Source organism: Mangifera indica, chromosome 2, assembly GCF_011075055.1.
Source record: "Mangifera indica cultivar Alphonso chromosome 2, CATAS_Mindica_2.1, whole genome shotgun sequence".
Taxonomy (NCBI): Eukaryota; Viridiplantae; Streptophyta; class Magnoliopsida; order Sapindales; family Anacardiaceae; genus Mangifera; species Mangifera indica.
This window is the reverse complement of record NC_058138.1, coordinates 344299-409080: the sequence shown is the minus strand read 5'-3', so window position 1 is coordinate 409080 and position 64782 is coordinate 344299. Positions and strand designations below refer to the sequence as shown.

Genomic DNA, 64782 nt, shown 5'->3' with positions numbered 1-64782 from the left:
AGTTTGCTCAAGTTTAATTTAAATTCATAATAATTAATTTGAGATTGAATTTGTTTGAACTAATTAAAAATATTATTAGAGATTATCGATATAATAAATAATATCATCAATTAATGAATAATATCGTTGACAATATAAAAAATATTTCAAATAGAGTTCTAAACTAAACCCTAATTAAATTATCGAATTAAAATTTTGATTTAAATTTAACTCAAAACAAACAAAATAATGTGTCAAATTGAATTAATTTGCATTAAATCCAACCACAAAAGTAATATAGTGACTTGGGATGGTACCTTTTTGGTTTAAGATATTTTTGTGTTATATCATTTCATGTTGCCCATTTTATTAACGATCAATGGAATTGGCTTAAAAAATGATTGAAAAAAGAATGAGACTAAAATAATAATGACGTGAAAATTTTGGTACGAAATATAATATTTGAAACAATTGGAGTACATGTAAGTCTCTCTCCTGCTCCTAGTCTCTGAACAATATATTGTGAAAATCTATTTCCATGACAGCTCACTTTTTAGCTGGAAAGCACACGTAGAAACTGGAATCAGGCATTCAGATTAAAATTTTTTTCTAATCAATTTTCTCATAAATTAGGAGTTGAATGAAAAATATCTGGACACCAAAAACAAAGAATTGTAATTTAAAAAATGAATGTTCTGAAAATAATTTAACAAATAGTTTGTGGAATTGTAATTTACTGTTTATCAGGCATGAAACTAAGAAAAAACAAGAAAAAATACGGACATTTAAAATGGTTGTTGAAATGTAAACTTGGGTTTGTATGCTTTTAATTTTAAGAGTACAGTTAGGTGGAAGATGCACGTGAGTTTTTGAGGTATGAAATAAGATAAAACAGAGAAAAGAGATTACAGTTGAGATCCATCATGTGAAGATGAAGATGGATGAGAACCAACTTTGAACTCTTTCATGTGACTACTTCTTGAAAGATGTGTTTATCTTTATCAGATTAATTATCTACCTACTCTTCATTTTCCACCGCAAATTAATAAGGTCAGTGGTAATTTTCAGTTTCAAATCAATTGAATTTTGTTAAACTTTCATTTCTCTTTATCATCATCACATTTCTTCTCTTTCAATTATTAAGAAATACTTTCACTTACAAACCTCTCTGAAACCACATCCCTTGATTCAGTATTCTCAATTCTTAAAAAAAAAAAATCGGCTATTTCTCATCTAGGAAAAAAAAAATCTTTTCTGTTGTTTATTGTTAATTTCGGTGTGTTTTAATCATTTTCACTTTCTTCTCTTCTGTTTTTGAAACTTTAAAAAAACAAAAAATGTGTGATGTTGCCGGGAGTATCGGAAGTGTGGTGAGCCCTGTCCTTGAAGTTGGCAAGTGGTTGGTTGTTCCCATTTCGCATCAATTTAAGTACTTGTTCAACTATAATACCAATTTCAAAAATCTCGAAAAGGAAGTTAAGAAGCTGAAGAACACCAAAGAAGAAGTGCATGATCAAGTTGATGCCGCTGAAAGAAATTTGGGGAAGATCAAACAAAATGTGAAGGATTGGCAGAATGATGTGGAGAAGGCGATTACTAAAGTAGAGCAGTTGATTCAAGAAAAAGCTGACAACCAGCGTTATTCTAAGGGATTGTGTTGCAACTTCATCATTCACTACAAACACAGCAAGAAAGCATTCAAATTAAAGCGGGATAATGTTGATCCACTCCTCCAGCAAGGAAAGGAATTGGGTCCAGTTTCCTCTCGTACTAATCCACTATTGGAGATTTGGCTAAGGTCTAGTGAAGATTATTTGGCTTTTGAATCAAGAAACTCTACTATGAAGAATGTATGGGATGCTCTAATTGATGAGAATGTCTTCATGACCGGCGTATATGGGATGGGTGGTATTGGGAAGACCACTCTTGTGCAGGAACTTGGTAGAAAAGCTAAGATGGACCAACTCTTCGAGGATATTGTTTTTGTTGAGGTAAAGAAACATTCAATACAATATTGTTCATCTTTTAAAGTTTGCTTTATTTTCTTCTTCTGATTGGGCTTTTTTTTTTTTTTTTGTCTTGTAGGTATCTGAATCTCCTGATATAAAAAAAATTCAAACAGCAATTGCAGACAACTTAGGTCTAAAATTCGAAAACGAAAGTGAAAGGGCAAAGGCGCTATATTCAAGAATGGAGGGCAAGAATATTCTTTTAATTCTAGATAATATTTGGGAACCTCTAGAATTTGATAAGACTATAGGAATTCCTTGCGAAACTGATCGTGGAAGAAATAAACTTTTGTTTACAGCAAGAAACTTAGATGTGTTGGAGAGTATGGGTTCCACAAATAATTTCGGGATGGACATTTTAAATGAAGAAGAAGCTTGGACCTTGTTCGCCAAAATGGCAGGTAACTGTGTTATAGAATTTTCATTTGCATGTTTTCTTAGTCAACACATTTTAATTCTATTTTTTAATTATTTGATGTGTTTTGATGTGAATATTAAAATATCAAATTAATTATAACATGAACAAATTCCAACTTCAAATTTTAATTTCACTTGTGTTCCTAATAGAAAAACATTACAATTTAGTTTTATTATATTCACACTCAAGATTAAGAGTGGATCCAATTCGAGCTGTTTCAAATTGAATTAAACGAGTTGATTTTAAACAAGAGTTTTAGCTCAATAACTCAACTTAAGATCGACTTATTTATTTATTCAATGACATTGTTTATTCTGTCAATGATATTGTTAACCATTTTGAATTAGACAATGTTAAGTGTTAACCATGTCAGTGGCTCTCCGATGACATTGTTCATCAGATCAAATGAGCTCGAACCAAATATTATGCCTTTGCTCCAAGTTTGAGTAAACCTTAGGTTTGGCCAGATCAAATCCACCCCTACTCTAGACATCAATTTTTTATCTTCGATTTTATTGTGTTAATCAATCTCCTAAAATTTATTACTTCTATATTTTCATTAATAGAGTTTTATTTTGTGTAAAAAGTGTTGTTTGTGCTAACTAGGTGTGGAAAGTATTTTAAGGTCTAACCTTGGGTGAAAAATGTAATTTACTCAATGCAGTATTTTGATTTGCATTTAAGACTTTAATCAAAATTTATATAATGTGAAGACTTTAAACTATTATGAAGCTTTAATATGAGAACGTTTACAATTTAATAGATTTTGCAAATGAATAAACATAAAATTTTCCGCTAAATTTGTGTACGAATAAAAAATCTTAAGAACCTATTTTTATATTGTTTGTTAAATAAAACTATTTTGCATTCAAGATATTGATTCATATCTTTTTCAAACACTTTGAGAGAGACATTATTTGCCACTTATTATGTTGGTAGCGTCCTATTATAGATTTTTAAAAATAAAAATTTAAGAGGAATCATATTTGATATTATAAAGTGAATCCATTTAGATAAAAGAAAAAATTGATGGATTTATATGGGAAATGACTAAAATTCAATATTTTGTACTTTTCTTGTTTCTAAATCCAAAGTATGTATGTAAATAGAAAATGTAATTTGTTTAATTCTATATCTCTTTGCAAGAAATGTTATTCAAACACGTGAATTGTATTCTCTACCAAGTGATGTATGCAAAGAGTGCGGCGGATTACCTATTGTCATTAGTACAATAGCTAAAGCATTAAAAAACAAGAGTCGTCTATCTGATTGGAAGTATGCATTACAAGAATTGAGAGCACCTTCACCAGCAAAGTTTACAGGATTCCTAGAAAATGATTACACGAAGATTGCCTTAAGTTACAAGTATTTAAGAGATGATGAACTTAAGAAAACGTTTTTAATTTCTAGTCTAATGAAAAATAATACTTCCATTTCAGACTTGTTCAAACATGTTGTGTGTCTGGATATTCTTGGCGAAGTTAATTTGACAATGGAAGACGCACGAGATAGATTAGATAAATTGGTTGATGACCTTAAAGATGCATGTTTGTTACTTAATGGGGTCGAAAGCGAACAATTTGCTATGCATGATCTTGTTCGTGCTATTGCCACAACAATTGCATATATGGATCACCATGTGTTTACAATGAGAAATGATGTTGAACGTGATTGGAAGGATAGAGACAAACTCAAGAAATACACAAACATCTCCTTACTTGGCAACAATACTATCATTAGTTAGCTTTTGCCAAGTAATTTGGATTGTCTAGATCTTGAATATTTTTCTGTGTCCAATATGTCTAACTCTTCTTTTGAAATCCTGAAGGACTCCTTCACAATGTTGTCGAAGCTCAAAGTACTGAATTTAGTTGAACTACAACAATTGTCATTACCATCATCAATTGTTGTTCTGGCAAATCTTCAAACATTGTGTTTAGATAATAGCGAAATTAAAGATTTTGCTATTATCGGAAAGCTAAAGACACTAAAAGTTCTTAGCTTGCAAGAGTTAGATATTGAAGTGTTTCCTCTAGAATTAGGTCAGTTGACTCAACTAAGGTTGTTAGATTTAAGTGATTGTCGGCAACTGAAAGTTATTACTCCAAATGTGATATCACAATTATCCAAATTGGAAGAATTTTATATAAAGGGATGTCCCATTAAATGGAAGCATGAAGTACTCAAGGAATTGAAGCTCTTGTCCAACCTCACTAGTTTAGAATTGGATATTGAAGATAACAATGTGTTGCCTAAAGATTTCATTTCCAAAGAGCTTAGAAGGTACAAAATAACAATAGGATATGAGTATTACGAAGATCCAAGAAGTAAATACCTAAGGATTTTGGAATTTGCATGTAATTCTCCCATCTCTCAAGAAGAATTATATGGAATCAATAATGTTGAAGTCTTACGCATAGTCAAATCTTCAAATGACGAGGAGGATCTTGATGATAAGCAAATGCTGCCATTATTTAATGAGAAGGTATCAATTTCATGTTTATTTCTTTATTTAAAAAAAGTAAAAATAAGAACTTATTTAGGCATGTGCGTGCATACACACACACATATATAGATTCCAACATTATTTGAGTTTTGAATTCAAAATTAAATTGAATGTTAAGAATTTATTGTAAAGATATAGTCAGATAATTAATAGAGGGATATCTTTTTTAGGCCAATTGGTCCATCTTTTGTGGGCTAATATTGTCTCTAAGGATTGGCTTGTACTAGTTTTATCTCTCAAATTGGATGTTCGTAGGGTTATGAATTTTGGTCCAACACACATATTTGATAAGTAAACTCAGCATGTAGGCCTATTAAGCCCAAATTGATAAGTAAAGTCCCCATGCCTTTGTTTTAATCTAATTTTGATTATGAATAATTCCTTACTCAATAGTTACTAATATCATATTTAAACTACTAACTTATATTCCTATTTGGATAATTTGAATTAAGAATGTCTTAATGTTAGTATGATTTCCGTTATTATATTTATATTACAATTTTGAATTTTTTCTTATTTATTTAAAGTTACCAAATTTGACTGCAGGTTATTTTCACCAATTTGATGGTCTTGAAATTGGTCAATATTAGTTTTGGAAGGATTTGGGAGAGTCAACTTTCAATTTTTTCTTATCAAAATTTGACACAGATGATGTTGGTGAAATGTGATAAAATAAAACATGTATTTCCATTTTCCATAGCTAAAAGCCTCGAGCAACTCCAATATCTTATGATAAAAGATTGTAAGGTTTTAGAGAAGATTGTTGAAAAAGAAGGAGCAGAAGTTGTTAATTTTATCTCTCCACGAATAACTAAATTGGAGCTTACAGATTTACCAAAACTTACCATTTTCTACAAAGGAATAGATGCTTTAGAATTGCCAATATTGAAAACACTGAAGATAGTAAGGTGTCCAAACTTCACTTTAAGATGTCAAAGTTTCCAAGATAATAATGAGGACGGTGAAATTCAAGATTCAGAGTCAAAATCCATCTTCTTTGGGCAAAAGGTATCAATCTCATGTTTATTTTTTTTATTAATAGAGTATAAAAAAGAATATATATATATATATATATATAGAGTAAACCTAAATTTAGAAAAATAATTAAAATTAAAAGAATGGTGGATTGAATTTGGACAATTTGTTATGGGAATCTTGTAAATTAAACATATTAAAGTATAGGGTTTAAATAAGCCAATGCTATTTGATTTTTAAATTAGAAAAAAAATGGAAAGTAATCATAAAATTTATATTTTGTATTGCTTGTAAGTTGAGATAACACAAATATATGTGAATAAATGTTAATAATTTATTATAAAGATAAATTAAAATCATTAAGAGAGGGCTTTTTTCAGACCAGGTAAGCTCAACATGTTGGCCTATTAAGCTCAACATAATAAGCAAAGCCTACGTGCTTTATATTTTTATTTTCTTTTATTCTAATTCACGTTTGTTAAAGTATGGTTGTGGTGTTGTCTTATTTCTTCTTTTCTTTTTAAGTGATTTAAACTTTCAATTAAGTATGTCTCTTTTGTCTCTATGATATATAACATCTATCAAATTGATTTCATCAATTCCTGCTTCATTCCATTAGTTGATATTATTAGAGGAAATGAAACAAAACACATTGTTAATATTAATGGCACTTCATCTATAAATCTGTAAGATCTAATCATTATTTTATTTTTTAAATTTTCTCGTATGACTTGGTAGATATTGAAACATTAACTAACATTGACTGTAGGTTATTTTTACCAATTTGATGGTCTTGGAGTTGGTCAATATTAGTTTTGAGAAGATTTGAGAGAGTCAACTTTCGACTTTTTCTTATCAAAATTTGACACAATTGATTTTGGAGGGATGTGATAAAATAAAATATGCATTTCCACTTTTTATAGCCAAAAGCCTCCAGCAACTCCAATGCCTTAAGATAGTGGATTGTGAGATTTTAGAGAAGATTGTTGAAGAAGAAGAAGGAAAAGAAGTGGTTGATTCTATCTTTCCACGGTTAACGAAATTGGAGCTTACATATTTACCAAAACTTAATGTTTTCTATCTTGGAGTAGATGCCTTGGAATTGCCAATGTTGAAAACGTTAAATATATTATATTGTTCAAACTTTACTTCAACATATCAAGGCTTCCAAGATAATAACAAGGAAGGTGAAGTTCAAGTTTCTGAATCGAAATCCATTTGCTTGGAGCATAAGGTATCAATTTTATGTTTATTTCTTTATTGAAAATAGTAAAAATAAAAACTTACAAATATATATGTCAAATTTGAATTAGGAATTAAATTGAATGTTAATAATTTATTGTAACAATAAATTAAAATAATTGAAAGGGATTTTTTAAAAACAAGTGATCCATCTTACTTTTGTGGGCTGATATAATCTCTTAGGGTTGGCTTGTACTATAAGTAAGCTCAGCATGTAGGCTTATTAAGCCCAAACTGATAAGTAAAACCCCCCATGCTTTTGTTTTAATTTAATTTCGATTATGAATAATTCCTTAACTCAGTAGTTCCTAATGTCATATATAAACTACTAAAATATATTTCTTTTTGGGTAATTTGAATTAAGAATGCCTTAATGTTAGCATGATTTTCACTATTTCATTTATATTACAATTTTGAATTTTTTCTTATTTATTTAAAGTTACCTAATTTAAAATAAAGTATGTTTAATTATATTACATTTATAAAGTATGTTTAATTACTAGTTTTCATAAATAGTTAATGATTTAAAATAAAAGGTAATATCGAATATGCCATTAATTAATTCGATTACCATATTTTATTAATTTAATCATGTGCTCAAATGTTTTCAATTTTTTTGTTTATTCAGTAATTAGTTTCCAAACTTTTCTAATTGCTTCCCTAATTTGTATTTGGATAAAATTAAAGTTTTGTTTTAAGATTATCATAAACTAATTGGATTTTGTTTTGATGGACTTGTAGATCAATTCTGATTTGGAGGCATTTCATTTTGAGGATGATGTGATATCTATTACTTGGGAGAGTCAATCTAAAACTCTTGAAACCTCCGTTGGAAATCTTTCAGTGAAACTCCTTCAAAAATTTTACAATTTGAAAGTGCTCAAAGTATGTCGCAGCCTATCTAAAGAAATTAAAAGCCCATTCGATCTTCCATATCTTGAAGTTCTAGATATAGATAGTTGTTATAGACTGATAAGTCTACCGACATTCTCGACTTATTTTCTACATCTTAAAGTTCTGCAGTTAAGTTATTGTCACATATTGATAAGGAGGTTAATAACACCTTCAATGGCTAAAAGCTTGATGCATTTGAGAGAAATGAGCATATACATGTGTAATTTGCTAACATGAGGCTGATGCAACAACAACTGACATTGGTTTTCACAATTTGGAGAAGTTGTCACTTAAAAAATTAGACAGTCTTACATGCTTTTGTTCCGAGAATTACTCTTTCAATTTTCCATCTTTGAAAGTGTTAGTTATAGAAGGATGCCTCAATATGAAGACTTTCTGTCTAGGATTCTTAAGCACTCCAAGGTTACACAATGTCAATTATGAGAATGAGCTAGTAGAGATCGGGGAAAATGACTTGAATACAAGTATACAATAATCACACAAAAAAAGGGTATGTGTTCAATTAATTAGTTTAAATATATTTCTATAATTTTTTAAGAATATCATATTTTTAGCTTTAATTATAATAAATTGTGTTTTAAAAACTGTTGAACTTGATACCACATAAAAAGGAATTAGCTTGTGTATATGCTTAACATTTTTGTTGAACTAGTGACCGCAACACTCAAACAATAAACTATGGTATATTTTTCTAAGAAATTTCTAAAAGCGCTATTTTATATTTTTAATATCAATACATCATTTTTTATCTCCCTGTTCCTTTTTAAAAATATATATAATTATTATATGTTTTCAAAGATGATATTATTGTTAATTTGATTGTCATGTTTTTTCTTTAGGTTAACTCCGATTTGATTAAATTATCATTAAGCGGAAGAGATATCATGTCAATTTGGCAAGAAGAGTTCAAAGAGAACTTGGACAAAGTAAAAACTCTTGAATTGATTAAGGATGAACATACACACATTCCAATTCATATCCTTGTAAAGTTTATCAATCTTGAAGATCTCATTTTGAAAATGAGTTCATATGAAAAGATATTCTCATATGGAGAAGATGAGGAACATGTTGGTGCATTTGCAAAATTGAAAAAGCTAAAATTGCAAGGGCTTTTTAATTTAAAGTGCATTTGTAAACAAGACTTTCAGTTCAAAACAATTCTTCAGAATCTTCATTCTTTAGAAGTAAGATATTGTAACAATTTGATGACTCTATTGCCACCTTTATCATCTTTTGAAAATCTATGGTCTTTGGAGGTAGCTGATTGTATTGGAATGTAGAACTTAATGACATCCTCAACAGCCAAAAGTCTGGTGAGTCTAGAAAGGTTGTCAATACTAAGATGTAAAATGATGATAAAAGTATTAGCAAATGATGGAGATATAGAGAAAGATGAAATTGTTTTTGAGAAATTGAAGGAGTTGTTATTGTTTGATTTAGAAAGTCTCACAAGCTTTGGTTTAGGGAAATACAACTTAAAATTTCCATCATTAGAGTCATTATCAGTGAGTCAATGCTCCAAGATGAAGATTTTCTTTAAGGGAGGCTTAAACATGCCAAAGTTACGGTTGGTGAACGAGAAAGATTATTCAAGTGACCTTAATTGGGTCACACAACAATTACAAAATGGTATGTATTCATTTATTTAATAATATATTTTTTGGTAGACATTTTTTGTTTTCCTTCATTGAATTAATTTATTTTTGGTAGACATTTGTAGAATTAATGCTACAATATTACAGTTTATGTATAAGTTAAAATAAATTGAGTAAATGTGTATTTCAAATATTGAGGTGTTTAATTGTTGAGGAAATTCATCATCTTCTTGTTTAATTGAAATATAAATTAGATTTTGAAAGTTGCATTAATTCTCTGCGGTTTTTGTTTTACAATTAAATTTATGTATTGTTGTATATGACTACAGATTGTTCGAAGTTATGGGAGGAAAGTGCAAAATCATATGGTAAGTGTGTGGTTTTAGATGATACTTTGCGTGGGAATAAGTCCTTTGGCCTTTATTTAAATTCAAATCCTTCACAGAGGTGCAAAAAATCTCAGAAATTAATGATTTTGAATTGTGCCAATTAATTGTTACCCAAAAGTGGAAGAATCCTTTTGCCTGTTTTTGAAGATAATTAAAGTTTCATAATTGTTGATAAATTTTTAGGGGTTTTATTTGCTTGCAAACACTTGCGAGTTTTGCCTTTTCTTTTCCTTCTAAATTCTCATTTGAAACCAGGTCAACGAGCTGGTGAACGGAGAAGGATTTCTTCCTACTGCGATTATTGCCGCAAAAACATCACCGGGAGGATCCGCATGAGATGTGCAATTTGTCCTAATTTTGACCTCTGTGTAGAGTGCTTCAGTGTTGGGGCTGAAGTGAAAACTCATAAGAGCAATCACCCCTACGAAGTTCGTGGTTAGTAATACTGGTCCCTCGCTTAGTTTATTAGAGTTCTCCATGACAATATTGAAGTAAACATTTGCTTTTAACATCAGTGTTCTCAAACAAACGGAAAGTTAAAATTAGTTCGGTAAAACATTTAACTTCTTTGCTATGCTTAACTTAAGCCTTGACTCTATAAACTTTGGATGGAGTACACAATTCAGTGCTTTGCAATTGAAGACATTTAGTGAAATAAATTCCAGGTTGGCAGTAGTTAAAACCTATTTTTGGACGTCAAATCAAACTCTTTAAATTAGTAATCAATCAATCAATGAAATAAAGTACCGTACTTCTGAAGAGAGTACAACTAGTACTTTTTTCACAAAATTTTTTCTTTCTTTCCTTCCTTCCTTTCACCGTCAACTCTACAACTGCAACTCACCGACTTACACGTGCCCCCTCTCTTCTCTCGCCTTCTCATTAACACAATGCCAGCTATATCCAGTTGTCGCTCAGTTGAAACTTTATTTACGTGGTGGTAAGGTGGGACCCACGTTGCCGTCAGCCGTCAGGGTTAATTAAAATACGGCACTTCAGTTTCATACACGAATCTGTCGTGATCTGGTTGAGCGGCCGCTCAACTCTAACTCAATGGGATATTTTTATGCTATTAAAATTCTTCTTCTGCTCCTCAACTCAGACATGCAACATTCAGACAGATAAGCACTACTTCAGCTAACAACTCAAGAAGAAACCTTGAATATGAAAACTGATTCAATCACGTTGTAAATTGATTATCCATTTGATCTCATGTGTCTTTTCACATTCATGTATTGAATTTTACAAAGGTTTAATATTTTTTTAATATTAAATTAAAATTAAAATAATACTTAACTAAACAAATTTATAACACGAGATATAAGTAGAAGTAATGCTCAACTTGCATGTTAAGGTTACATGATTGAAACTTCAGAGATGGTGAGACTATTCATTTGATGATTGGATCATTTGGACCTGTCTTTCTCTTCTTGTCTGGTTCCTTTTTGAAGCCTTCTGTTTTTCAGTTGTTCTCCATTTTTTTCGCTGCTGCTTAGTTGTGCAGAAATCTAGGAATATTTCTTTTATATTCATCTGTAATGAACAAATATTTCTTTTGTAGAGTTGAAAAGCAGATCACCATGTTTCAAATCCAAGCATGTAAAAATCTAATATAGAGCTACTTAAATGACAATTCTCCTTCCTCAAGTGTCAAGATTGCATCAATTTCAGCATTCTGGCCATTCTCTGAACAAATTTTTTGGGCTGAAATTTTGGTTTGAAAGAAATGCATTGTTCTTTATGATTACAGATAGTTCTGAGCCTCCGGTGGAACTTTCAGAATGAAGCCTCTGCCTAGATTGCGTGGCATTGCAGCTCATGTTCCTTCTGTTTAAGTAAGGGCCATTTTCTCATCTCCGGTTTCTGCTTTTATCTATCTTCAATTCATTGTGACGTTTTTCTGATTGTGAAAGTGTTACAAAACTAGTGTTTCCTTCAGTTTTCTGATTGTGTAAACTTGTGCTCCCTTCAATTGCCAATCTTGAAGAGATTAAATGTGCATGAATGCTTCAAGACGAAGACTTTCTCTCGACAAGGCTTCAGCATGACAAGGCTAAAAGAGGTGAACTGGAAATATTGCCTGAAGAATGAGCTTAATACAGTCATACAATCATTACAAAATGGTATGTATTTATTTGCCTAGTAAAAATATACTTTTTGTTGTAGACTTCTTCATTGTCTTCATTGAACTAAAACAAATCAAGTTGTTCTTTGTGATCACAGAATTTTCAGTGCTGTGTGAAAGATTTGCAGAATAAAAAGAGTGAGTGAGATAGTAAAATGAAATGTCCATCAACATGCAGCAAAATCCTCTGGTGAGTGAGTGATGTTAGATGAGTTGACATTTCTATAAGTTGCCTTAAAAAATTCAGTTGATTAGATAGATTTCAGGGTATATGTTTTAAGAAATTATAAGGATAAATATGATATTAATTAAAAAATTATTGGGACTCTAGGAATATTATCTCATAAAATAGCAAAACTTAGTATGGACTGTAATGGTGGATCTTGATTGGGGCTATCAGGAGATGCAGATGAAGTGAGGCTTTATTTTAGATGATCAAAGGAAGAGGAAGCTAATTAAGGATGTGGTCTCCCGGTAATTTGCCAGAAATCGGCTGGAAATGGACTCTAATGTCTTTGTGAATTAAATATCTGGTTCTTCATGCCTATGATAATCTTTTGGCTTAAATATCTACTTCCTTATTGTTTTTATTCTGATTTAGCAACAATTAATTGATATTTTCATTTCTATTGTAATCACAGAATTGAAAATGAACACAATTACAGAAATTTCAGGTAATGCATATGCCAATTGTCAAATAACGGTAATCCTAGTAAAAGTTCCAGGATTTATTACCCCTATAAACACACAGAATCCTGAAAGGTTACATCGTGGGTAGATTCGAATAGGACCGATTTAGGTTTAAATGAATTAAATTCAATTTGAAAACTTTAATTTGGCTTAAGTTTCAAGGTTTACTGACATTTTGAAATTACTGTATATTTATTTAACATTATATTCACCAATTCAAGCTCAAACTAGATGATCTAGATTTGAACTAAATTCGAATAAAGATATTCAAACTCATCTTTGTTCGAACTTCACTCGGTTCGAATTCACCCTATCTACCATACACTCAAATTCATCAGTTATTCTTTTATTGTCAAAGCAAGTAAATTGGAACTTTTATTGTCAAAGCAAGTAAATTGGGTTTTCTTGATATCAGTGACAAAACCTGCGAGCAATATTTCCAGCGGATCATTTATGGCCCCCAATAGTGGGACTACTAAGCAAAATTTAAGTCTGTACATGATGTTCACTCTTCACATTTACTTTTGACTCATCCCGTAAAACTCCAAAAACATATTCACAATTAGGCAAAAAGAAGAAGACCTTCTTTATAAACTAACTAGCAGCTGTATGAACCAAATAAATCAAAACTAGTGTTGGTGAAAGGGGAGAGATCAAACATCTCCCCCTCTTCAAGTCCTTGAACTTCGGCACCAATAACTGATTAGCTAATTGGGATAGATGACGACAAAGACCGGTAGCCAAACTAAACATCACTTCCTTTAACAAAACTCATGTTTTACCATAGAAATATTTCAAACTTGTATTTGTTTGGCACACGTTTCCTTGGTTTCCTCCTTGTCGGACTCAGGCTGAGTTGTTGCGCCACGTCTGTGCTATCCTTCTGTTTTGAAACCTTTTTTGTGTTGGGGGTTGTCTTCTTGAAGGATCTGTTGACAGGAGAAGTGATATCTTTAGCAGCAGGGCCATCGCTTATTGTTCCCTCTGTATTCTTATGCTTTGTGCGCATATGATGACCTGCTGCACATAAATTTAAACTTAACCATGAACTGCTTTAGTTTCCTTCTCCATGGTAATCAATCCCAGCTTTAAGAAAGGAGGAGAACCGTTTCCAGGAACCATATCATTGCCCTTACCAAGGGAAGGACTCCTTGGTTCATGCCGCTGATCCTTAGCATCTCCATCTCTTGCATTTCCTCTAAATTATCTTGAACCTCCTATGAATAAGAAACAAATAAAAAATAAAAAAGCAGAAACTAGTACACAACAACTCAGAATGCAGATAAACAGTCACTTCTCCATTGACCAAGAGTATAGGCATTTATTGACCAGTTAATAAACCAAGGAAAATAATGAAAACCAAAGTACCAGATCAACCACAATTGTATTACATAAAAATCAGAGACCTACTCTCTCTGGCACTTTTAGTGTGCAAGAGGACAAAAAATTCAAGCATTAGAGAATTACAGAAAAGTGCTGATAGATTCATCCAAAGATCTGGTTTAAAACATCTAAATAATCCCTGCATTTCCCCAAACAGAATGCACACTTCTCTGCAAAATGTAAAAATGGATACACTAATGAATGCATGACAAATAAAGTGGAAATACGTTAGTCTCAACACAAAAAATGCACACTTCTTATAACTTAAAAGTAACAGAACAAAGATATAAAAGAATATTTGAGCTGACAATTTCCAACAAGTCCCATTAATCTGACATGACAGAGACACAATGTGATGACAGGAACTTTCATATCTATTTTGTGCTCAGACATTGCTACCTATTACTTCAGTTCAGGAGTTCTACCTTCAATTTCAGTCAGACTATTTTTGGCACATAATCTTGAATGAAACAGGGGACACCTATTTTTCTTTGTTTAATTCATAGATTTTGAAAATATCTGTGCTATGTGGTTTCCCGGGGTTTCCTAGTTATGTGTGTGCTTAAAATATCACGTTATTGCCCCAGGAATTTCACTTAAAACTCAAGACTCTATGTAACCTGTGAAGCTATCTAAATCAACAGAAGAAAATAGAACCAGAGGAAGGGGATGGTGAATAGTAAAAATTAAATTCATAATGATTTATTTTCGTTACGTGGACCTTAACTACTATCTTGTTTGGCGCGACTTCAGCCATTACACGTCAGCAGCTCATTAACCAGTTACAATTTGAGTAACAGATAAAGAATGCCAAAATTAAACTCAATAATTCCTGCCCTGTTTTACTGCAATGATACTGCCATTCCATTAAGTGAAACGCAATCTGTTTTCCTGCCATGATATAGTCTTCCATTGCTGTACAACGTTCTCGGGAGTTGAATGGTTCAAATCCACATCATCTTTGTCACTCGTTTCTTTGATCTGTTCACGAGGTATGTCTCATTCTACAACTCTGTAACGAAGCTAGTCTTTCTTGGAACTTCAATCGCTATTGTTTGGTACATGCGGTACCATAAAGTTGTGAAGCAAACATATAACAAGGATGAAGAAACCTCTAGACATTATTACCTGATTCTCTCATGTTTTGTTTTGGCGTTGTTGATTCCCCATAAGTATAATACTATTGAGGTACGGAATTTTCTTGTCTTCTTCCTTTGTTTCCCCTTCAATGTATTTTTGGCTACAGAAAATGACCTACTTAAACTATGCCGAAGTGAAAGCAATTCTTATTGACAAATGCTGCACCTTATTGTTGAAACTGAATCAATGCTTAATTCTCTAGTCTAATTCACATATGCTTGACCTATAACATTGTCTGTCACGTTAGAAATAATGTTTTGGAATGCTTATACATGTTAATAGTCCAAAAATAATTCATTTTCAAGTGACTAAAATGTTAGATACTGGTGTTTTGAGTCCCCTTTAGAAACACAAATTTCAGAGACTTACTTGCATGTTTGCGACATTCAGATATCACTATAAATATGCAGAATAATAACATCATAGTCACTGTAAACAAACTTAATTTGAAAGCTGGTTCATCCCTATACAGTTATTGGATCTTCAAGTAAAAATAATGATGATTTTCACATGTTCTGTCCTTTAGAACATTTATAAATTTTTAAACTCTTTTATGTTCTCCATGTTGCTCATATAGCTCAAATACCAATTGCAGATTTATAGAACAGAAAACAGAAGCAAAATTGTCTTTCTCTTCAATCAAACACATAAAGTAAATTGGAGCTACATTATGAGGTTTTTCTTAGTCTTCTATTAATACAACAAGGAGCTTGTCATCTCTTATGGTTATGAATGCGCATATTATCTCCTTTTTAATGAAGGACTTTATTATCTTGTTTTGAATGAACTCTAATATGTGAGTTTTATCTAATCATGGATTGGGCGTTTTTCTGTATTACTTTTCTCTCATCCTAGAACGTTAAAATTGTTACAAATGAAGGATGCACTAAACAATATATAGACTTCACAGGTTGGCTAAGTTAAGTGAGTTACATGGTGTTTGATTTGTCCTTTTTTCTGGAACCTATGCAACTTATTGTCTTCATAGTCAAGGTTTGGCATGATAAAGCTGTCAAATAATTAACTACATGTGAGCTTTCCATAGTTGTTTATCCAGCATGGTTACAACTGGTTTCTTTTTCTGCTCTAGGTGTAATTTCTTCATGATACGGTTTGATTTGGAAAGAGGTCTTAATGATGTAAATAATTCTTAATTTTCCATTTCCGATAAATTTGTCTTCTAGTCATATTTTGTCAACTATTTATTTGTTAGCTATATAACCCTCTAATTTGGGTTTTGGTATGAATCTGCTCCTTTGCTTCAAAGTAAGATTCAACCATGGTTTCATTAAAATTACCTTTTACTGGATAAATAGATTTGACTTCTGATGAAAACTCACCCTGTTTTGACAAATTTTGTGGAGTTTCTCTATCTATCTTGAAGCTGTGGCAATCTTGCCCCAACTGGTCTTGCTGCAAAGGTCAAGCAGTATTGACAACTTAACTGGAAACTATGTTTTCCTGCTTGGGTAAGCCACATATGTTCCCAAAGCTGCTAACTTTCTTTCATCTATTTATCATATTGTTTCATTTTCTCGAATTAGTGTTGCAGTCCTCAAAATTGTATTTAGATGTAAAAATAATCAATCAAATCAAATGCCTTGATAGGCTACTCTACAAGTATCAAAACCGTCCAAAATCTCCAATGTTATTTCAATTTTAAGCACTGGAAAATGTCTTGAAAATATTATGTGGCCAAGGCCAAAATCTTCTATTACTTCTTCAAGGTTCTCCCCGAAAGTCCAAAACAACATATTTCCTTAGAACCATTGCTTTGTCTCTGCATCCAAAATATTGATATAGTCTGTGATTATGAGTGTACTGGGCTGGAATAACCCGAAATACAATTACTGCTTGAATTATTTGAAGCCACTTCTATTCAAAAAGCACATAGAATCTATGAGTACTGTACAATGTAGTAAAGTTGGTCAATATATTTTGTATTCCTTTTGCATTTTCTTGTGGTATGAATTGTTCTCACAACATGTTATGTAAACCAAAAAATTAGATTTATATCAGTATTGCTGGAAGAGGATCCCAATATGACTGACCTAGATTGGTCGTAGTCATTCAACTACAGTGAAGTAAACTGGTCCATGGCAGGGTATTGGCATAGACCAGTTTTCTCTTGATTGCACATTATTTCTGCAGCAATAATTCTTGTAATCCAGTAAGAGTAATAATTGGGTTTCTATAGTTATTAAAAAGGGAAATTAGTATTGGAATAATAAGTTCATAGATGCAAGTTTATAGATGAGTGTTCAGCCTATTATATTTATCCCTTCTATCTTCTCCTTTTTCTATGTAAATTAGTTTATATTTGGAAGAATTTTGTTCTACTTTTTACTGAATTCCATCATGTTTCATCTGCTCTCTCTGGGTTTCCTTCGATGAGATTACTGGTGGTGATATTTCTTCTTGTTTTTTTTCTCCCTAAATAGTGCTTACCGAGCTTTATATATCCTCAACTGGGTTTATCGTTACTTTGCGAAGAACAAAATCAGATGGATACGTATGTTTTAATCTGCTATATGTCTCGTCAAACTTTTAATTCTACTTGTGGATATCATTACTAACCAGCAGTTATGTCAAAATGTTGAAAACAGCTTGGGTTTCAGATCTGATTCAGACTGCCCTCAATGCTGACTTTTTCTACTACTATTTTAAAAGGTATATTTCCATGTTTTCTTTTTCATTTATATTCCCGGATTTGCTGCTTGTAATGATGTAATCAGAAGCTATCAATTCATTTCTGGTTTAGAAAAAAAGAAATATTGAGTGGAAATTGATTTTTTTTGAGGTGGTTGAATTGATTATTGGCTTTTTTTAAGAAGCAATCAATTGCTTCTTTTTTGAGTCTTGCGAACATAAAATGCTTTCTTTTATGCAGCGGGAAGAACCATGAGAAGCTGAAGCTGCCTGCCTGAGTTGATCAAGTCTCTTTTGGTTTAATGTTCTGCAAACATAAGAAAAATGGTCTCTCTCATGGCTGTGTTTTTAGATGACTGATAATTTCCTTATTTCACTTTAAATACACTAAAGTTTGGCTTCAATGCTTGTCCTGTATTATTTTAATATCATTACTCCGTCTGTACAACTTCAGCTATAATGCATCATTGTACGAGTGCATCAACATTTTGATATGGTTATACTTGTTTTTTCAGAACAAAGCCTGTGTTTTTCTCTGAGGCATCAACATCTTGATACACTTCATTAGAGAACGCTTATTCTGCAGGTTCAGATTTTTCTTCTATTTCATCTTTACCGATATCTGGTCTGAAAGAGCAGTGAGCTTATGTCTCTGGATTAGAAAACACTTATTATCAGAAAATGTAGCTGGCAGTTTTATTGAAATTAGTAAGCATGTTGTCTCATCTATATTTGTGTATATTTTTGGCAGGTTGGCCCTGATATGATTAGCACTAGAAAAGACAAGACTGAAACTCCAATTTTAAAAATTTGGGAGTTTTACTTGATGGTTATTTGATTTGGATGGAGTCTGTTTAGAGTGTTTATTTGACTGCACTAGAAATGGTACCTACGAAAGTAAACTTGTACACACACACACACATATGTACCAGAATTCAATGATATAATAACGAAAAACCTAACCTATAGAAGTTCTGTTTTTGTCAGTTTTTGTTCTAGGCTTGGGTTCTGCTTGGTTTGTTAGCTTGTGTGTGTAGTGGTAGTGAGACCCTGTATTATTTAAGGCAGCAACAATCTGATATTCTGTTGGGATGCCTTTTTTACTAAAATATTGTATTTGTGTGTGTAACTTATGAATTATTCAGCTAGTTGATCTAATTGTCTTATGAAATGTTTTGATTGTCATTCTACTTAAATCTTCTTAATAATTAACACATAAAGTAAAATTTGAATGTTTAGTAAAGTTTGGCAAGGGACATATTTTTAGCTACAAAATGTAATGGGGTGATCAGCCCTGCCTCACATAAACAATACAGAAGCCTTATTTCCAAGTGATCAACCTATTTGAGCTTTTATGTATTGATTTTTTAAATTATACGTATGTTCCTAACTAATTTATGAATTTATTGAATTGTAAATTATACATAAACAATTTTTCTAATTCAATAAATTTATTAAGTTTGATCGAATTTTAATTTAATTAATGTTTATATAAATATCAGACCACATTATAAAATTGAATTTAATTGTAAACTAATTTATAATTTAATCAACCAAATAGGCTAATTCAATCAAAATTTAAAAAACCTCAAAAACATCGTTCCTAGTAAATTGACAAAACCTCAAAAACATCGTTCCTAGTAAATTGGGTGAAGTTCAGTTTTTCTTAATTATTATTATTATATTGCAATTGTTAATAAAAATACCAAAAAAAAAATTTGGCGGGCCTCTCGTTTGTTGTGTCCATTTTGTATAATGGGTGATAGATAGAAACCAACTCAAGTTTGGTTGTTGGATGCACGTGATGGCCACCACATATTATTAATGCAGATCAGATCTATGCTAATCTTTGGTAGAGTAACGTAATAAAAGAGAATGTGTATCTAATCTTTAAATAGTGGTTGGGTTCCTCTATATCTGTTGAATCCTTTATATTTGTAAGATTTTAAATTTATATACAATTGAGATATAAACAGCTTATCGAGATTTATTCTTATTATAAGTCTTTTCTATAGTAAGATAATTATATTAATGAGATCGTCTCGACTTGACAGAGGTGATTATTTTCTTATATAGCTATCAAGTGTAATCTCAAAGGACTTTTATAATTAATTGAATTTGGTACTTTTGACTAGCACTTTTTATTGCTTTTCTTTATAATAGAGGAGGCACTAGGTGAAGCTGTGTTAGATTGAAAATGATGACGTTTAATGTGTCACAAGTTGTGTTGTGCTATGCTAAAACTCACAAGTGGATCGTGTTGGGTCACCAAACATAAACACACACAAACCGTGTCCAAATTTTGTAGGTCTTACTACTTTTCAAAAGTAATTATGGGTAGATTCAAATTGAACCAAACTCAAATATGAGTTAATTTAAGTTTGACGCAAATCTACAATGGATAGCTTGAGATTGAAAGTGTTTGAGTTAATAAAAATGTCATTAGAGATTAAAAGAGAGATAAATAATATTATTAACTAAATAAATAGTTTTACTAATATGATAGTTAATATTATCAAATGGAGATTTGAATTAAACTAAATGTATAATTGAATTAAGTTAGCTCGATTTGTATCTAACAATAAAAGCTATACAAAACCTGGAGATGAGATGAAACTTTTTGGTTTATAATATTTTTGTGAAGTACCATTTCATAATGGTTCATGTAACTAACAATGAATGAAATTGACTTATAAAGACTGACAAATATAAGTTTGCTCAAGTTTAATTTAAATTCATAATAATTAATTTGAGATTGAACTTGTTTGAACTAATTAAAAATATTATTAGAGATTATTGATATGATAAATAATATAATCAATTAATGAATAATATCGTTGACAATATAAAAAATATTTCAAATAGTGTTCTAAACTAAACCCTAATTAAATTATCGAATTAAAATTTCGATTTAAATTTAACTCACAAAACAAACAAAATAATGTGTCAAATTGAATTAATTTGAATTAAATCCAACCACAAAAGTAATATAGTGACTTGAGATTAGGGCTGGATTCGAGCCGAGCCAGCTCGGGCTCGAGCTCGGCTCGGCTCGGTTCGAGCCCGAAACGAGCCGGGCTCAGCTCGGCTCGATCGATCTCGAGCCGAGCCCGAGCTGGCTCGGTATATTTTTTTAAAAATTTTTTTATACAAAAAGGCGTCATTTTGATTTTTATATATATACAAAACGGTGTCGTTTTGATATAAAAAACGAGCCGAGCCGAGCCGTTACCGAGCCGAACTGAAAACGAGCCGAACTCGAGCTGAGCCGAATTCGGCTCGAGCCGAACTCGAGCCGGCCCTCAAAAAGCCGAGCCGAGCCCGAGCTGGCTGCGAGAATTTTGGTACAAAATATAATATTTGAAACAATTGGAGTACATGTAAGTCTCTCTCCTGCTCTTAGTCTCTGAACAATATATTGTGAAAATCTATTTCCATGACAGCTCACTTTTTAGCTGTAAAGCACACGCAGAAACTGGAATCAGGCATTCAGATTAAAATTTTTTTCTAATGAATTTTCTCATAAATTAGGAGTTGAATGAAAAATATCCGGACACCAAAAACAAAGAATTGTAATTTAAAAAATGAATGTTCTGAAAATAATTTAACAAATAGTTTGTGGAATTGTAATTTACTGTTTATCAGGCATGAAACTAAGAAAAAACAAGAAAAATACGGACATTTAAAATAGTTGTTGAAATGTAAACTTGGGTTTGTATGCTTTTAATTTTAAGAGTACAGTTAGGTGGAAGATGCATGTGAGTTTATGAGGTATGAAATAAGAGATTACAGTTGAGATCCATCATGTGAAGATGAAGATGGATGAGAACCAACTTTGAACTCTTTCATGTGACTACTTCCTGAAAGATGTGTTTATCTTTATCAGATTAATTATCTACCTATTCTTCATTTTCCACCGCAAATTAATAAGGTCAGTGGTAATTTTCAGTTTCAAATCAATTGAATTTTGTTAAACTTTCATTTCTCTTTATCATCATCACATTTCTTCTCTTTCAATTATTAAGAAATACTTTCACTTACAAACCTCTCTGAAACCACATCCCTTGATTCAGTATTCTCAATTCTTAAAAAAAAAAAATCGGCTATTTCTCATCTACTAAAAAAAAAATCTTTTCTGTTGTTTATTGTTAATTTCGGTGTGTTTTAATCATTTTCACTTTCTTCTCTTCTGTTTTTGAAACTTTAAAAAAACAAAAAATGTGTGATGTTGCCGGGAGTATCGGAAGTGTGGTGAGCCCTGTCCTTGAAGTTGGCAAGTGGTTGGTTGTTCCCATTTCGCATCAATTTAAGTACTTGTTCAACTATAATACCAATTTCAAAAATCTCGAAAAGGAAGTTAAGAAGCTGAAGAACACCAAAGAAGAAGTGCATGATCAAGTTGATGCCGCTGAAAGAAATTTGGGGAAGATCAAACAAAATGTTAAGGATTGGCAGAATGATGTGGAGAAGGCGATTACTAAAGTAGAGCAGTTGATTCAAGAAAAAGCTGACAACCAGCGTTATTCTAAGGGATTGTGTTGCAACTTCATCATTCACTACAAACACAGCAAGAAAGCATTCAAATTAAAGCGGGATAATGTTGATCCACTCCTCCAGCAAGGAAAGGAATTGGGTCCAGTTTCCTCTCGTACTAATCCACTATTGGAGATTTGGCTAAGGTCTAGTGAAGATTATTTGGCTTTTGAATCAAGAAACTCTACTATGAAGAATGTATGGGATGCTCTAATTGATGAGAATGTCTTCATGACCGGTGTATATGGGATGGGTGGTATTGGGAAGACCACTCTTGTGCAGGAACTTGGTAGAAAAGCTAAGATGGACCAACTCTTCGAGGATATTGTTTTTGCTGAGGTAAAGAAACATTCAATACAATATTGTTCATCTTTTAAAGTTTGCTTTATTTTCTTCTTCTGATTGGGCTTTTTTTTTTTTTTTTTTTGTCTTGTAGGTATCTGAATCTCCTGATATAAAAAAAATTCAAACAGCAATTGCAGACAACTTAGGTCTAAAATTCGAAAACGAAAGTGAAAGGGCAAAGGCGCTATATTCAAGAATGGAGGGCAAGAATATTCTTTTAATTCTAGATAATATTTGGGAACCTCTAGAATTTGATAAGACTATTGGAATTCCTTGCGAAACTGATCGTGGAAGAAATAAACTTTTGTTTACAGCAAGAAACTTAGATGTGTTGGAGAGGATGGGTTCCACAAATAATTTCGGGATGGACATTTTAAATGAAGAAGAAGCTTGGACCTTATTCGCCAAAATGGCAGGTAACTGTGTTATAGAATTTTCATTTGTATGTTTTCTTAATCAACACATTTTAATTCTATTTTTTAATTATTTGATGTGTTTTGATGTGAATATTAAAATATCAAATTAATTATAACATAAACAAATTCCAACTTCAAATTTTAATTTCAATTGTGTTCCTAATAGAAAAACATTACAATTTAGTTTTATTATATTCACACTCAAGATTAAGAGTGGATCCAATTCGGGCTGTTTCAAATTGAATTAAACGAGTTGATTTTAAACAAGAGCTTTAGCTCAATAACTCAACTTAAGATCAACTTATTTATTTATTCAATGACATTGTTTATTCTGTCAATGATGTTGTTAACCATTTTAAATTAGACAATGTTAAGTGTTAACCATGTCAATGGCTCTCCGATGACATTGTTCATCAAATCAAATGAGTTCGAACCAAACATTATGCCTTTGTTTTAAGTTTGAGTAAACCTTAGGTTTGGCCAGATCAAATCCACCCCTACTCTAGACATCAATTTTTTATCTTCGATTTTATTGTGTTAATCAATCTCCTAAAATTTATTACTTCTATATTTTCATTAATAGAGTTTTATTTTGTGTAAAAAGTGTTGTTTGTGCTAACTAGGTGTGGAAAGTATTTTAAGGTCTAACCTTGGGTGAAAAATGTTATTTACTCAATGCAGTATTTTGATTTGCATTTAAAACTTTAATCAAAATTAATATAATGTGAAGACTTTAAACTATCATGAAGCTTTAATATGAGAATGTTTACAATTTAATAGATTTTGCACATGAATAAACATAAATTTTTCCGCTAAATTTGTGTACGAATAAAAAATCTTAAGAACCTATTTTTATATTGTTTGTTAAATAAAACTATTTTGCATTCAAGATATTGATTCATATCTTTTTCAAACACTTCGAGAGAGACATTATTTGCCACTTATTATGTTGGCAGCATCCTATTATAGATTTTTAAAAATAAAAATCTAAGAGGAATCATATTTGATATTATAAAGTGAATCCATTTAGATAAAAGAAAAAATTGATGGATTTATTTGGGAAATGACTAAAATTCAATATTTTGTACTTTTCTTGTTTCTAAATCCAAAGTATGTATGTAAATAGAAAATGTAATTTGTTTAATTCTATATCTCTTTGCAAGAAATGTTATTCAAACACGTGAATTGTATTCTCTACCAAGTGATGTATGCAAAGAGTGCGGCGGATTACCTATTGTCATTAGTACAATAGCTAAAGCATTAAAAAACAAGAGTCGTCTATCTGATTGGAAGTATGCATTACAAGAATTGAGAGCACCTTCACCAGCAAAGTTTACAGGATTCCTAGAAAATGATTACACGAAGATTGCCTTAAGTTACAAGTATTTAAGAGATGATGAACTTAAGAAAACGTTTTTAATTTCTAGTCTAATGAAAAATAATACTTCCATTTCAGACTTGTTCAAACATGTTGTGTGTCTAGATATTCTTGGCGAAGTTAATTTGACAATGGAAGACGCACGAGATAGATTAGATAAATTGGTTGATGAACTTAAAGATGCATGTTTGTTACTTAATGGGGTCGAAAGCGAACAATTTGCTATGCATGATCTTGTTCGTGCTATTGCCACAACAATTGCATATATGGATCACCATGTGTTTACAATGAGAAATGATGTTGAACGTGATTGGAAGGATAGAGACAAACTCAAGAAATGCACAAACATCTCCTTACTTGGCAACAATACTATCATTAGTTAGCTTTTGCCAAGTAATTTGGATTGTCTAGATCTTGAATATTTTTCTGTGTCCAATATGCCTAACTCTTCTTTTGAAATCTTGAAGGACTCCTTCACAATGTTGTCGAAGCTCAAAGTACTGAATTTAGTTGAACTACAACAATTGTCATTACCATCATCAATTGTTGTTCTGACAAATCTTCAAACATTGTGTTTAGATAATAGCGAAATTAAAGATTTTGCTATTATCGGAAAGCTAAAGACACTAAAAGTTCTTAGCTTGCAAGAGTTAGATATTGAAGTGTTTCCTCTAGAATTAGGTCAGTTGACTCAACTAAGGTTGTTAGATTTAAGTGATTGTCGGCAACTGAAAGTTATTACTCCAAATGTGATATCACAATTATCCAAATTGGAAGAATTTTATATAAAGGGATGTCCCATTAAATGGAAGCATGAAGTACTCAAGGAATTGAAGCTCTTGTCCAACCTCACTAGTTTAGAATTGGATATTGAAGATAACAATGTGTTGCCTAAAGATTTCATTTCCAAAGAGCTTAGAAGGTACAAAATAACAATAGGATATGAGTATTACGAAGATCCAAGAAGTAAATACCTAAGGATTTTGGAATTTGCATGTAATTCTCCCATCTCTCAAGAAGAATTATATGGAATCAATAATGTTGAAGTCTTACGCATAGTCAAATCTTCAAATGACGAGGAGGATCTTGATGATAAGCAAATGCTGCCATTATTTAATGAGAAGGTATCAATTTCATGTTTATTTCTTTATTTAAAAAAAGTAAAAATAAGAACTTATTTAGGCATGTGCGTGCATACACACACACATATATAGATTCCAACATTATTTGAGTTTTGAATTCAAAATTAAATTGAATGTTAAGAATTTATTGTAAAGATATAGTCAGATAATTAATAGAGGGATATCTTTTTTAGGCCAATTGGTCCATCTTTTGTGGGCTAATATTGTCTCTAAGGATTGGCTTGTACTAGTTTTATCTCTCAAATTGGATGTTCGTAGGGTTATGAATTTTGGTCCAACACACATATTTGATAAGTAAACTCAGCATGTAGGCCTATTAAGCCCAAATTGATAAGTAAAGTCCCCATGCCTTTGTTTTAATCTAATTTTGATTATGAATAATTCCTTACTCAATAGTTACTAATAACATATTTAAACTACTAACTTATATTCCTATTTGGATAATTTGAATTAAGAATGTCTTAATGTTAGTATGATTTCCGTTATTATATTTATATTACAATTTTGAATTTTTTCTTATTTATTTAAAGTTACCAAATTTGACTGCAGGTTATTTTCACCAATTTGATGGTCTTGAAATTGGTCAATATTAGTTTTGGAAGGATTTGGGAGAGTCAACTTTCAATTTTTTCTTATCAAAATTTGACACAGATGATGTTGGTGAAATGTGATAAAATAAAACATGTATTTCCATTTTCCATAGCTAAAAGCCTCGAGCAACTCCAATATCTTATGATAAAAGATTGTAAGGTTTTAGAGAAGATTGTTGAAAAAGAAGTAGCAGAAGTTGTTAATTTTATCTTTCCACGAATAACTAAATTGGAGCTTATAGATTTACCAAAACTTACCATTTTCTACAAAGGAATAGATGCTTTAGAATTGCCAATATTGAAAACACTGAAGATAGTAAGGTGTCCAAACTTCACTTTAAGATGTCAAAGTTTCCAAGATAATAATGAGGACGGTGAAATTCAAGATTCAGAGTCAAAATCCATCTTCTTTGGGCAAAAGGTATCAATCTCATGTTTATTTTTTTTATTAATAGAGTATAAAAAAGAATATATATATATATATATATATATATATATATATATAGAGTAAACCTAAATTTAGAAAAATAATTAAAATTAAAAGAATGGTGGATTGAATTTGGACAATTTGTTATGGGAATCTTGTAAATTAAACATATTAAAGTATAGGGTTTAAATAAGCCAATGCTATTTGATTTTTAAATTAGAAAAAAAATGGAAAGTAATCATAAAATTTATATTTTGTATTGCTTGAAAGTTGAGATAACACAAATATACGTGAATAAATGTTAATAATTTCTTATAAAGATAAATTAAAATCATTAAAAGGGGGCTTTTTTTAGACCAGGTAAGCTCAACACGTTGGCCTATTAAGCTCAACATAATAAGCAAAGCCTCCGTGCTTTATATTTTTATTTTCTTTTATTCTAATTCACGTTTGTTAAAGTATGGTTGTGGTGTTGTCTTTTTTCTTCTTTTCTTTTTAAGTGATTTAAACTTTTAATTAAGTATGTCTCTTTTGTCTCTATGATATATAACATCTGTCAAATTGATTTCATCATTTCCTGCTTCATTCCATTAGTTGATATTATTAGAGGAAATGAAACTAAACACATTGTTAATATTAATGGCACTTCATCTATAAATCTGTAAGATCTAGTTATTATTTTATTTTTAAAATTTTCTCAGATGACTTGGTAGATATTGAAACATTAACTAACATTGACCACAGGTTATTTTTACTAATTTGATGGTCTTGGAGTTGGTCAATATTAGTTTTGGGAAGATTTGGGAGAGTCAACTTTCGACTTTTTCTTATCAAAATTTGACACAATTGATTTTGGAGGGATGTGATAAAATAAAATATGCGTTTCCACTTTTTATAGCCAAAAGCCTCCAGCAACTCCAATGCCTTAAGATAGTGGATTGTGAGATTTTAGAGAAGATTGTTGAAGAAGAAGAGGGAGCAAAAATGGTTAAATCTATCTTCCCACAATTAACTGAATTGAAGCTTATACATTTACCAAAACTTACTGCTTTCTATCTAGAAGTAGATGCTTTGGAATTGCCAATGTTAAAAACATTGGAGATATCAAATTGTCCAAACTTCACTTCAACATATCAAGGCTTCCAAGATAATAATAAGGACGGTGAAGTTCAAGTTTCTGAATCAAAATCCGTTTGCTTTGAGCATAAGGTATCAATCTCATATTTATTTTTTTACTGAACATAGTAAAAGTAAAATCTTATTTATTTTTACCGAAAATAGTAAAAGTAAGCTCAACATGTAGGCCTATTAAACCGAAATTGAAAAGTAAATCCCTTGTGTTTTTTGTTTCAATCTAATTTTGACTGTGAATAATTCCTTATTCAGTAGTTGCTAATTTCATATTTGAACTAACTTATATTTCTATTTGGGTAATTTGAATTGAGAATGTCTTAATGTTAGCATGATTTCCACTATTTTATTTATATTACAATTTTGAATTTTTTCTTATTTATTTATTTAAAGTTACCTAACTTGTTACTCATCTAATCATACTCAAATTTGCCTTTATTTCTTGTTATAATGTTGTACGTCATGAAACATGCAGATATTGTCATATTCAAGCTAATATTTTCGTCTAATAATTACTAATTAAGGTTGGGCAGTGCAGCATAATACAAATACATATGTTTTACTTTTCCTTCTTACTTCCCACATTTATAAAGCATGTTTAATTGCTAGTTTTCATAAATAGTTATTGACTTAAAATAAAAGGTAATATCGAATAAGCCATTAATTAATTCGATTACCATATTTTATGAATTTAATCATGTGCTCAAATGTTTTCAATTTCTTATTTATTCAGTAATTAGTTTCCAAACTTTCTAATTGCTTCCCTAATTTGTATTTGGATAAAATTAAAGGTTGGTTTTAAGATTATCATTAACTAACTGGATTTTCTTTTGATGGACTTGTAGATCAATTCTGATTTGAAGGTATTTAAATTTGAGGATGATTTGAGAAGTATTACTTGGGAGAGTCAATCTAAAACTCTTAAGACTTGCAATGGAAAATTTTCAGTGAAACTCCTTCAGAAATTTTACAATTTGAAAGTGCTTAAAGTATCTCACAGCCTATCCAGAGAAATTAAAAGCCCATTTGATCTTCCGTATCTTGAAGTTGTAGATATAGATCGTTGTTATAGATTGATAAGTCTACCGACATTCTCAACTTATTTTCCAAATCTCAAAGTTCTGCAGTTAAGTTATTGCCACGGGTTGATAAAGAGGATAATAACACTTTCAATGGCTAAAAGTTTGGTGCATTTGAGAGAAATGAGTATGTACTGGTGTAAGTTGCTAACTAATGTAGTAGAAGAAGATGAGGCTGATGCAACAATAACTGACATTGGTTTTCACAATTTGAAAAAGTTGTCATTTAAAAATTTAGACTGTCTTACATGCTTTTGTTCTGGGAATTACTCTTTTAATTTTCCATCTTTGGAAGAGTTAATTATAGAAGGATGCCCCCACATGAAGACTTTCTGTCCGGGAATCTTAAGCATTCCAAGGTTACACAATGTCAATTATGAGAATGAGCTAGTAGAGATTGGGGAAAATGACTTGAATACAAGTATACAACAAGCACACAAAAAAAGGGTATGTATTCAATTAATTAGTTTAAACATATTTCTATAATTTTTTAAGAATATCATATTTTCAGCTTTAATTATAATAAATTGTGTTTTAAAAACTGTTGAACTTGATACCACATAAAAAGGAATTAGCTTGTGTATATGCTAAACATTTTTGTTGAACTAGTGATCGCAACACTCTAACAATAAACTACGGTATATTTTTCTAAGAAATTTTCCAAAAGCACTATTTTATATTTTTAGTAACCATTAATACATAATTTTTTTTCTCCCTTTCCTTTTTAAAAATTTATATAATTATTATATATTTTCAAAGACAATATTATTGTTAATTTGATTGACATGTTTTTTTTCAGGTTAACTCCGATTTGAGTAAATTATCATTAAGTGGAAGAGATATCATGTCAATTTGGCAAGGAGAGTTCAAAGAGAACTTTGACAAAGCAAAAACGGTTGAATTGATTAAGGATGAATATGCACACATTCCAATTCATATCATTGTAAAGTTTATCAATCTTGAAAACTTCATTTTGAAAGTGAGTTCATACGAAGAGATATTCTCATGTGGAGAAAATGAGGAACATGTTGGAGCACTTGCAAAATTGAAAACGCTAAAATTGCAAGGACTTTTTAATTTAAAGTGCATTTGTAAAGAAGACTTTTGGTTCAAAACAATTCTTCAAAATCTTCATTCTTTAGAGGTAAAATATTGTCACAATTTGATGACTCTACTACCACCTTCATCATCTTTAGAAAATCTGTGCTCTTTGGAGGTAAGTCATTGTGATAGAATGCAAAACTTAATGACATTATCAATAGCCAAAAGTCTGGTGCGTCTAGAAGGGTTGACAATATATAAATGTGATATGATGATAGAAGTATTAGCAAATGATGGAGATATAGAGAAAGATGAAATTGTTTTTAAGAAATTGAAGGGGTTGTCATTGTTTGATTTAGAAAGTCTCACACGCTTTGGTTTAGGGAAATACACCTTAAAATTTCCATTTTTAAAATCATTATTTGTGAGTAAATGCTCCAAGATGAAGACTTTCTTTGATGGAGACTTAATCCTGCCAAGGTTACGGAGGGTGAATGAGAAAGATTGTTCAAGTGATCTTAATTGGGTCACACAACGATTACAAAATGGTATGTATTCATTTATTTAATAATATAGCTTTTTTGCACACATTTTTTGTTTTCCTTCATTGAACTAGTTCTAGTCAATCCTCAATATTGTCTTTAATTAACATCCTCTTAGTACATATAGAGAAGCTAAAATATTACAATTTATGTATAAATTAAAATAAATTGAGTAATTGTGTTCTTCAAATATTGAGGTGGTTAATTGTTGGGGAAATTCAACATCTTCTTGTTTAATTGAAGTATAAATTAGACATTGAAAGTAGCATTACTTCTCTACGGTTTTTGTTCTACAATTAAATTTATGTATTGTTATGATTACAGATTGTTCAAAGTTATGGGAAAGATTTCCATGATAGCAAAGTGCAAAATCAAATGGTAAGTGTGTGGTTTTAGATGAGTTGACATTTCTCCTTAAACATATTTCAAATTAATATTAATATATATAAGTTGCCTTTATAATTTCAATTGATTAATAAATTATAAAGTTATATATGATATTAATTATAAATCAAAGGGACTAAATTGAAATGATATAATCACATAAAGGACTTTATTGATATTATCAAATCTTATAAATGATATAGGTGTCTCGACTTCATGGATTAAGGTCATTTTCGTCATCTCAAATATATAGAATTAAAACTAATTGAACGTTTATGTTAATGTTTTTAATTTCGCAGATGAGATTGTCAAGTTATTCCTCAATCTGTTTGACATGTTGGCGAAATTGGTGCTAAATGACTTTCAATACATTGGGAGCCGATCTAAAGTTGAAATTGATATCGTTTTTGTTAGATTCTAGTTGCTAGGTGGACTCAATGTGATTTCAGGAATTTTCATTGAGGATTTATGTAATGTTGTTGTAGTTTTGAAACATGATTTACTTGAAATATTGTTTGAAAATGTGATTTCATGTTTTGTTGCTAGATGATTGCAGGTTTATGAGAAATGTAGTATTTAATTTAGGGAAGGTCTATCAAAGATTATAAAGTGCAAATACATTGAATTGAATGGCTCATGAATATATTTATCTGGTTAGCATTGTATTGTACTTCAACTTGAGCAGGTATAATTTGATACGGATTAAGCTGTATATATTTTTAGTAATTTGCTTTTGAAATTGATGATCATAATCAGAAAATGTAGCTGGTGGTTTAAATGATTGGATCATCTGAATCTGTCTTTCTCTTGTTGTCTGGGTCCTTTTTGAAGCCTTTTGTTTTTCGGTTGTTCTTCATTTGAAGCCTCACATCCTTCCTCAAGTATAGAAGCCACCCATCTGATATAGAGCTATTTAAATGGGAATTCTCCTTCCTCAAGTATAAAAGCCACCCATCTGATTGCATCAATTTCAGCACTCCAGCCCTTCTCCGGACAAATTTTTGGGCTGACATTTTAGTTTCAAAGTAATGTGTTGTTCTTTGTGGTTACAGGTAGTTCTAAGCCCTCCGGTGGAACTTTCAGAATGAAGCCTCTGCATAGATTGTGAGGCATTGCCTCATGTTCCTTCTGTTTAAGTAAGGGTCGTTTTTCCATCTCCAGTTTCTGCTAGTATCTATCTTCAATTCATTGTGACATTGTTGTTCTGCATAGATTTAGTGTTTTTATCGAAAATTGGCGTAATCATTCTAATTTATTCTCCAAAAAATCTTCAATCTTTAGTGGAAAATATTGTCTCAATTTGATACTTTGCTACCATCTTCTTCATCTTTAGAAAATCTAATGACTTCAATGGTAGATTGTTCTAATGGACTGCAGGTGTGACTAGAAAGCTTGTCAATAAGAGAATGTGAAATGATGAGGGAGATACAGAGAAAGGTGAAATTGCTTTCTTTAGACAAGGCTTAAGCATGCAAAGTTTAATAGAGGTGAACTGGAAATATTGCTGGAAGTCATACAACCATTACAAAATGGTTTGTATTCATTTGCTTAATAACAATGTACTTTTTGTTGTAGACTTCTTCATTGGCTTTATTGAATTAAAACAACAAATCAAGTTGTTCTTTGTGATCACAGAATTTTCAGTGCTGTGTGAAAGATTTGCAGAATAAAAAGGGTGAGTGAGATAGTAAACTGAAATGTCCATCAACATGCAGCAAAATCATCTGGTGAGTGAGTGATGTTAGATGAGTTGACATTTCTATAAGTTGCCTTGAAAAATTCAGTTGATTAGATAGATTTCAGGGTATATGTTTTAAGAAATTATAAGGATAAATATGATATTAATTAAAAAATTAATGGGACTCTAGGAATATTATCTCATAAAATAGCAAAACTTAGTATGGACTGTAATGGTAGATCTTGATTGAGGCTATCAGGAGATGGAGATGAAGTGAGGCTTTATTTTAGACGATCAAAGGAAGAGGAAGCTAATTAAGGATGTGCTCTCCTGGTAATTTGCCAGAAATCGGCTGGAAATGGAAGAGAAGGCTCTGCTTTCAGAGGCAAAATTTTTCTAATTATGAGCCTTTACAATAAGACAAACTCAAAAACAAAATTTAAGAGCAAAAACAATACATGAGAGTAACATTCTTTGTAAAATATCTAGTTCTTCATGCCTATGATAATCTTTTGGCTTAAATATCTCCTTCTTTATTGCTTTTATTCTGATTTAGCATGAATTAATTCATATTCTCACTTTTATTGTAATCACAGAATTGAACACAATTACCGAAATTTCTGGTAACGTATATGCCAATACTCAAATAACCGTAATCCTACTAAAAGACACAAAATCCTGAAAGCTACCATTGCGACTGGATTCGAATAGAACCAAATTGGGTTTTAATGAATTAAATTCAAATTAAAACTCTAATTCAGCTCAAGTTATGAGGTTTACTGTCAATTTCAAGTTATTGTATATTTGTCTAGCATTATGTTCACCAATTCAAACTCAAATTAGACTGCCTAGAATTGAACTAAATTCGAACAAAGATATTCAAACTCATTTTTGTTTGAACTTCAACTCTGTTCAAATTCACCCTATCTGCCATACAGTCAAATTCATCAGTTATTCTTTTATTGTCAAAGCAAGTAAATTGGGTTTTCTTGATATCAGTGACAAAACTTGCAAGAAATATTTCCAGAGGATCATTTATGGCCCCCAATAGTGGGACTACTAAGCAAAATCTAAGTCTGTACATGATGTTCACTCACATTTACTTTTGACTCATCCCTTAAAACTCAAAAAACATATTCACAATTAGGCAAAAAGAAGAAGACCTTCTTTATAAACTAACTAGCAGCTGTATGAATCAAGTAAATCCAAACTAGTGTTAGTGAAAGGGAGAGATCAAATATCTCCAACTCTTCAAGTCCTTAAACTTCGGCACCAACAACTCCTTAGCTAATTGGGATAGATGACGACAAAGACCAGTAGCCAATATCTAAACATCACTTCCTTTAACAAAACTCATGTTTTACCATAGAAATATTTTAAACTTTTATTAGTTTGGCCCACGCTTCCTTGGTTTCCTCCCTGTCGGACTCAGGCTGAGTTGTTGTGCCACATCTGTGCTATCCTTCTGCTCTGAAACCTTTTTAGTGTTGGGGGTTGTCTTCTTGAAGGATCTGTTGACATGAGAAGTATCTTTAGCAGCAGGGCTTTCACTGATTGTTCCCTCTGCATTCTTATGTTTTGTGCGCATAGGATGGCCTGCTGCACATGAATTTAAACTTAGCCATGAACTGCTTGTAGTTTCCTTTTCCATGGTAATCAATCCCAGCTTTAAGAAAGGAGGAGAACCGTTTCCAGGAACCATATCATTGCCCTTACCAAGAGGACTCCTTGGTTCATGCCGCTGATCAGTAGCATCTCCATCTCTAGCATTTTCTTCAAAATTATCTCGAACTTCCTATGAATAAGAAACAAATCAAAAATAAAAAAGCAGAAACTAGTACACAACAACTCAGAATGCAGATAAACAGTAACTTCTCCATGGACCAAGAGTATAGGCATTTATTGACCAGTCAATAAACCAAGGAAAATAATGAAAACCAAAGTACCAGATCAACCACAATTGTACTACATAAAAATCAGAGACCTCTCTCTGGCACTTTTAGTGTGCAAGAGGACCAAAAATTCAAGCATTAGAGAGTTACAGAAAAGTGCTGATAGATTCATCCAAAAATCTGGTTTAAAACATCTAAATAATCCCAGCATTTCCCCAAACAGACAACCTTCTCTGCAAAATGTATAAATGGGGACACTAATGAAGCCATGACAAATAAAGTGGAAATACGTTAGTCTCAGCACAAAAAATGCACACTTCTTATAACTTAAAAGCAACAGAATTAAGATATAAAAGAATATTAGAGCCACCTTATCTTGCATTTCAGGAATTTGTTCATAGCCTGAACCCTCATCTCCTTCAGAATCAGTCATCTCCTCACACTCAAACTCGACATGTTCTTCAATTTCTTCATCAGAGTCACTTAATTCTTCCTGTTCCATCACAATCCCAGGATTGGAATAATCACCAATATCGTCAATGTTTCTAGTGCTTGGCACATCAGACAAATGACCACTTAAAACATCCCCGCTGTAATTTTCACCACAATGGTAATGTATACTGTTAGTATGTTGAGTTTCGGTGCTTTGTCCAGAATCTATGGCATTCTTCTCTGACTGCACAATATTCTGTGCAGTCATATCCTTGTTTCCTAAAGCTCTCTTCTTTGTGGATGATGAACTTAGATGGATCTCCAAGTCCAGTTCATTAGCTTTCTCATTAGATCTGCTTACAGTTGAGGGTGCAGTCACTGAATCAACATTTGCCTTCTCATTTCTTTTCAAAAGTGGGTGAAAATCAATGGCAGATGACGCTGTATAGGAGGACTCTTTGGTCTTCAAAGATTCATTAAAGCAACCAACATGACTGACTTGGCGAGGATTGTGAAAAAGACTCAGATTAAGTTGAGGCTGATTAGCTGAAAAGAAACTAAAAGAACTGGATGTATCAGTCCCAGTGTTAAGAGGATAATATGGCAGACGTCCATCTGCAGGGGCCTGGAACAATAAAGGATGCATCTGAAGATCTGATTCAGCACCTCTTTCGTCCTCAGCAACATGAGATACTTCTAGTTGCAGATTTCTGACATTATCCTTCAGTGAATTACTTTTATCTCTTCCAGTTTTTATTAAATTTGGAGATCCCAACCTTGCAAGAGGAGATACTAGAGGGGCTGTACTTTTTTGTCCAGAACAGCTGACACCACTGCCAGTGACAGAAACACTAGCAGATGATCCACATTGGACACTTTTGAAAGCTGACTGTGAAATTATACGAACAGATGGTGGGAGATTAACAGGAGGCAAGTCTGGCGCTAATTTCACCAAGTGTGCCTTCTTGTGTCTACGAGCCCTATATGGTGGCAAACGGACTTGAGACTTTAAGGTTATCAGTGAATGGTTTGGCTGTTGCCCAGACCCATTAGGAAGAAGTTTATCTCTAATATTTAAACAAGAACCCTCAGAAGACCTGTTATTGGGACCAGCAGGTCTCCAGTCTGCCAAAAATGCCTCATGAACATAACGTTCATCTCCATATTCTATGTAATCGTCTCCACTATTATTACCTCCACCAGCATTTTCGCCCTGAGGTCAACAAAGAAGATAATTACATCAATAATCTTTGAGACTGAGGACAGATTTTCAATGACCAATCAATTAGAGAAGTTAAATAATATGACAAATAACCCAATTCCTTGGCTCAAGTCAAACACCTTTAAGGTTTGTTGAGACAATTTGTCACTGCAGTAAGCTTAAAATTGATACCAAAAATTTTCAAACACTCGCTGAGTTATTCATACAACGATATAATTAACTCATAAAAAGCCCCACATTAGGTAGCTTTTTCTTATTATCGTTATTACAGAATTTTCAAAATATTTAACTCATAAAATTACTGCCACTCATTCTACACATTGTTGCTATCATACTTGTGTGCATAAAATCATTAAAACAGGATGAAACAAGATCAAACCAAGCTGGAAGAGGTCAGCTACTCTATAGCCCAATCAAGAAATTTGATGAAAATTAGAGTGCGCAAATGTTTTTTCTATATACAAACCACAAACATAAATAATTGTCTGGCATATCAAAACTCATAAGTACCTGGCATAAACTAAAGTATCACAAGAAGACGTGAAGGATTGAAAGGCAATTTAAAAGTTCCTTTACTTCAAAAGGTAGACAAACCTCTTTATCATCAAGATGCCAATTGGCCAAATCAGCAGTTCTGCGCTTTTTCTTTAATTCATACAACCGCCTTTTCTCCTTTTTAGCAGCATCTTGTTTATAACACTTCTGAGTTCCAAGAGCAATACGCCATTGCCGGCGTAACAAGGCTGGATCCCTATGCGGGACAAGAAATTTCCACACAGACACCCAATCAAGTTTAAAAACCTTCAGTCCCTGTTAAATTAAGTTGCATTAAGTTTCACATGACTAAAAATATGATGACAATCAAAAGACTCCAAAAAATGAAAAAGCAGATTAAAAAGGCCCAATAAAATCACCTCATGAATACATTCTATCTCTTTTGCAGTCAATGGAGAGGTTTTAAGCCTTCGAACATCCTGCATTGAACACTCAAAGTTTAATAACATGTTCACCAATCAAAATAATGCCCAATGGCATATATGATGCACAAATCCTGGTACAGTTAATGCCAAACCTTTTCAACCAAAAAAAAATCTAACTAACCAGTCAATACTTGCAATATCACACAGCATAATGATACCATTAGGGCAATTACCAAAATCATAATACCAATACTGCCTTTTACCCATTCAACATGCTAGATGATTATTCAACTAATTAAGCAGGCAGATCCAATCAGGCTGATTAGATTTAACTGATTTAGATGATTAATATTTTATCACTGGTATCTTTGGGAACAGATTTGTTTAAGTTCAATAGATTACAGCATTATAATAGATTAAGGTTGATTTTTTTCTTCTAAGCAAGTTATTATATACCTTAATGGGATTTTCTGGTGCTTTAGATGAGCAACGATTTTTCTGCCTGACAAAAATCTGCAAAACAGAAGGACATGTCAAATAAAATAAATTTAGCTCCTATTCATAACAGTGATTGTCAAAATTACTTCAAACCCCAGAACTCTACCTTCGGAATACCATTTGATGAATAATAAACTGATAAAAAATGCAAGTCTTGATCGGCAAGACATTTCTAAAAGCTAAGAAGATCAGAGTCCAACTACATCAATCAAACCCAACACAAAATCTAAATTACTAAAATAAAACTTCAATCAGGACATTTTAGTTATCACTAAGAAATCAGACCTTAAACACACATGAAAGGATAAATGGTATTTATTAATTATTACCAAGGTAAAAGAAAACTAACTCTTGTGACTCTAATGCCATACTCACTGTTCTGGGTAAACTAGGGCATACTATTTCACTCATTGTGGGTGACAAAGTAAAATCTGTTTATGCTGAGACACCAAACAGTATTTCAAAAGGATTAAAATAAAGAATCCCACATTATATCAATAATGAGTTGTGAACAGCATGAAGAATTAGCAACATTCAGTATGCTATAAATGTAAATGTCCTCTACTCATAAGACAATAAAGCAACAACAATAGAAAAATGAGAGTTTCTCTAAATCATCCACACAAAGGCTATGGTTTTTCAATGAAAACTTTCAAAAACAGTACACTGCAAGCAAATATAACCCTCAAGTGGAGTAACTGCCATCTTTAATGGATGAAATAAACAATAGTGTGAACTTGAATGCTCCAAGAAAATCAGTCTTCATGAAATTTCAACCAGGAAGGATCTTATAAAATAGTTACTAAATATATACTTCTCATAAGCCAACAGCCATACAATTGTTTACATATCCAGTCATTGGGGAACCAAATACTAGTTTTCTGTGCATCGAGCAGTGTGAGCTGACTAGCGAATCTTTGCCACAGCATATTATTCCTTTATTCCTTAGCAGAAATTGCATGAAGTATGGACAAGCACATGAAATGACGATTACAGTTTTTCTGTAATAAAAATTAACAGATAATGTTGTACTTGTTATGCAAAACAGAGGTATAGCTACCTGATGTTTAGTTTTGCAAGGAAGAAAGCGTTGCTGAATTGCCTTCCAGTCTGAATTATATTCCATCATCCCTAGTGCCAATAGTCTGTAGTAAATTCCAATGTAGAAAGGGAAAATTAGAAGAAACTGGTTAGTAAAGAAGTAAGTCAGTCACCAAAGAAAAGGCAAGGAAGCATGAAACTCACTCATCCTCTGCATCAGTAAAAAGCACCCGATTTGCAACAGCCATAGGAGGTGGCTTGTGTGGAAATAAGGATGGATTAAAAAGGGGGAAAAATCTCTGTGCTAACTCGGAAATATCCTTAGGGACTAAAGCAACAGATTGCTTTTTTGTACTTTCAACAAGTGCAGCTGCCAGTGACTTCTTCTGTGGTTGCGGTTTTTCACAGGGAGAAGATGTTGTCTTAGCAGAAGAGAGAGTTCTTTCTTTTGAAGCTTCAGCATTAGCTTGGACAAATGAAGTAAAAGGAAAAGGGAATAAAGGCTCTTTTTCAAAGTGAATATCAGAACTAAATTCCACACAACGTTTTCTGTACTCTTGGACGGCTGAAAGAAAAATAATTAATCAATAAGAACAACTTCAAAAGTGAGCCAAACAAAAAAGCAGATCATTGCAAAATCATGAAAAATAAATTTGATTAATTCTACATGACATACCAGTATAAACTTCATCCATATACTTTCTAGTTAATTTAAGCGGAGCTACATCCAGAACAGATAGAACTTGACCACTTACTGAAGGCACCCAAAAATAGCCCTTTAAAGTTTGAGAAGATGAGTCAAAGGTGCTTTGTTCTGGGCAAAACTGGAGGACTGTATCTGGCACAGATGAACAAGTGTAAGGAGGACGGAAGTGAATATCAGGATATGGCTCACTTCTGTATGCTATTACTTCATCACGTTTGTTAAGAATCTCAAAAACCAATCCTTGAACTTGGGAGGCAATATGCTGCCAAGAAGGATCAAGAATACAAAGTGAAAATACTTGAATAAGAAGTTGCACATGCTCATGCAGTAAACAATGCAACTGGCCTATCTGATGTGGAGTGAAGCCATTGATTATAGTATCTTCAGCTGTGGAAGATACACTAGTTGAAGCAGTCTGAGGTATCAAAATTTTCCCATTAACAGTAGGGAAAGGGACGATTGGCGGTCCATTAGGCAAGATTGGTAAGAGGGGACGCAATGGCCTCTTTGTCTGTTCTAGAAGCTTCTTTTTATATCGTGCAGAGGCTTTTTGGTGTCTATTCTGCCTAGTCTCTGGCCGTCTTCCAGCCCTCACTTTTTGGGTCTTCTCTGTTATGCCTTCATCATAGTCACTCTCAAGCATCTCTTCAAGTTCTATCTCAAAATCTGCATCATTATCCTCATCTTCATCATCAGCATTTTCATTCCCCTGAGTTGACAAGCCATCAACATCTTCACCCTTCAACACAGCAGCAAGGAACTTCCGATACTCTTCTTCATCGTCAACATTTTGAAGGTCTTCATCATCATCTGTTTCCTGAAGAAATGCCTCAAGCTCATCAAGTGTGAAGCTTGCAAGTGAATATCTGGCCCTAGTGCGCCTACAGATGGCATCCTCATCATCTAAATCCATCACGGGCTTCAACGTGTTAGTAGTATTACCCAAATCTCCTACCATGCCTTCATTAACCTCAATCTCACTGCTTGTTGAGCCATTCTCCTTTTCTCGAACACTTTCTGCTTCTGATTGAGAGATTAAAACAAATTTTCTCTTCTTCGTTTTTTTCAGAACATCCTTTCTGCACTCAGTTTTTTCACATGCTCCTTTAGGAGAAACTTTACTTTGCATTGCAATTTCCTCCTCAGCATGGTCAGAATCTCCAACAATTTCAGAGCTCAAGCTCGAAGAAGCTTCAGGTGAAGGAGTTCCTTTCAGAAAGGGATTAAAATCTACATCTTCTTCCTCATCCTCTTCGTCATCCTCATCCACAGGATTCATTGGATTTTTACTGTCATCTGGTGGTGTATCATGTTCACTAACACACCCAACTTCAGTCAATTGTTCATTCGCAGTCGAAGGCATTTTGAACAATTTAATTACCAACGACTAATACTTAATAACGTCAAAGATGTCTATAATTTCTGACAGATCCAAGCATCTATGAGAAGACAATCAAAGCATCGCTTGCTGCCCTGAATCAAGTAAAGAAAGCAGAAATGAGCAACAATTTGTAAAAATAACACCAATTAACAATTAAGGCTTCACGTTCATACGCACATATTCGTCCAAAATTGCACATAAATCTCACCAAAAGCAAAAATGGCAAGTAAACTTCCAATCAGCTAACAAATATTATATATCATATATAACCCAGAAATCCACCATACTTGCATAGCAAACTTGAGTTCAAAACTAGAACCCGACTGAAACCGCTAGAAGTACTAAAACGAACCTAATTGAAATTTCCAATAATAAAGAAAAGAAAGTCACCAAGCCCCATTATAATAAATATTTTCAAATGGATCGTCTTCATTATACTCAGTAGCGATATCAAAAACTAAACTTAATAAAAACCCCTAAAAAATATAAACTAAAACTCATGGCGTTTCAACAAAAACACTGAATCTTAAAATCGAGTAATCTCAATCAACAACTTGTGGGCTTTCAATCAAACTATCTTTCCAAGTTGATTCTTATTGAATCGATTACAAACTTTCAGCTATCACTACGACGAAACGACGTCAATTCGGCATAGTTTAATTCACCAAAAAATTAAAATGAATCATTTCAACACGCAAATTATGGAATTTTATTTCACAAAACGAGAGAAAGAGAAAGAGAGGAACCTGGATGATGAAGAAATGTTTGAACATGATTTGATATCCGAAACCATGCAAACAATTTAAGAGGAATCAACCTAGAAATCAAAATTAATTAAATAAAAAAAAAGCTTCTTCTTCTTCTCGTTCTTCAGTTCTACTCAAGAAAATCGGGGTTTTCCCTCGCATTAAGAGAAAATGAAAGTAACCAAAAGAAAAAAAAAAAATCTTTTCACATGGACTTCAAGCCTTCCAATTTGGGCCTGTCCAAATCTTCACTTAGGTCTAAAGCATAGCAATGGGCTGGGTCTAGGATCTTAGCAGTTGTTTTTTGGAAATCCACCCAGCCCAACTAGGCCCTGTTAAGCAGACCGGTCAAAGTCAAGTTAAAAAACTAATTTCACGATATGATTGAATCGACCTCCAATCAAACCGAACAAATAGCATCAGATTGCAGTTCAACAATCAACTCAATCTAACCAAACCATTGTCAACAAATTTTGCACTACAAGGCAATCACTTTGGTAAAAGTATTAGTTTATATATTATTTTAGTAATATATTTTTTATTATATCACTCGTTGTTGTTTATTTTAACAATATATATTTTATTATCTATTTTTGATTTATTAATTATCAAAGATTTAGATAATCTATGATTACGAAACTAGTATGATAGATAATATAAGAGTGACATAATTATAAGGTAATATTAATTTTATTAACATTACCTTTATTAAATTCTTGGAATAAGAGGCTTTCATATTCAATTAAAATTACATATAACCCAAAACCTTATTGTGACTGTTTTATCCTTACTCAAACATATATTAAGACAGAAATGGCCTTCATTCAAATTAAAATTACTCACGCCACCACCAATCGTGGCTAACCACCACATGCCAACCACCATCATGCGAAGAGGGTTAAGATAATTGGATCTTGTCATCATGTGAAGAAGACAAAGAGAGTTGAAACCTATTGACATGTAAAAAAAGTTAAAATGCTTAGATTAAATCACTAAATGATGATATAGTAATTTTATAATTTTAGAATGTTTATGATTTTTTCTAAAATAAAAACCTATCAATTAAAGATTATTATTGTTATTACTATTATCTTACGGTACGATACATAATATTATACATGATTCGGCTGCGCATTAGTATATGAGATATTGACCTTACAATAATTCATATCATTGATAAAATTAAGATTTTGCAAGCAAAAGATCTTCACCAATTTAATGATTTAACCATGATTCACAGGTAATATAAAATTCACCAAACTAGACTCCACCAATGAGCTTCTAATCCCATATCATTCTTCTCATATTATATAAAATAATAATAATCAATAAGATTGATTACAGCCAGAAAATATTATATTATAGTAATTAAAGCATAATTTATAAAGAGACGATGGAGATTAACATACAAGTTCCGTGATTAAAAGTACAATTAATATATATATAAAGATGGTGGGCATCGAATCAAAGTCTCTTTCTGGCCCTTCCTAGGCTTTCAATGTGAAGAAACCTTAAAGCTAGACAGCTTGCATGCATTGTTGCTAAAGATAAAAACAATTTTTTTTTTTTTATATTGTAATTTTCAAAAGGAATTTTTGTTTGTATATTGTCAAAAGGGTATGAATACTAATCAATTAAGTAGTGTATACACTTGGGGTAAGTAATATATTCTAATCTTTATGTATAGTATAGGATCGGTCTTATCCTTTTGGTTCGAAAACTAGCAAAGTTATCCCTTCTCCGTTTTATGATTATCATATGAATTTGTTATTTTTTAGACTAAAAGTGAGATGATGTCATTGATTTTGAAATTTCAATTTTCTTGTAGCTAAATCAAGAGAGTGAGGTTTGTTCTTGATTTTTAAATGGGATTTAGAATTTAATTTAGTCTATATTGAAATTAAAGACTTGTCATTAAATATAATGATTTTAGACTTAGTTTGGACCTTAATGTAGTCAAAGGCCGGACTGCGAATTGATAAGTTTGCATGATAAGATAGACAAGTGATATCAATATAAGATAATTAAAATTTTATGACAAATTTATTAAATATATTTATTAGATAATGTTGAATAATAAATATTTCTAATCACCAATACCAGAGGTCAAATAATATATTTTGAAATCAAGATTCGAGTCTTTTTATCCTCGATATTTATTTATGTTAATCTCAGTATGACGGTCAAATTAATTAGTCCAGTCAAAGTTTTAGGACTAGCCATCCAGAATTCAAATAGTCCTTTTAGGGAGGGGATTTATGCGTATCACATGAAAATTCAAAAAGGAAGTGTGAAATTATGAGTTTTTGAAATGAGGGGACGATAGAAGGTGAGAATACAATTTCCTTATATTACAAATTAATAATATAATTTCATTAAATTTGGTATTGTTGCTAGTAGATTATAGAGATCTTTGTGGGTTCATGAGAATGGAAGCTTCCTAATATTATAAAGAGAGAAGAAACTTTTGCCCTAATAAAATAAACCCTAGAGCTGTCCTACCAACCAATGCATGCATGAAACCAAACTATTCAAAAAGAAACCTTGACTGTTCCTTCCACTTCTCTTTTCTTCTTGTTGATTCCAGGTTGATAACAACTAAATCATTGAAAAAATGTGTCTTTTGCTTAATTAATCTTTACGTGAATGATACGCGAATATCAGAGAATAATTTTCTTTTGTAAAATTTTTATGAACCTTATTGACGTTTAAGATTACTTATAGTTTAGTAACTAAATCATCGAGAAAAACGTGTTCTTTATCATCTTTTCAACATCAAAATTAATCATGTGTAATGTATCTAGGTTTTTTTTTTTTTTTCTTTTTTAGTATATAGTAAAAGATATATGCCAAAGTTAGGATTAAATTTAATCGGATATTCAAAGAAAAGGCAAAAAGGAAGAAACACAATTAGGTTAGGTTAGGTTAATGACCTAGTAATTTTTTTAACTTAAAATTTTCTTTTACATTCCTTAAGGGTTGTAAATTTTATCTATGAAATGGTGTTAAGAGATGTAGAGTTGGTATTAATATGATTACCTTTTTAACTTCTTTCATATCATTGTCGGATTAGTAAAGATAAACCATTCATATTTATATAAAAAGTTAAATTATAATATCTCGATCCATAAAAAATGAATATAAATAAGAGTAAATAAATAGGGATACTTTGAAAATAATAGTTACATAAACAAATTTTACTAACTTATCCATACAAACTTGCATGATAGTATGTGATTGTTTATATTTTTTCTTATTTAGAATTACTCAATCACATGCAGTCCCATCAGTTTTTATTGATAAATAATAAAATTTGTTTGTACATATAGTGTCACTCTTTTGAATAATAAAAGAGTGATAAGACATATACAAATGAATCTTATCGACATATCCAGACCAACCAATATAATATCATATGAGTGATTTCAAAATAAAAAATAAATAAATAATCACATACTGCTACATCACTGTATATAAATAAGTTAATATTTGATGATTTCTTCCTTTAGAAGAAAGTATAAAAACAAGGACCCAAAATTTGGGGGTTCCACCCTTAACCAATGCTTTTTGGTTCAATTAAGCACAGCCATGTGCTTTTGTTACCAAGTTCTACCATCATTGTCATTGTTATTGTCCTTTCAATCTAAACCTTACACATGTTTCAATCATAGTGGTTCTCTCCAGATTCTGTCTCACGATATTTTTTCAAAATTGGCCTAACTCTCTAACTATAAATACACTTACCCTCCCATGCATTCAAAATAACAAGAACTAAGCAAAGTAAGCTTTGTTACTTGTTTCTCAAGGTGTTCTTGTCTGAAGAGGACCAAAGAGAGAGGCATATTAAGCATTTAGATTGTGATAATGGGAGGCAACAAGCAAAAGAAAGGCTTCTCTGTATTCAACATGCTCAAATTCAGGAAGTCTAAACCATCTCGTGATGAGTATGCACGGGAGGAGAACACAGGAAGTGGAAGAAGGGTGTGGCCTAGTGATGAAGACAAAGGTTCTTGGGTTGCTGAGCCTGGTATTGACAGGAAAGCTCAAGATTTTATCGCAAAGTTCCACGCAATCCGCTACTCCGAATCTGAACTCCATGCTGTTTATCAACCTGGAGTTGCAACAGGGAAAGCTTGAACATCATATCATGAATAGCTAGTTTCATTTACTTATCAAGTTCTTGTATGTCTTTGTTTTTTATTTCTTAACTCTTGTAATCATGTTCATAGCCTGTGAATCGCAATAATGAATGCCAGAAAAAAATATTTCTTCCCACCTCTCTTCTTAATCTTTTTCTGTACAAATTGAATGGTCAAGCTACTTGAAATTACAAGCAATTGATGCACAATACTAAAGCTGAATGAATGAATTTGAACCCTTTTTATTGCAAGCATATCTTTTCAATCTCATCATTTCTTCTCTTCAAAGTTACTGTAAATTTCAAAGAATGATCCATGGTTGGCACCGCAGTATATTTCCAAGTATAAGCTGCAATGGTATAGTTGAATGAATTTGAGCCAGTGTTATTGCAAGCATATAGTTTTTTGATCCACGGTTTGGTTGCAGTATGTTTCCAAGTAAAAGCAGCAATGGTTTTGATATTTTATAGCTGTTGAGAGAGTTCATTGTTCCTCGAAACTCATGAGATTCTAGTTAAAAGCATAGCAAGTGCTTCTTGTACATTAAGAGAGATTGTTCTTCTTCCTTAACAAATATTATTTGTACTTGGTGCATATTTTGATATTCTCAACCTTTTCAGCCTTCTGTCTCTAAATTAATTAGCGTAGTTGCTACTTCAAATGATGAAAATCTGGTGTCCCTCTAGATGTTTTAAAAACGCAATTGGTTGAAATGGAATTTGAAGTGTTTTCAGGAACAGAAATGAAAATATGTTATGCATTAAAATTGTCCCAGGCAGATGCTCCCAGGAGGCAATGCCTATTGAAAAGGGATGGTGAGGGTTGTTTCAAAACGCCTGACTATGAATTATCCTTCATGTTCAAATCACATAATTGAGATATGAATTTGACATCAAGTTGCAGTTAGGTTACATCAGAATTATATTTACTGGACTTCCATCGATTGGTCATCCACTCAGGAATCGTATAATAATTGTCACTATTCTCTGCATCTTACTCTCTAATATTTACTTAAGTTCTGTTGCAGTAGCTTAGTAATATCAAGAATGCAGAAGGTCTGATTTTTCTGACACCCCATATGATAAGTTTTAGTCTGTTTTCCGGATTCTAGATTCGAACATTTTGTTTTTCTTTCTATGGATGGTTGAAGCTCTTTTAAACATCCATTTTAAAAAAGATATTACAAAAGTGAAAGTTATGCCAGGCTAGAAGTAAGTATTGTCATGGGGAAGTTGTTCACCTTTATGTATAGCTGGATTAAAGGATGACCATCTATGTTTATGCTTTTCTGAAAATCACTTTTCAGCTTCTATTTAGAAGAGCTCTATTTTGTGATGCCTTCATTATTCTACAGATGATTTTGAGCCCTCCAAAGTTTTTTCTTTTCTACTCCACTATAAGGGTTCTATAGCTATAAGCACTTTCCTTTTTTCCCTCTATCTAGCCAGTCTTTACTTCCTACATAAATATATGATTTTTTCTGCTTTTAGATTAATCTTTTTTAAGAGAATTCTTTACAATATTTTCAATAATATTTAACAAGGTTCAGATATTTTGCTTCTGTGCATATAAATTAAAATGTCCCATCACAAACTCCATTTTTAAGCAACAAAAGTGCTTAATTTTCTGTAGACAAAGTGTTCTTTTATTAGAAAAAAATTTACCAGATTCTCACAGTTAGATGAGCACTAGGAAAATATCTATGGACAACTATAACTTCTAAAAATCAATGGCTCTTAATTAAATTAATTGTAATATTTAATACTCTTCATTAGTACACTACTTCAAAACTACATGCGCAGGCAACTCTTTGCATCCGTCACCCATGTAGCAGTTGCAAGTTGCAAGTTTCAACACACTTTTTATAGTGGAAAACACAATGGTTTTGCCAGAATCATGTTAACATTTTTGATAGATTGCGCAAGCAAGTGCATGTATGTTTCTGTGTTAATTACTACTCTTGTCACACTCAATTACAGAAGTGGAAAATTCGCAATTTATGAAAGTGAACTTGGAAAAATTATGAATTTTGCAACTTGCAAAATTGATGCAAAGTTAATAGATTCTCTGGTAGGAAAATTCTGATTCAATTTGCCTGCAATATGGAACCTCCTCCAGTCAAAGATGAACTTTAAAAAACATTTAGAATTTCAATACTCTATGGTAAGTAAGAATTATAGTTATGATAATAATGTATGATGTACTTTGATCACTAGAAATTAATAGTTCTTCAAGTTTAAAGGAAGGTTCTGTCTGAAAAATATTGGGTTGAAGGTCAAGATCAACAGCCACCAGAAGATTTCTATAGTTAAAGTAATGGGGGGAAGGAATCTTGTTGACAGGTACAGTGAAAAATGTTGAAATGTGAATTCAAGCCCACCAAATGAGGCTTATAAACTTTAGAATAGACTTCTGAAAAAATCATCTGCCACATTGGACTCCATTTTCTTAACTTGAATCTGCAGAATCCCAGAATCGATTCCTTTATGGGTTCTATTTCCAGGTAGTTTCTTTGTTACCTTTCCTTGAAAGGCAAGAAACTTGCAGGCCAAAGAAAAGTAAGTATATTTAGAACAAAGCATTCCTGGAAAAAAAATAGCTGCCTCTCATGTTACAGTAAAAAAAGGTTCTCCGAGAAAAGAATGGTGACTAGGATTGCTATTCTATGACTACACATGCATAGCAAGTTTCGGATGCCTCAGAATTTCAATTAATTAAACCGATTTCTTACTAAGGTACCATATAAATCAACATTTATATTAACAGACATATCTTCAAGATTTCCAAGAAAACATCACATGGTTATTCCTATATTTTTTAATTCACAACTTCTGTAAATTCTGTCAAATGAACTTCTTCAATTTGGTGATTCTTCTGCAGCCAGTTGGATCTTTCAGTAAAATGTTAAATATTGCTGTAATCTGTTCTGTAATATTTATTGCAGTTTTTTTACTCATTATGTAACTTATATCCAAACTTAGTAATTCACAGGGGCATTACCTGTCACAATTATTGTGTGACATGTATGCAATGTTACCAATTCAATAATAGACGGCAAATGTAGCACTGTGGTTCTTATCAAAACCTGCATAAACTTTGATTCCATTGTTACATGTTCAATGTGGCAAAACTGTCACTCAGGTTCAATAGGGCATTGAACATGATGATTTAGGATTATTATTGCACTGCAGACAAGTTCCTTTCTATTACACAACACTGAGATCAAGTTATGTGTTTGAACAGTTATCAACAACGTATTTTATCTGACATAGTCTGCACGGCAAAATTGTCAATTGAGTTCCAGAGGGCATTGAACATGATGTTTTGGGATCATTATTGCACTGCATACAAGTTCCCTTCTATTTAAAACAATAAGTTGAAGTTTTGTGTTTGGATTGTCATCAACAAAAATTTTGATCTGATGTAGATTGGATTCAATCAGAAAAACAGCAAATCTTTATCTGTGATTCAACTAACATTATTTTCAATAACAAAATCTGTGTACATAGAAATATTCAAGTTCATAAGCTTCCAGTGGACTAGAAGCAATACGATGAGAACAACAAGATCTAAAAACAAGCAACAAAATAAATCCCTCAAGACAAACTCATGTCAATCAAACAATATTTTTTTCTTAAGGGAAATAGGCATTAGACCAAAGAGAATTGTGGTTGGCATCCCCAAATGGCAAGATTATATCCTCCCCACCAAATCCCATCTGCTCAGGTGGGTTCATCAGGTCAATAAACCACTGCTGCCTCTGGATTGCATCTCCATTCATCTCAAAATCAGCCCTCACTGCCTGCTGAGAGCTCTCACCAACAGTCAAAGGCTTTGGCGCCACAGGCTGAGGTTGCACTGCCATCCTGTTCAAGGTGTCCACCCTGGTATGAATGTCCTTCAAGTGTTGGTCAATCAAGTATCCAATATCATTCAAGTCTAGAATGTTCAAACCATGGAGGCTCCTCCCTGTGAGGCTTTGGAACATGATCTCAGTCATCTCCCTTTCACGGTTATCTTTCCGCTGCTTCTTCAGTTGTTCATTCCCTTTTCCAATCCTTTGCCTGAGAAAGCTATCCTGATTCACCATCTTCTTGCTCTGCTCCATCTCAGGCATCTTCTTGAACTGAGACAAAACTCTTTGGACTCCCATAGGAGATGGCCAGATCTCAGCGTGAGACTCGTAGGGACTATAAATGATAGCACAAGCATCAATACCACAAAGAGTACTAAGTTCACTTACCTTCTTCATCAGACCCTTCTTTCTTTTCTTGAAGGTTGCTTTTCTTGCAGAATCATTGCTGATAAATGCAAGTTTCACCTTCTTTCTAGTCATCACTCCACACCAAACGGAGAAAACAAGATGAAATATAGAAGCTTTGGAATTCTCTCTTGCAATATTTCAATAGTTTATACTAACTATATATAGATGTGAAGGGATACTAAAATAAAAAAATATCTAGATTATGGATTATAGGGGCACCCTTCTAGAATAATTAGAAAAAAAATAGTGGGGTGCCCAAATCCTTATAATTAAAATACCAGATATGATAAAATCTGACTATTGATGTCAAGGTAGTAATATAATTGGGAGGAATTAATTTGGTTGGTCAGTGAGGGTTCATTCTTTAGTTTCTTACAAATGAGACAACTTATTATAGAATGGTTTTTACTGTTTTTGGAGACAATGGAAATTTCTACATTCAATTCTATTAATGGAGACAGAAACAAACTTCCATATAACATATATACAGAAATCTTGTCAATAATGGAGTGTAATGTGTCATGTCCATATACACATGAGAATGATGAAAAGAAGGTTTTCTTATTTCTACAGCAATGTACTATATAATGTCAGGCTTACTTTCCATCTTTATCTAATTTTGTTTAAGACATTTTAGTTCTATCTAGTTTCAGTGTTGCCCATATAGCACTTGATATCATGACTATTTTTGTGCTATTTTTATATTATAAAATATAAAAGATTATCCGAACATTTCGAAAAATTTTCTTATAGAAAGTATTTTAAGATCTAAATGAAATTAATGTAACATTGATAATCATCTTATTGTATTTATTTTTTACGATATGGGGACGTTTGATATAATTTTCCAAAAATGATGACATTTATGATATAAATTTGATCAATGATTTTATTTTTAAAACAATAAATAAAGCAAAAAGAATTCATATTTCTATAAAGGAGATCATCATTTCAAGAGCCTATCTCAATAAAACAAAAGGAAACAAAATTAGTTGATAAATAGTTTCAATATAGATATTTTATCTTTCTTTCAACTAAAATATGGAAATTTATAATATTATAAATTAGCACTGAAAGAAGAAAGTTGATACTGTATAATATATGATGATACTGAATTTTCTAATATAATCTCATACAGACCATGAATTATAGATGAAGTTCAGATTTCAGAGACATCACTTTCATGGAATTATGAGATGAAAGCTGAAGCTTTCTTGTCAAAACCTGCCTCAGTAAGCACAAGAACTAGAAATAGCCTGTGAAAATAAACACAAAATTACACCAAACATATTAAAATATATTATCTTAAAACAGTAAACTAGCGACATAAACTACTTCCATATCCACAAAGTGTTTGTAGAAATAAGCGCCACATCAAAATGAAAATTAAAGATCAATATAGGAGTTCAGGAGTATTACAGCATCAACTCAATCTGATGTCCATCATGTTCAACTTCCATCCCAGAAGGGATTTGATTATCCAGAATATGACTGATGAAAAGAAAAAAACAATATGTAAAGAATGACCATCCATGATAATAATAATAAAATGTGAAAATATTGTTGAAGTAAATTCATACCATGGTGTTGAAGCCAAAACCAATTTTGAGTATACGTTACAGCCTCCAGTATGTCTGGCTGAAGTCTACTATGATGTGGACTTAAAAATCCATTGCCATTACTTAAAGGAGACTGAGATGCGGCTTTGAGGATATGGAATAGCCAACATATCTCTAGCAATCAGAGACGACAGAGGATATGTATACAGGCGTGCCTTCCACCAAGTCAAAATATCGAAGTCCTCAATATCATCTAAAGGATTATCTAAGTAACTATCCAACTCTAACTTCAGTTGCCTCTCATGATTATATTTATCCACCAAAAACAAGGCATATTCTTCCTAAAATTTGCAACATTTACAGTAATGGAATGAACACATCTTTTAAATTAGTCTGCTCCAAATTTAGTCTTCTGTTGAAAATCAGAATAAAAGTTGTGTAACCTTGGTCCTTATGAATCATCTGTATAAATTTTAGATAACATAAACTCAATATACCGCATTTCAAACCTAGGATCTAACATAATAGTCATGGTTATAACTCCATAAACAACTTCCCAGTATGTTTCAAACTTGTCATTGTTTTGGTAGCCCTACATTTTATATCATCATAAGAAAATTTGAGCCACTTATTCATCAACAATATAATACAAAAAATCATTAGTAAAAACAAGTCAGATGTCATATGTTTGGTCTCTGAAAACATGTATATCAAATCATTAAACACTTGCAAAGTTCGCAAATTGCTTTTGCCATCTTCCACTTTGACTTCCTAGGTAAACATTCATATTGTTCATCTCACATTTTTAGTACATAAAAAACATCTTAATATTCAAAAGCAATACTAAGCATCAAATATGCTATACTCCATCTACTTCTACAATCAATCATTAATTTCTTACTATATGCAAAGTTCAAGTGATGTGCAATGTTCTCAAAATTTTCAATCTTGTTTGGTGTTGATCTCAAAATGGTAGTACTGTCCCAACTCTTCTCAACATCTTGCTCATTCACATCCATCCCATCCTTCATTATCAAATCTAATATTTGAGCACAACACTATATATGAAAGAATTTTCCACCCATGACATTCAAATCAACAATAAATTTACAACATTGGCATCATGGCATCTTTGATGGAACAACTATCAATAGTTAAAAAAGACAATTTTCGATATAAACCAAAAGTTGAACAAAGTCATTGCAAACCATTTCAGACTTCAAGACAATACCTCATGATTTGACTTTGTAACGCCCATGAGCGTCAACGAAATGCGCTGTAACAGGCATATATCTACTCTTTTCATTATGATGAGTAACAAAATCCATACTGATAGCAATCATACTCTCATTGTAACCCATAATCTTTATCGTTTTAGTTCTCTCAACACAATACAATTTGAAGATTTCTTTTTTAAGCTAGTCTTTGCTCAAAGGATAAATCAATGGTTAACAATATTTCATCAAATCTCTAAACCCCTATTTCTAAAACAATGTTCTCGTAGATAGGTAAAGTACAAAACTTCCAAATCAACACAAAGCTACAATAGGTAACTAACCAAATGTGTAGAAAACCTGACAGTGGCAGTGGGTTTCGGTGGCGACGGCGGCAGGAGGTTGAGTTTGTTGTCATGCCCTTTTGGAGGCTTCTGAGATCTGAGTTTTCAGAAATCAAAGTTGGGATACATTAGTTTTGTTGTTAATTTCAAAAAATAAGGAAAATCCCCGTACTAGATTTTGAGTTTCATGGCGTTTATGGACCTTTTTTATGTGTAAGGTTTCCATCTTTAAGCGATTTCTTTTTGATACAGTGAGTTAATTCTACTGGAGAAGATGAGGGGCCGCGAGAATCAGAATTTTGAATTCAGGGGCACTTTGTAAATTTAAAAACCTGAGGGCTCAAAAAGAAATTATGTGCCTTTAGTTTGGTAAGTTAAAACCATATAGCCCATATAACCTAGACCAAAGCACTATTCCCACCCAAGGAATAGTGGAATCTCACATTATACCTTTTAATTTTCAAAAATCTAAATACTGACTTATAAAGTAATTTCTATTAAAAATTTTAATTAAAGTTAAGGATAAAATCATTATTTAATTAAAAAAATTTTAAAAGGTAAACTTGTATCACATTTTTCCCTCTCAATTTGAAAATCTTATAATTCTCCTCAAATTTTTCTTTAAAGTTTAAAAAATGATAATTTTTCTTCTATGGTTTTTTTTTTTCTTTTCTTCGACTACAATCTATTATTTCTAACCACCGGTCATCTTCTCTCCCACATTATCTCTCCCTCCCAACCTCTCTCAAACCACTGATCGATAAAAATTGTTTGGATAGCAACTTGTCTAAACAAAAATCGTTTGAATTTTTAGAAAATTTTCATCAATCAGTGATTAGAGAAAGGTCAAGGGGAAGGACGACCAATAGTCAAAGATGGTGGATCCCCGTTAGAGAAAAGAAGAAAAAATATTAGGAGAAAATTGTCATTTTTTGAACTTTAAAAGAGGAAAATGATGATTTTTTAAAACTTGGAGAAGAAAAATGTGATAAACTTTAATTTTTTAAATTTTTGAGTAAATAATAGTTTTACTCTTAACCCCCAAACTATAATTTTTAATAAAAATTATTTTTTGAATAGATATTTAAATTTTTAAAATTAAAAGATACAATTTTAGAGTTTTATTATATCTTGAACGAGAATAAGTCTCTAGGCCTATAATTTAATCGAACATAATTAAAACAAATCATCTATACAACTCAAGCTTAGCACGCCTCGCGAATAAAGTTGGTCATGTGGTCTAACAGGAAAGCCTATAGGTTGATCCAATTGAAAAATTTTTAAATACATTGAAAATTAATTTTTTTTTAAATTAATATTTAGGGAAATTATAAAAAATAGCCAAAATTTAGGGGGTCTAAGAAAAATTGTCTAAAATATTCAGGGTTAAGCAAAAATGCCCAGGTTTTGTGAAATGACGAAACTACCCCCATATATAAATACAGAAAATTTCTTACTTCTTATAGTCATTTCACTGTGCAAATTCAAAGAAAATTCAAAATTTCCCACTTTCCCACGGTCATCCCACGGTCAACCAGATTTCTGCCGATTTTCTTGTTTTCCGACAACCGCAAATGGCAAAGAAGGTTAGTATATCTTCTATAATCTTGTTTGAATCAAGTTATTGCTCATATTATTGAGATTTGATTGAGGTTTTGAGGTTTGAAATTTTAGGGTTTCGATTTGATTCTTGGTTGTTTTCGTTGAATTGATTGAAAGGTTTTGTGTTATACAACGTGTAGATTTGATTTATGAAAAAATTTTGGCCAAAACAACCAAATTTTGGTCGCAAATGGCTGTCGAAGGATTGGTAGTCCGACCGTGGGAACAGTATTTCCCACGGTCAAACGATTTCTCCCACGGTCAGCAGACATTAACCATGGGTTAGGGGGTAAAAAGCTTTGTTAAAATATTGGGGAGCCGGGGAGATTCCTTAGAACACTGCGGATTTTTCTGAAATTTGCCATATAACAGTTGACCTGTTTTAAAAAGGAATTTTCATGAGAGGGTAAATTAAGAATTTTGTTATCTAGGGTTTCTGATCGTGTAGTTTTCGAATTTTATATTCGTTTTTTCTGTTTTAGGGTTTTTCTATATGTAATTTTCAAATTTGAGATTCGATTTTTCAAATTTTGGAGCTTTTGGCATAATTTACGATGTAATAACGTAATTTCAACTGAATATTTTGATTTTTTCATTTATAGGGTATATTGATTCGTGTTTTTGAATTTCAGTTCCGTTTTTTCGAATTTCACCATTTTACGAGATATCGACTCGTATTTTTCAGATTTTAGAAGAATTTTTTTATTATTGCCATTCTAGGGTTTTTCAACTTTTAGAATTTGAATTTCAGTTCCGTTTTTTCGAATTTCATCGTTTTATGATAGATCGACTCGTATTTTTCAGATTTTCGAAGAATTTTTAGATTGTTGTCATTCTAGGGTTTTTCAACTTTTAGAATTCGAATTTCAGTTCTGTTTTTTCGAATTTCAGTTCTGTTTTTTCGAATTTCACCGTTTTACGATATATCGATTCGTATTTTTCAGATTTTTGAAGAATTTTTCGATTGTTGCCATTCTAGGATTTTTCAACTTTTAGAATTCAAATTTCAGTTCCATTTTTTGAAATTTTACCGTTTTACGAGATATCAACTCGTATTTTTCAGATTTCTGAAGAATTTTTTGATTGTTACCATTCTAAGGTTTTTCAACTTTTAGAATTCGAATTTCAGTTTTGTTTTTTGGAATTTTATCGTTTTACAATATATTGACTCATATTTTTCATATTTTCAAAGAATTTTTTGATTGTTGTCATTCTAGGGTATTTCAACTTTTAGAATTCGAATTTCAATTCCGTTTTTTTTAAATTTCACTGTTTTTAAGATATATCAACTCATATTTTCTTATTTTCGATCGATTTTTCGATTGTTAACATTCTATGGTATTTCAACTTATAAAAATCACATTTCATTGAAGTTTTTCCGTATTTCACCGTTTTTGGCTATATCGACTCGTATTTTTTAGATTTCGATCAATTTTTCAATTATTGACATTTTAAGGTATTTCAATATCTAGAATTCGAACAATCTTATTTGTTAACTTTTGTCATTTCCTTTTTGATTATTTCATATTTTTCTTCTTTTTATGTTTTTTCCACGAATACATTTGGTCACAAATTTGTTTTTTTGAATGTCTAACGAATTTTTAAAATTTGTGTAAGATAATTCTAGCAAAAGAAAACGGGTTGACGGCGAGCTGCGAATCCCCGATGAGTCCAGAGACTTTCGGCCAGATGCGATATGTCGTGCACTGATTGAAATTTGAATTCTAAAAGTTGAAAAACCCTAGAATGACAACAATCAAAAAATTCTTCAAAAATAAAAAAAAATACGGGTCGATCTATCATAAAACAGTGAAATTCAAATTCTAAAAGTTGAAAAACCCTAGAATGACAATAATAAAAAAATTCTTCAGAAATCTGAAAAATACGAGTCGATCTATCGTAAAACGGTGAAATTCAAAAAAATGAAATTGAAATTCGAATTCTAAAAGTTGAAAAACCCTAGAATGACAACAATCAAAAAATTCTTCAGAAATCTAAAAAATACGAGTCGATATCTCGTAAAACGAAACTGAAATTCGAATTCTAAAAGTTGAAAAACCCTAGAATGGCAACAATTAAAAAATTCTTCAAAAATTTGAAAAATACGAGTCGATATCTCGTAAAACAGTGAAATTCGAAAAAATGGAATTGAAATTCAAATTCTAAAAGTTGAAAAACCCTAGAATGGAAATAATCAAAAAATTCTTCGAAAATCTGAAAAATACAAGTCGATCTATCGTAAAACGGTGAAACTTAAAAAAACGGAATTCAAATTCAAATTCTAAAAGTTAAAAAACCCTAGAATGACAACAATCGAAAAATTCTTCTGAAATCTGAAAAATACGAGTCGATATCTCGTACAACGATGAAATTCAAAAAAACGGAACTGAAATTCGAATTCTAAAAGTTGAAAAACCCTAGAATAGCAACAATTGAAAAATTCTTCGGAAATTTGAAAAATACGAGTCGATATATCAAAATGCCCTCAAATTTTAATAATATTTCGTTTGATCCCTCAATTATCTATTCCTAAAATTTCATTGAGAAATTTATAATGTTCTTATAATGTTTAATATCGCAATACCCCTTAATTTTAATAAAATTTCATTTAACCCCTTACAATGAGTGAGGAGGTTTATATAAATGAAGGGAAATGTAATTTTGGTATTTTAGAAAAAGTCATGGGCGTTTTTGCTTAGAAATAGTGAATTTGTGCATTTTTGCTTAAAAATAGTGACTTTGGATATTTTTGCTTAGTGGGAGGGTATTTTGGGCATTTTTGATAATTTCCCTAATATTTAATAGACCAATCCATAATCCATGAACACACAAAAGCGTAGCTTGTCATAACATGGGACTTAAGATTTGATGGGCCGACACAGCCCATCAAAGCCCAATATATATATATATATATATATATATATATATATATATATATATATATATATATATATTTTAGGGTTTAGCAAAACATTCATTTTTTGCGGCCTTGACACTCTAGTCTTGCCATTTTTAGTCACCACCCCATTTCTAAATACATATAGTTTTATATATATTTTTTTTATTAGACTAAAATAAACAATGAATCCTAGATAAAATAACAAAATTAAAATCCACAAACAAAAAAGTTTCATGTGAAAGTAAAGATTTAAGATCCCGGAAGTTATAGAATCTACACAAGCTTGCTTGCATAAAAACAGAAAGTTATGGATGTCTGCAACATTCCAATGGCATTCTCAAACTTGGTCTTCATGGCCATTCCTCTACCATCAAAATTACCATGGACATCATTGACACTAAATTCCTCAATCGTAGTAGCAATTTGAGATTCAAGAATAAACAGAAATTAGAGGGTGAAGAATATCCTTTGTTGATGTGAATTTATGTATATCAACCAGAAATCCACAAAGCTAGACCAACTGTAAGAAAAATATGACAATTAGTATTGAAATTACTAGTATAGTTTCATATCCGCTATCTCATATGATGAGTGAATAATTAATTAAAGTAAAAGTATATATTTATAATTATGTTATTTACGATTTTAGAAAAGATAATGACAAAATATTACAATTATTGAATAAGAATTATTCTCTCATCTATCTCTACTCATTTATATTTTTAAGATAAAATGTAAAGTTACGTTTAATTACATTACACTTAGTACAATAAGAGTCAAATTTAATTTTTTATTCCATTTCACATGAAAATAAGATAATTATGTTATGATTCTCATTTGGTAAGAATTTATTGTATTCCTACATTGAGACGTGATCAAGGCAAAATGTAATGTAATAGGTTGCTAATTCTAAGCAAGAAGCTTTCATCCGCATATAAAATTGATTCACGTGTATTGCATATACCTAGTCATTGTATGTATAGTCTATATGAGTCGTGTTGGATTGGATTAGATCATTTCATGGGCCCACAAAAATGAAAGTCTTACATGTTGTGTCAACTCATAAAATTTTCAAGGTCTAAGGCACGACTAATAATATAATGGATCATACCTTTGTGAGTTTTTTTTTATAGATTGACCGATATGCTATGTGGGCTAACCTATAAAAAAATATAACGTTTTTTCTAACTTAAAAACTTCTTATGAGACTCCAATATAGTCTATTTCACTCGTCGACCTAGACATGATCTGTATATACCAACACAACTCTCTGCACCTCTACCTACAACTAAAACAACTAAAATAATGTTCCAAAATGTGCACAAATTATCAAAGCGATTTCATACCTTTCCAAAACCAATCTCAAGTGCACATTATAGCGTTCAATGTGTTTGTTGTTTACTACAATGCAGAGCCAAAAGTTTACGGCTCATACTAAACCTTACACATGTATCAATCATAGTGGTTCTCTCCAGATTCGGTCTCATGATATTTTTTCAAAATTGGCCTAACTCTCTAACTATAAATACACTTGCCCTCCCATGCATTCAAAAAAACAAGAACTAAGCAAATTAAGCTTTGTTACTTGTTTCTCAAGGTGTTCTTGTCTGAAGAGGACCAAAGAGAGAGGCATATTAAGCATTTAGATTGTGATAATGGGGGGCAACAAGCAAAAGAAAGGCTTCTCTGTATTCAACCTGCTCAAATTCAGGAAGTCTAAACCATCTCGTGATGAGTATGCATGGGAGGATAACACAGGAAGTGGAAGAAGGGTGCGGCCTAGTGATGAAGACAAAGGTTCTTGGGTTGCTGAGCCTGGTATTGACAGGAAAGCTCAAGATTTTATCGCAAAGTTCCACGCAATCTGCGACGCCGAATCTGAACTCAATGCTGTTTATCAACCTAGAGTTGCAACAGGGAAAGCTTGAACATCATATCATGAATAGCTAGTTTCATTTACTTATCAAGTTCTTGTATGTCTTTGCTTTTTATTTCTTAACTCTTGTAATCATGTTCATAGCCTGTGAATCGCAATAATGAATGCCAGAAAAAAATATTTCTTCCCACCTCTCTTCTTAATCTTTCTCTGTACAAATTGAATGGTCAAGCAACTAGAAGTCACAAGCAATTGATGCACAATACTAAAGCTGAATGAACGAATTTGAACCCTTTTTATTGCAAGCATATCTTTTCAATCTCATCATTTCTTCGCTTCAAAGTTACTGTAAATTTCAAAGAATGATCCATGGTTGTCACCGCAGTATATTTCCAAGTATAAGCTGCAATGGTACAGTTGAATGAATTTGAGCCAGTGTTATTGCAAGCATATAGTTTTTTGATCCACGGTTTGGTTGCAGTATGTTTCCAAGTAAAAGCAGCAATGGTTTTGATATTTCATAGCTGTTGAGAGAGTCCATTGTTCCTCGAAACTCATGAGATTCTAGTTAAAAGCATAGCAAGTGCTTCTTGTACAGTAAGAGAGATTGTTCTTCTTCCTTACAAATATTATTTGTACTTGGTGCATATTTTGATATTCTCAACCTTTTCAGCCTTCTGTCTCTAAATTAATTAGTGTAGTTGCTACTTCAAATGATGAAAATCTGGTGTCCCTCTAGATGTTTTGAAAACGCAATTGGTTGAAATGGAATTTGAAGTGTTTTCAGGAACAGAAATGAAAATATGTTATGCATTAAAATTGTCCCAGGCAGATGCTCCCAGGAGGCAATGCCTATTGAAAAGGGATGGTGAGGGTTGTTTCAAAACCCCTGAATATGAATTATCCTTCATGTTCAAGTCACATAATTGAGATATGAATTTGACATCCAGTTGCAGTTAGGTTACATTAGAATTATATTTACTGGACTTCCATCGATTGGTCATCCACTCAGGAATCGTATAATAATTGTCACTATTCTCTGCATCTTTTGATTACCAGCTGCTTTACTCTCTAATAGTTACTTAAGTTCTGTTGCAGTAGCTTAGTAATATCAAGAGTGCAGAAGGTCTGATTTTTCTGACACCCCATATGATAAGTTTTAGTCTGTTTTCCGGATTCTAGATTTCAACATTTTGTTTTTCTTTCTATGGATGGTTGAAGCTCTTTTAAACATCCATTTGAAAAATGATATTACAAAAGTGAAAGATATGTCAGGCTAGAAGTAAGTATTGGTATGGAAAAGTTGTTCACCTTTAAGAGAATTCTTTACAATATTTTCAAGAATATATAGCAAGGTTCAGATATTTTGCTTCTGTGCATATAAATTAAAATGTCCCATCACAAACTCCATTTTTAAGCAACAAAAGTGCTTAATTTTCTGCAGACAAAGTGTCCTTTTATTAGAAAAAAATTTACCAGATTCTCACAGTTAGATGAGCACTAGGAAAATATCTATGGACAACTATAACTTCTAAAAATCAATGGCTCTTAATTAAATTAATTGTAATATTTAATACTCTTCATTAGTACACTACTTCAAAACTACATGCGCTGGCAACTCTTTGCATCCATCATCCATGTAGCAGTTGCAAGTTGCAAGTTTCAACACACTTTTTATAGTGGAAAACACAATGGTTTTGCCAGAATCATGCTAACATTTTTGACAGATTGCGCAAGCAAGTGCATGTATGTTTCTGTGCTAATTACTACTCTTGTCACACTCAATTACAGTAACGGAAAATTCGCAATTTATGAAAGTGAACTTGGAAAAATTATGAATTTTGCAACTTGCAAAATTGATGCCAAGTTAATAGATTCTTTGGTAGGAAAATTCTGATTCAATTTGCTTGCAATATGGAACCTCCTCCAGTCAAAGATGAACTTTAAAAAACATTTAGATTTTCAATACTCTATGGTAAGTAAGAATTATAGTTATGATAATAATGTATGATGTACTTTGATCACTAGAAATTAATAGTTCTTCAAGTTTAAAGTAAGGTTCTGTCTGAAAAATATTGGGTTGAAGGTCAAGATCAACAGCCACCAGAAGATTTCTGTAGTTAAAAGTAATGGGGGGAAGGAATCTTGTTGACAGGTACAGTGAAAAATGTTGAAATGTGAATTCAAATCCACCAAATGAGGCTTATAAACTTTAGAATAGACTTCTGAAAAAATCATCTGCCACATTGGACTCCATTTTCTTAACTTGAATCTGCAGAATCCCAGAATTGATTCCTTTATGGGTTCTATTTCCAGGTAGTTTCTTTGTTACCTTTCCTTGAAAGGAAAACTTGCAGGCCAAAGAAAAACAAGTATATTTAGAACAAAGTATTCCTGGAAAAAAAAAAGCTGCCTCTCATGTTACAGTAAAAAAAGGTTCTCCGAGAAAAGAATGGTGATTAGGATTGCTATTCTATGACTACACATGCATAGCAAGTTTCGGATGCCTCAGAATTTCAATTTCTCAAACCACTGGTTGATAGAAATCGTTTGGACAACAACTCATCCAGACAAAAATTGTTTAAATTTTTAGAAATTTTTTGTCAATTGATGGTTGGAGAAAGGTTGAGAGGGAGGACGGCCAATAGTCAAAGATGATGGATTCTCGTTAGAGAAAAAGAGAAAAAAACATTAGGGAAAAATTGTCATTTTTTGAACTTTGGATGAGAGAAAATTATGAGTTTTTAAACTTGGAAGGGAAAAATATGATAAACTTTAAATTTTTTTTATTTTTTTAGTAAATAATAGTTAAGCTTTTTAATAAAAATTATCTTATGAGTAAATATTTAAATTTTTAAAAATTTAAAGATATAATTTAAAGATTTTATTATATTTTAGATAAGGATAAATCTCGAGGCCTATAATTTAATCAAACATTATTGAAACAAATCATCTATACAACTCAAGCTTAGCACGCCTTGTGAATAAAGTTGGCCATGTGGTCTAACAAGAAAGCCTATAGGTCGATCCAACACCATTTGAAAATTTTAAAAATACATTGAAAATTAATTTTAAAAAAAAATTAATATTTGATAGACCAATCCATAATCCATGAAAACACAAAAGTGTAGCTTGTCATAACATGGGACTTAAGATTTGATGGGCCGACACAGCCATCAAAACCCTATTTTTTTTTTTTTTTGGGTTAAGCAAAACATTGATTTTTTGTGGCCTTGGCACTCTAGTCTTGCCATTCTTAGTCCGCTATGACACAGCCTACTCCCACAGCCCTATTTCTAAATGCACATAATTTTGTTGATTTTTCATTAGACTAGAATAAGCAATGAACCCTAGATAAAATAATAAAATTAAAATCCACAAACAAAAAAGTTTCCGTGTGGAAGTAAAGATTTAAGATCCCTGAAGTTACAGAATCTACACAAGCTTGCTTGCATAAAAACAGAAAGTTATGGATGTCTGCAACATTCCAATGGCATTCTCAAACTTGGTCTTCATGGCCATTCATCTATCATCAAAATTACCATGGACATCATTGTCACTAAATTCCTCAATCGTAGTAGCAATTTGAGATTCAAGAATAAATAGAAATTAGTGGGTGAAGAATGTCCTTTGTTGATGCGAATTTATGTATATCAACCAGAAATCCACAAAGCTAGACAAACTGTAAGAAAAATATGACAATTAGTATTGAAATTACTAGAATAATTTCATATCCGTTATTTCATGTGATGAGTGAATAATTAATTAAAGTAAAAGTTTATATTTATAATTATGTTATTTACAATTTTAGAAAAGATAATGACAAAATATTACCTATTATTGTATAAGAATTATTCTCTCATTTATCTTCGCTCGTTCATATTTTTAGGATAAGATGTAAAGTTATATTTAATTACATTATATTAAGTATAATTTTTTTATTACTTTTCACATGAAAATAAGATAATTATATTATGATTCTCATTTAGTAAGAATTTATTGTATTCCTACATTGAGACGTGATCAAGGCAAAATGTAATGTAATAGGTTGCTAATTCTAAGCAAGAAGCTTTCATCCGCATATAAAATTGATTCACGTGTATTGTATATACCTAGACATTATATGTGTAGTTTATATGAGTCGTGTTGGACCGGATTAGGGCATATCATAGGCCCACAAAAATGAGAGTCTTGCATGTTGCGTCAAGGTTCCAGGCACGATTCACAATATAATAAGTCACACCTTTGTGAGTTTTTCCAACCTAGAAACTTCTTATGAGACTTCAATACGATCTATTTCACTCATCGACTTAGACATGATCTGTACATGCTGACACAACTCTCTGTCACCTCTACCTACAACTAACACAACTAAAATAATATTCCAAAATGTGCACAAATTATCGAAGCGATTTCATACCTTTCCAAAACCAATCTCAAGTACACATTACAGCGTTCAATGTGTTTGTCGTTTACTACAATGCGGGGCCAAAAGTTTATGGCTTATGCTAAAAATAGTCTCACAAGCAATGGTGGATAGTGAAATGGTCGCCCTAACTAAAAATTTAAATGTGCAACGGTTACGATCTTGTTCGCATGTTCACTTTATCGAACAAAGCAGGTGCAGTCTGAGATAATCCGGTAGCAAGGTTATCAAGGAACCGACAGTTAAGGGTGGGCGATACAGAGATAAAGAAAGAGTAAAATCTAGGTAAAAGAACCACATTGAGTTTAAAGAGATGTAACTTGCCCACAATGTGATTGATATTTGTCAAATTCTGTTGACATGTTCATGGAAAACTATTCAGAAACAATAATAGATTGATGAATGTAGACCTTTGGTGAAGTTTCTTTCTTCCTCCTGTCACATATATATAAACTCCTAATAGTTGAACTTGCACATTCATATTCACATACAGAAACAAAAATATGAAACTTCCCCTCATAAACTCCAATTGATGTGTCCCCACCCATATGACTTCACAGAGATTTAGCTATTTTACTCTACTAGTATCGTTACCAGCAAGTTTATGTAAAGATCCTAGGTCAAGGGTTGATCGTGTCTCCGCAAACCACAACTGGAAATAAACCATAGTTCTCTGGGACCATGTTTTGGGGGACCATGTTTCTCCTATAACAATATGTTACATTTTCCTAGTATAAGGTGGGAGAATTAGATCCCACATCGACCAACATGGGTTTTTAGTTTGAGATGTATATGTCTTTGTGCTTTTCAATTTCATCAGTTAGTTTTTCAGATGTATTTTTTTCAAAATTATTTTATTTCAACGTCAAGTCGAGATTTTGAAAGCATTTTGTTGATCCGTGATTTCCACACAACCAAAG

General features: G+C 31.9%; 6 protein-coding genes across 16 annotated transcripts; 4 read left to right on the top strand and 2 right to left on the bottom strand.

Annotated features, from left to right (window-relative positions):
• The first annotated feature begins 1229 nt into the window (after nucleotides 1-1229).
• LOC123208788 (probable disease resistance protein At1g61310) lies at nucleotides 1230-3080 on the top strand. The gene is made up of 2 exons (XM_044626337.1): nucleotides 1230-1970; nucleotides 2065-3080. The coding sequence occupies exons 1-2, from the start codon at nucleotides 1317-1319 to the stop codon at nucleotides 2497-2499; spliced, it is 1089 nt and encodes a 362-aa protein (XP_044482272.1). The 5' UTR covers nucleotides 1230-1316; the 3' UTR covers nucleotides 2500-3080.
• Nucleotides 3081-15165: 12085 nt separating this feature from the next.
• On the top strand, nucleotides 15166-18293 carry LOC123199250 (ER lumen protein-retaining receptor-like). The gene is made up of 5 exons (XM_044614172.1): nucleotides 15166-15415; nucleotides 16721-16835; nucleotides 17808-17878; nucleotides 17973-18036; nucleotides 18257-18293. Exons 1-5 carry the CDS (start codon nucleotides 15166-15168, stop codon nucleotides 18291-18293), a joined length of 537 nt encoding a protein of 178 aa, XP_044470107.1.
• A 3758-nt stretch (nucleotides 18294-22051) lies between these two features.
• Nucleotides 22052-24076, top strand: LOC123208789 (probable disease resistance protein At1g61190). Its single transcript, XM_044626338.1, has 2 exons — nucleotides 22052-22887; nucleotides 22985-24076. Exons 1-2 carry the CDS (start codon nucleotides 22234-22236, stop codon nucleotides 23417-23419), a joined length of 1089 nt encoding a protein of 362 aa, XP_044482273.1. The 5' UTR covers nucleotides 22052-22233; the 3' UTR covers nucleotides 23420-24076.
• A 191-nt stretch (nucleotides 24077-24267) lies between these two features.
• LOC123208784 lies at nucleotides 24268-33204 on the top strand. 8 transcript variants are annotated; one of them, XM_044626330.1, is made up of 10 exons: nucleotides 24268-25811; nucleotides 26379-26840; nucleotides 27591-28055; nucleotides 28823-29503; nucleotides 29856-30645; nucleotides 30964-31017; nucleotides 31323-32159; nucleotides 32401-32555; nucleotides 32659-32750; nucleotides 32941-33202. In XM_044626330.1, the coding sequence occupies exons 1-6, from the start codon at nucleotides 25125-25127 to the stop codon at nucleotides 30993-30995; spliced, it is 3117 nt and encodes a 1038-aa protein (XP_044482265.1). In that variant the 5' UTR covers nucleotides 24268-25124; the 3' UTR covers nucleotides 30996-31017; nucleotides 31323-32159; nucleotides 32401-32555; nucleotides 32659-32750; nucleotides 32941-33202. The 8 variants fall into 8 exon arrangements, with proteins under 8 accessions (XP_044482265.1, XP_044482263.1, XP_044482262.1 ...); XM_044626328.1 differs by having other exon boundaries at nucleotides 31323-31961; nucleotides 32076-32159; nucleotides 32659-33201; XM_044626327.1 differs by having other exon boundaries at nucleotides 32961-33200.
• A 505-nt stretch (nucleotides 33205-33709) lies between these two features.
• LOC123208922 lies at nucleotides 33710-41706 on the bottom strand. Its single transcript, XM_044626569.1, has 9 exons — nucleotides 41540-41706; nucleotides 39383-40885; nucleotides 38911-39271; nucleotides 38726-38810; nucleotides 37624-37680; nucleotides 37162-37221; nucleotides 36842-37057; nucleotides 34964-36238; nucleotides 33710-34496 (listed from the first exon to the last, which is right to left on the bottom strand). The coding sequence occupies exons 2-9, from the start codon at nucleotides 40773-40775 to the stop codon at nucleotides 34089-34091; spliced, it is 3855 nt and encodes a 1284-aa protein (XP_044482504.1). The 5' UTR covers nucleotides 40776-40885; nucleotides 41540-41706; the 3' UTR covers nucleotides 33710-34088.
• A 7405-nt stretch (nucleotides 41707-49111) lies between these two features.
• LOC123199438 (agamous-like MADS-box protein AGL80) lies at nucleotides 49112-53383 on the bottom strand. Of its 4 annotated transcripts, none has more exons than XM_044614463.1 (3): nucleotides 53262-53383; nucleotides 51523-53156; nucleotides 49112-51433 (listed from the first exon to the last, which is right to left on the bottom strand). In XM_044614463.1, the coding sequence occupies exon 3, from the start codon at nucleotides 50012-50014 to the stop codon at nucleotides 49313-49315; it is 702 nt and encodes a 233-aa protein (XP_044470398.1). In that variant the 5' UTR covers nucleotides 50015-51433; nucleotides 51523-53156; nucleotides 53262-53383; the 3' UTR covers nucleotides 49112-49312. The 4 variants fall into 4 exon arrangements, with proteins under 4 accessions (XP_044470398.1, XP_044470404.1, XP_044470390.1 ...); XM_044614469.1 differs by having other exon boundaries at nucleotides 49112-51198; nucleotides 51362-51433; nucleotides 51523-53366; XM_044614455.1 differs by having other exon boundaries at nucleotides 51523-51716; nucleotides 53060-53366.
• Between the last annotated feature and the right edge of the window lie 11399 nt (nucleotides 53384-64782).

What these genes read in the sequence shown, in the direction of transcription:
- LOC123208784 (XM_044626334.1), top strand. Translation starts at nt 25,125, where the DNA reads ATGCCTAACTCTTCTTTTGAAATCTTGAAGGACTCCTTCACAATGTTG. An exon ending in CCGTTTGCTTTGAGCATAAG is followed by an intron (nt 28,056 to 28,822) that starts GTATCAATCTCA and finishes ATGGACTTGTAG; the next exon opens with ATCAATTCTGATTTGAAGGT. An exon ending in AACAAGCACACAAAAAAAGG is followed by an intron (nt 29,504 to 29,855) that starts GTATGTATTCAA and finishes GTTTTTTTTCAG; the next exon opens with GTTAACTCCGATTTGAGTAA.
- LOC123208788 (XM_044626337.1), top strand. Translation starts at nt 1,317, where the DNA reads ATGTGTGATGTTGCCGGGAGTATCGGAAGTGTGGTGAGCCCTGTCCTT. An exon ending in AGGATATTGTTTTTGTTGAG is followed by an intron (nt 1,971 to 2,064) that starts GTAAAGAAACAT and finishes TTTGTCTTGTAG; the next exon opens with GTATCTGAATCTCCTGATAT.
- LOC123199250 (XM_044614172.1), top strand. Translation starts at nt 15,166, where the DNA reads ATGGTTCAAATCCACATCATCTTTGTCACTCGTTTCTTTGATCTGTTC. An exon ending in TAAGTATAATACTATTGAGG is followed by an intron (nt 15,416 to 16,720) that starts TACGGAATTTTC and finishes TGTTTTGACAAA; the next exon opens with TTTTGTGGAGTTTCTCTATC. An exon ending in AACTATGTTTTCCTGCTTGG is followed by an intron (nt 16,836 to 17,807) that starts GTAAGCCACATA and finishes CTCCCTAAATAG; the next exon opens with TGCTTACCGAGCTTTATATA.
- LOC123208789 (XM_044626338.1), top strand. Translation starts at nt 22,234, where the DNA reads ATGTGTGATGTTGCCGGGAGTATCGGAAGTGTGGTGAGCCCTGTCCTT. An exon ending in AGGATATTGTTTTTGCTGAG is followed by an intron (nt 22,888 to 22,984) that starts GTAAAGAAACAT and finishes TTTGTCTTGTAG; the next exon opens with GTATCTGAATCTCCTGATAT.
- LOC123208922 (XM_044626569.1), bottom strand. Translation starts at nt 40,775, where the DNA reads ATGCCTTCGACTGCGAATGAACAATTGACTGAAGTTGGGTGTGTTAGT. An exon ending in CTTGCAAAACTAAACATCAG is followed by an intron (nt 37,681 to 38,725) that starts GTAGCTATACCT and finishes TCTGTTTTGCAG; the next exon opens with ATTTTTGTCAGGCAGAAAAA. An exon ending in TTCCTGAAATGCAAGATAAG is followed by an intron (nt 34,497 to 34,963) that starts GTGGCTCTAATA and finishes TCTTATTCATAG; the next exon opens with GAAGTTCGAGATAATTTTGA.
- LOC123199438 (XM_044614463.1), bottom strand. Translation starts at nt 50,014, where the DNA reads ATGACTAGAAAGAAGGTGAAACTTGCATTTATCAGCAATGATTCTGCA.